The following is a 72,089-nucleotide window of genomic DNA, read 5'->3' as shown; positions in this document are numbered from 1 at the left end:
CTTCTGCATTGCTCCTTTTTCGTAACATCCTCCCCCAAAAGAATCAATGCGTGTTGCAGCAAGCAAAGCATGATCCAGAGAAGAAAACAAACAGTTGTTATACACATAACACTCCCCTGTTGTTTCAGTTCCACCCTTGGAACTCCCCGCCACTGGTTTCCCCAGTGTACCTCTCTGGTTGTCTGGTTTCCAAGGAATGAGTGCATCTGCATTACCTTGGCTAGCAACTCTCTGTTGTGTCTTTGTCTCTGACTTAGACACAGCTCCAACCTGTCCTTGGTTGTTTACAACAGCAACACATGCAACAGCTAAGTTAGCAAACTCTTTTGAGTACCTCTTGGGTGGTTGACCCTTTGTAACTCTCTCAGACCTACGTATGAGGTGCTGATCCTCTCTGCTCACTGGTCCAGTCTCAGGACTCTTTGGAGAACTAGTTCCAATGGTAAACAGTGGTTCATCCTTCAGTTGTGAAGGCCTATCTATTGTGTGAGACTTCCTCTCAATGACTGTGACAACTGAGCTCTCCGAGCTATCAGTGTCATCACTTTCATTACAGCTGAAATCAGTGAAATCATCATCATCTGAATCGTCCTCAGTGGGAAATGTGTGTACTATCACTCTCTCCTGTTCAGGAGCACTCTCTAGAAATTTTGTGAGAATCACCTGACCAGATTCAGACAAAATTACTCTGTAGAGACCCTTTTCATACCCCACAAAAATGCCTCTGGCATTCTTTACTCCACCTGGAGCTTCTGTTCTCACATGAGACCCAAAAACCTTGAAATGGGCAACAGAAGGTTTTCTGTGGAACAGTTTCTCAAAAGGAGAACTTCCCAACTCTTTTGAAACCTTTCTCATTTTCGTATAACAGTACGACATCAGAGACTCGGCCCAGTACTCATGTGGCAGATGTGAACTTAGCAATTGCACTTCCATCCCCTTTTGCAATTCTCTGTTCACCCGTACACAGACACCCCTGTTCCACGCTTCTGCTGAAACAGCAATCTTGTGTCTGATCCCCTTCTTCTGCAGGAACCTTTGGAAATCCTGTAAAAGAAAAATCTGCTTCTCATCTGTGAATAGACAATCAATGTTAGCATCATGCATACTCTTAACTTTGTCACAAAACTCCTGAAACCTCTCCAAGGCTTCCTGTGGCTTTCTCAATACATAAACCCAGACATAGTTAGAGAAATGATCCACACACACAAGATAATATCTTGCATTGCCTCTAGATGGTTCTAGAGGACCAATCACATCAGCATACACCCGCTGTTATGCTCTGTTGACTCCGGTCTTCTTCTTGCTCACACCTGCAAGAGAAACTAGGTTAGACACAGATGAATTACATTCCATGTAATCACTTTGTGCAAAAGTCAACAAATATAGTCCATTCTTCTCCCTGGCTGAAAGAAATAACTCTCCATCTTTGTAGATCTTGCAGCTCTCAGCATCGTAGGACAGTTTCAGTCCTTTCCTTGCAATCTGCGAAACACTCAGCAGATTGAACTTCAATTCAGGAACCAAGTAAACATTGTTTATTGTCAAGTCCAGACTCTTAAGATAGACAGTCCCCACGCCGGCCGCTTCTAGCTCCTGACCATTGGCCTGTGTCACAGTGAAGCTTTGCTTCTTAAACGTTGAAAAGAGTTCTCTGTGTGGGGACATATGAACCGTCGCTGCAGTGTCGATAATAAACGCGTTCCCAACATCTGGCGTGGTTCCTTTCGCCATCAATGCCTTTCCAGGTTCCACCATAGGCTTGGTGTGACCTTTGCCTGACGCCTCAGGCTTTGCTGAGCGGCCCTTCGCTCCTTTTGGCTGACGTGGCTTCTTGCAGCTCCGCTGAAGATGCCCAGCCTGTCCACAACACTGTCCACTGTAACACTGGACAACGCTCAAAGCTACAGCATCCTTTCCAGTAGCCTCATCGGTGGGGGAATTAGAACTCCGTTCCTCCCTCCCCCTGTCCTTTACTTCCAGTGCAGCATGCCGGCTGTGTTCTTCTAGAACCACGGCACTCAGGGGCACTCCCCCTTCCTGGCATCCATGCTGAATCCAAGGGTCAGCTTTACACTCAATCTCAAGCCAGCTTTCACTTTTCAAGCCAGTATGCTCCAAAAGTCTTTGTTTACTGCTTCACTGGCAGGCAAACCTCTGGGCTGTTTTTTCAAAACCCTTGCACAGCTGCGCAGATACACTTTCGATTTCCCAGGCTCTTTTTAGGCCACTCAGTAACTGGCAGACGTTGCCTAGCAACCTGCTCAGGACGGAACTCCTTATCTAACCACAGGAATTCCTGGTATGCAAGCTTGCTCTTTCAGAGCTGTTTTTCTTAAAATGCAGCTCTTTCTTGTGAACCAGAGAATTAAACCTTTCTGCGTTCACTTTACTAAGCCCAAAATGCAGCATACCTTTTTAGGGCTCCGTTGCCTTGAAACACACTCCTCTCGGTGTCCAGCTTGTCTGTTCAGCTTCTGGCTGCAGGCAGACGCTTTTCTTTATCTCCTTAGGTGCAGAGGATGGCAACGATTCATCGACCTCTCACCTCTCATGCAGATTCTCATAGATCAGATATCCATCGGTCTGCTACCAGTTGTCGGAATTCATGCCAAAAGAGCCTCCAGCTTAGCTCTTTGTCCAGAGGAATTTGGCCACCCTCCAGGTGCCCGGCTTGATTCCTTATGACCTCCTGTCTGCGTCTCCCGGCAAGATCAAAGGAGGTCTCTTCGGCGATTCTCCTCAACATGAAGGAGAACACACCACTCCTCCCCCACCTCCATTCCCAGGGGAGGGGGAAAGAGACAGACAGAAATATATCTACATGTCTTTATTCCTGTCTTTCACCAGTACAGAGAAAACATGTCTGCACACTCTGCTTCCCACTGCAGAGAGAGAGTAAACTCCACCCATGTACTTCCAGTACAGGGTCATGTGCTGCTCTGAGGTAACATCCGGCTCTCAGAGCACTTTACAAACTGTCCCTCGTTCCCACGGTACAATCCAATAACATCCACATCCTGTTTACCATTCCAGCCACCTGGTGCTTGCTTCTGCATTGCTCCTTTTTCGTAACACTGGGAGCCAATGATGACCAACCGTTGGTCATCACCCTGCACTCAATTCTCACCTGTAGTTCCTAGAAGCTGTCAGCATGCAACGGCAGCCACACCCTGGGAATGGCTTTGACTGGCTGGCTAAACCAGGTGAGGGTAGCTGATGGGTCTCAAACCCTTAGTAAAGACAAGCTCCAGCGGATTGATCAGATAAGACCAATAGTGGGTCCAATGGTCAAGAAGGCGGTTTCTGCATGTGCTGTAGAGGGAGGTGAGGGGAAGATGGGACTCCTCAACTTGGGAAGGTAGCTCATCTAGAAGAAGGAAAACTCTGATTCTAAACCTTCTCAGCATTCCATGATATCTTCAAGAAGAAAAGCCTGCACAAATCCGCAGTGGAGTCCCTAAGACTGTTGGCTGGTGCCTTGAATGCCTCCTTCTGGCAACTCCTGCAGCCAAGCTGGTGCAAAACATGCTGCTGGTACAGGAGTGAAAAAAGCTGAGAAATTTGGAGAAATTGTTTTGTCACACAACAATGGCTATCACTCATGTGTATGTAGATAGATAGGTGATAGATATCAATCCATTTTGCATGTAGTCATGTTCCGCCTATTCATAAGTCATACAGTGGAACCTCAGGTTACATACGCTTCAGGTTACAGACTCTGCTAACCCAGAAATAGTACCTTGGGTTAAGAACTTTGCTTCAGGATGAGAACAGAAATCGTGCTCCAGCGGTGCGGCGGCAGCAGAAGGCCCCATTAGCTAAAGCGGTGCTTCAGGTTAAGAACAGTTTCAGGTTAAGAATAGACCTCTGGAACAAATTAAGTACTTAACTTGAGGTACCACTGTATACTCATTTTATTATGAGTTGTTGTTGTTTTTGGTTCCTGCGACCTTGTATGTTGCTTTGAGACATACACAATAAACGTAACACTAAACCCATTTAAAGCATCCATTTCCTTCAAAATACCGTTAAAGGCCAGCATCAACCATGCAAAAATAATAAAGCAGTCTAACTCTTAATATTTAGGAGCCAGACCACAGTTTGCAGTTTGCTCAACTCAAGAGAGCAGCTCTGTCCCTCCACTCAACCTTGTCCCAAAGATGGAAAGTGAAATACCGTATTTTTTGCACCATAACACTCACTTTTTTCCTCCTAAAAAGTAAGGGGAAATGTCTGTGCGTGTTATGGAGGGAATGCCTACGGGTGGCATACCTACGGATTTTCCTCCTCTAAAAACTACGTGCGTGTTATGGTCGGGTGCGTGTTATAGAGCGAAAAATACGGTACATCTCAAGAGAACCGACTCATTAAAGGATGGTTTCTAAGGAGGGGGTCTTGGAAGCATGTTCTTCACACAACAGCATGTGTCAGTTAGAGTGGGGCTTTGAAACCTCCCATGCATAACAGAAGTGAAGAATCCCCCTATTGCTTAATGCTTATCTAGCACCAGAGGAGTGCTAAATGCGCCATCGAAAAAGCCCTCCAGCACAAGAGAACTCACTTTTGCTGGTTAAGATGATTTCCTGTTTTCTTCTGTGGCCTGAACATAAAAGATAGGCTCACTCCAGCCCCCCCACCTTTTGGCAAAGCAATGCACACAAAACACATTATCACAGAGAAGCTGATAGTGCTCTGTAGTGCTGTAGGCTACTGACAACACTCACCATTATAATATACTTCAACCGGTCCTGAGGCTCCTGTTTCCTGCTGAGGCTGAACCAGATCTTTTTTCCTCATAAGAATGTCTGGATGTTTTTCCACGATAGCCAGAATCCAGAAGAGAACCATTCTGAACTGGATGCACATTCTAGTACGTGAAGAATTTTCATTTTATTTTTGGACACAAGAAATGCAACAATTTAAGGACCCAAAACTCCTTTTCCTTTTTGTTTGATATCAGAGGTATCAATGTGGTGTGCTTGGATCTTTTTTTGGAACGGCGAAAAATAGTTCAGAGCAACAGCTGATGAAAATAGAACCCAGATCTTCCAAATGATATAGTAATTACTGCCATTTGGTATTTGTGTTTTAACAGTCACTTAATGAGTGTGGAAGTTTGTGGGTTAGCAGGCAAACCTGTGGGGAAAGAAAACCTGTGTTGTTAGAACTGTTTCTGAGCCTGTTTTCATATTTAAAAGATCTACATTTGTGGATTGTGATTTTTTGGCTAAACATGTTAATATTTTGTTCTAGGTAGGAAAGAAACAAGCCTAGGTGCCCAGGGTTTTCCCTACTACCAGTCGGTCAATGTGGCACCACTGTGGTTCACTTCCATGCTGTAACGATCCCATCCACACTCAGTTATAATAAAACTAAGATTGATGCTCTGCATACAGCCATAGAAAGATAGAAATGTTTTTTTTAGGCATCCAGAAAAGAGCATGCTTTGCCGATCGTAATCTTGCCATCTGTGTCTTGCCTGCCTATCTTTTTCTTTCCCCAAATGCCACAATTTCAGGATCATTTGCTATCATGAACATTTCACATCAGTAATTCCCAACTTTCCTTGCTATTGTACTCCAATGTCTGCAAATTACATTATTGTCACAGCATGCATGTCAGGCACCCATCACACTTGACATCTCTGTGACTATGAAACCCTCCCTTTGGATTGGCAAGCACAGCACAGCAGTTATTTCTAAAGCCTATCCTTGTTTCACACAAAGCACATTTTAGATTCCAGCTCTGCTTCTTGCTTGCAAATTCATAGCAACATGTGGGTTTTCCATGGAATGAATGGAATCCAGCAGCAAATAATGAATGAGGCATCAGAACATGACTTTCTGCAGTGAGCGCCATCAATATTATTGTGTTCGCCAAAGTTATATATACACCAGGGGTTCTTATTGCTATCACTTATCAATCACAGCCCTCACTTCACTTATTGGTTGAAAACACTGAATGGTGAGAGCAGCTAGGCTGGCTCATTGCAAAGAAATCTTTTAGAAAGATACCTGCATATTTTGCTTCGTAACGTACTTTGAAAAATTTATTTATTTATCTATTATGTTCTTATAACCTATAATAACATTGTACAGTAATAAAATATACTACCCTAACCCAGATGATGGTGTTTAAGGCAACAGGTCCACAATAACATCCAAATATCATAGTAAGTTCTTATCCCAGACAACCAATCTGTATAGAAAGTGATAAAACAGTTTGTTAACCCAAAGTCCTGTTTTCATATTTAGTTGTATACATAATAAAGCTTTGTCAATCAGTTACAAAAGAGTCTTTGTGCTTCAAACCTTGTGCCAATTCCAATTTATTAGTCTTTTTTTTTTGGGGGGGGGGACATATACTATTTTATAGGACCAATTTGTCAGAGAAGCAAGCACCCTCTAAGTTCTTCTACTATCTCATTACTACGAGCCTCGTTAACAAAAGAGAACTCAATATAGGCTTGAGCTGTAAGTTAGTATTACTTCCCATGAAAAGATTGAGCAGCACCAGTCTGGACATTTAGAGACATTTTGACTCCAACGCATAACTTTCTTTCTAGGAGAGCTAGAGACTTACTTTTTATAAATGAAAACCCAGAGCCTGAAGCATCTGCTGGGGGCACAACTGGAGACCTTTATGACGCGGGTGGCGCTGCGGTCTAAACCACTGAGCCTCTTGGGCTTGCCGACCACAAGGGTGGCAGTTCGAATCCCCATGATAGGGTGAGCTCCCGTTGCTCGGTCCCAGCTCCTGCCAACCTAGCAGTTCGAAAGCACATCAAAAGTGCAAGTAGATAAATAGGTACCGCTCTGGCGGGAAGGTAAACAGTGTTTCCATGCGCTGCTCTGGTGTTGGTGTTCCGTTGCGCCAGAAGCGGCTTAGTCATGCTAGCCACATAAGCTGGAAAAACTGTCTGTGGAGCAGACAAACGTCAGCTCCCTCGGCCTGTAAAGTGAGAGGAGTGCTGCAACCCTCGAGTCGTTTGCGACTGGACTTAACTTTCAGGGGTCCCTTTACCTTTACCCTTTATGGACAACATGGTACCCACAGGCACCAGGGTGGCAACTTCAGAGCCAAACAGTGGAGGCAATGGCCTAGATTAGGAACCCTCTGAATGTTGTTGAACTCCAACTTCCATCAGCCCCAGCTGTTGGACCAACATCTGGGAAGCTGACAAGGTCCCATTCCTGGCCTAGGCTGTCTCTTTGCTGGCCCCTCTCAGCTGGAGGAGTACCCTCCTGCCAAAGCTTTTGTGGACCCCCCAATCCTCTTCTCCCATGATATGAGGCTTCAAAAAAAACACACGCCAAAAAACAAAAAACCACTGCAAGAAGCTAACCCACTTGTCAAATTTGTAAAAGAAAGGGGAGATCTGCATTTTATATAGCACAGCTATGAATTCCTATCTGCTCCAGACTTAGACTTTGGAATAATAATGTGCAGAGACTGTATCAGACCAAGAACAGGAATCAAACCCCTGAAGGGTCTGTCCTCCACCCCTAATATTAAAAATACCATGCAAGTAAAATACTAGCACATTTAGAATAAAAGTTATCTGCTATAGCCTTCTTGCAGGTGGGTTGGTCGTTTTCTATTCACAAGTCAATTTTCACACTGTTCACACAGTCCAAATTGGTCCAGGTGCTGGAGGTCAATAGTATATTGCAATTCTGAATGTGTAGATCAACTGACTTTAGACCTGAGAATGCACTGTGCCTGCCATGAAGGTGCTGCCGCAAACAGTCCCTCCATGGCCACTAATCCACCATCCCACCATAACAGGAGGAATCACACTGTGATAAAGGCACCAGATCTTCAGTATGGCAGCCAAGCCTTAGCCTGAAATTACCACGATGGAGTTCTCTCATCAGGGTGTATTCTAGTTATTCCTCGTTCTTCAAGCCCCTCTGGCACATCTCCTTTCTCCTCTTGTCCTATTGCCCCTTGTCCTATGACCAGTTTTCTTCATTTTGTCCATCCTCCAGATCTGCAAGCGGTGATAAGTTTCAAAGCCTGCATTATCAGGTTTCATTTCCTTTGGACGAGGGCACACTTGAGCCATGTAGCACATACTCACTGCAGTATGTGCTTGGTTAACAAATATCCCAGCAAAGGAAGCAAAAAAGCACACCTTCGTCAAGCTATACCTGAGCACTAGGTCTTTTGCACCGGCCCCCAGATCTCCCATCCCTTCTATTTTTTAAACATACTTCGTTTACAGGACAGCCTTCTCTCTGGAAGTCTGCCTAAATTTACAACTTATGCAGGGTTCCCTCCTCCCCCCAAAAAATATTTGTGTCATGGATCTGTGCCCCGAGTCTTGTAAGAACGTAGCCATACTATTGGACTACACCCCAAGTTCTGCTTCATTGCAGCCATAAACCCTGAGGCTGAATATACAACATACATTAAAAGCACATGTCTTCTAAAGAATCCTCAAAATTAGTTTGTTAGGATGCTGGGAACTGCAGCTTTGTGAGGGGTCGGCTACAGGATTATTGGGGGGGAAGTCATGTGCTCTAAATGCATGGTGTGTGTGTGTGCAGCCTTAGTGCACGCTCTCTCTCTCCCTCCCTCCCTCCTTCTCACAACTCCCTCTTTGCTGTTTCTCTCTAGCTTCCTCCTCTCAGCTGGAAGAGTGTTATCCTTTCAAGGCTCTGAAGGGTCTCTCATTCCAAACACTTGAGAGAGAGATTCCCCACTTATCAAGGGGCAACCTCCTTCTCATTATCTCCCACTGGCGAAACATCAATCAATACCCCCTGGGCTGGTTGCCAGCAAAGGAATGGTAAGGCAGCAGCCATAATACTCTGCGCAAAACAAACCTTCCAAACCTGAACTCTTCACCAAGAAAAACACAGATCCCACAATCCCAATAAATGGTGCACACTTGCAAATATATGCACTATTCTCCTGCTTTCTTCGGAGCCCCCGTGTGAGGTTTTGCACAATTTGGACACAATCTTCCATAACTGCAAGAAACCCAAATTCTTTTTTTTTTTTTGTACAGGGCTGCACATTGAATTTTACATGTATGGAATGAACAAATATGACTAGCCCTGTGTATAACCAGTAGATCAGTATTGGAACTGAAGAGTATGAGTCCAAATCTCTCCGCAGCCATGATGCTCAGTATGTGACCTTGGGCAGTTTAATATAATTCAGTCCTGCCAGATTTAAAGTGTTGAAAGTACAAAATGGGACCATTCCTTCCAGGGATGCCAAATTAGATAAAATATTGGGGGAGCTCGTGTAAGCGCCATCACACATAATCGACCACAAGACATATGGAAACCATTTGAATGGCAATGCCCATCAACTTTAGGAAGCCCTGACCCCCTCAAATATTTTAGGGGGCCCCACAAAAGGATTCCAGCCCCTAGGAGTTGGCCCCTATGATCCCTTCTTAAATAGGGTTGCCATATTTCAAAGTGAAGATCCAGACAGAAAAGTTGAGCTTTTCTCTATTTTTTTGGCCAAAATTGTTGAGCTTTTAAAGCTTTTTTTGGGGGGGGGGACAGCACTGCTGACAGCCTAATACAAAATGTGGCAATTGTCACTCCCTGGAGCAGAAGTCTATTTGCAAATGCAGTTTACTAAAATGCAAAGGCCTTGTACTCTCTTCCTGATAGAGATCAGGAACAGAAACAGCTGTTCAGTGAACTTTGAAAACACTTGACTTTTTGTTTGTTTCAACAATGCTTCAATATGGCAACACCCAATGCTACGTGAGGGCCTCACCTGAGGAAGAGCTGATGAAAGAAATATTGCAACAAGGAGCTGGTACAAACACAGCTCCAGGCTCCGTTAACAAACAAACATCCTCATCCACACACCCAGCTGTGAGCATGTGCGACAGCTCTTTAGACCTTGGCTAATGGCATGTCCCACCAGCTGCATTCATAAAACAGGCGATTTGAGCAGCATTCTCATAACCCACTTACCTAAAAATAAACCCCCTTAAACGCAGTGGGACTTGCTTCTCAGTAGACAAGGACAGGAGCACAATGTGTGTTACTATTGATTCATGAAAGACCTTTTACTTATATCTCAAGGGGATTTACAAACAAGCCATTTGAACAGCTAAAAGTAGTTTTTAAAAAGGTACAACACAACTGAAGATATGTAGGTTTCAAAAAAATAATACAAAGTGAACCCCTTGTCATCTAGCCGAAAAAGCTTGCTGAAATAAGAATACCCGTGTGTCTGGAAAGGGCAAATAATGAAGTGTAACCTTTTCATGCAAACAAGTGCCTAAGTTCTCTCTTCTGAAGGAAGTTCTGAATCTAACCAACCCACAAATTATTCACTCAGTGGGATCTGGGATTATGCTTGCATGAGTAGCCAAGTCAGAAGCCTTTCCTGTACTAGCATTAGGCTCCACACATTACATGAGTGGCATGTGAGGAGACCACACTACAGCAGCATTGATGTCAACTGAGTAACATCAGAAGAGGCCTTTGGCAGAGCATGCAGAACTGGAACAATGAGCACACCAGCGCTATGGCTGCAGAAGGCGAAAAAGCCCAGGTGAAAAAGAAACTAGGCCTCACAACCTTCTTTCAGAGCTGCAGCTCACAAAATGTCAGCTTTATGCCTCCAGATTGAGCATAACCAACCCCACCTAGAGAGGTTCTGGCAATCTCTTACCACCATTTAAAGCACGGGTTGGCAAACTATGGCCCCCGGGCCGAATCAGACCCACCTGGGCCCTAAATCTGGCCTGTACCACGAAGCCAGAACCCGCCACGAAGCCAAGACTCCCGGCAATGGCGAGAAGAGGAAGAGGCCGAGCGACAGCGGCTCTGCCACTCAAACGCCACACCTAGTTTACCTCAGCGGCGTTTGATTGGCAGAGACATCCCCGCGCTGCGCTGAGGTAAACCAGGTGTGGCGTTTGATTGGTAGAGCCGCCGCCGCTCGGCCACTGCCTCCCATCACCGGCAGAGCCGCCGCTACTCAGCCTCTTCCTCCCCTCGTCACTCGGCCTCTTCCTCCTGTCCTCATCCCTGCCCTGGTGCTCCTGTGGGCCAGAGAGCAGAGTGGACAAGCTCACTCTGCCTACCCATGAGAAGCAGCAGCGGCATCCCCTGGGAAGGTAAGCACAGCGGCTGGGGGTGGGGGGATGGCTACTTGCCTTCCCCCCTCCCTGCTTCTCCGGCCCACCGCTAAAAAAATTTGCCGACCCCTGATTTAAAGAGTTGCACTTGCCAGGAAATTACATTTTTTTATTTTTTTGGTCTTGTCTTGCAGTTCAGGTACATAATTGTGAAATAAGGAACAATGTAACTTCCCCCGTGGCCTTTTCACAGCTTCCTTTCCCTATCATGGGGGCCAACCATCTCTAAGACTCCCACATTCTCTCATTCAGCCAAGAGTGGGATGAAATCTTATCTGCTCCCAATTATTCTGAAATCCAAAGAGGATTTTTTTTTGGGGGGGTTGCATGTTGCCATCTTGATAGTGATGCCTCTTTCAAGTTCTGCAAGTCAGATAACCAGTTTTTGGATTACAACATCCAAGCACAGTCCTGTGGGGTTTTATGTTTTGTGCAAACATCCCTGAAATGAACAGACATTTGGCATGGCCACCTGAACAGAGTTTGTAAAGACCCTCAGTTGTCTGCGCCCTTTTAGCAGAGTTCAGCTTCCACAGTGCCTTGTGAGCTCAGGGTGCAGGACTAGATGGGTCACTAGCTTGATTCAGCAGGCTCTCCTTATGTTCTTCCCTTGGTGTTTAGGAATAACAACAGCAGCAGAGGCTGGCTACACACCTCTTTACAGGAAACAACACCAGTAGAAAACGGAAAAACGGCAGAACACCATTCACCTTAAGTTATTCAATTTGCCCATGAAAACAAGTAAGGCAAAATAATACTTAGAGTGGGGTAAGTAGAAACAAAGTGCTAAAAACAGCTATAGAAAAAGAACGCTGGGATTGCTTACAGGTGCCTAAACGCAGCTAAACACAACTTCTTTACTCATGGTTTCTTTAGTGTTGGATTCCTGTGTTGGAGAGACAGCAGGTGCCACAATGGTCAGAACCCCATCAAATGCTATATAACTTTTAGGGCACACCAGCAGTCAGTTTAAACTCGATAGCTCCACTGGCACAGAGTCTCAGTCCTGAAAACCTCTTGTACCTTTCTACTTTCTTCATAAGCCTATTCCTGTAACTCTTGCAAACTTTTGGAGTGATTTACTTATCTTGCTTTTCTTCGTGACTCTCCAGAGTATTTGTTTCCTGAAATCCCAAGGTATCTGGAAGGCACTCCTGCTCCCCCATCTTGGTTCTGAGGCTTCTAGCATCAATATATCAACGTGTTCTCTCTCTCTCTCTCTCTCTCTCTCTCTCTCTGATTTCTTCCTTGTTATCCCCTCCCCACAATGCTACTTCTCTCCCTTGTTGTTTAGTCGTTTAGTCGTGTCCGACTCTTCGTGACCCCATGGACCAAAGCACGCCAGGCACTTCTGTCTTCCACTGCCTCCTGCAGTTTCCCTAGGGCTAAGATAAATGGCAATCTAGCTTCTGTGAACGAGCCGTTGTCGAACATTCCTTATCCGAGTCATTGAAATGTTTGTGAACATCCTTCCGCCATCACCCCAGCTCAGCGAACAGAGGTTACAAACTTCACTGTTATGTGCAGCGCAATACAGATATTTCCCCCACCCCCGGCATTGGACAGTTGTAAAAATAAAGAAGGGAAGGTGTTTCAGCCACGTTTGCATGGACCCAATTGAGTGCACTCATCTAAAGGAATTAAAATGGTTGACCGCACAACCATCTCTCTCAGTAGGCAAGGTGAAGAACATGGAACAGCAGCAACAACACATTTCAAATTAACTCCACCCTTCAATAAGGGTATGGCCATTTTCAGCTCTGTAACAGGAACTTTTCTTCAGAATGAACTGCATTTTCAAAGCCAAATAAAAAAACTAACCACTTTTTTGCCTTCTAGCTTTCTCTGGCGTAAACTTGGGATTCCACTAGTTTGCAGCTTTCCTGTCTCAACATCCCAGCCAGCTCCGGTAGCTGCAGCCAATTAATACTTCCTAAATGCTACCGGTTATGTGGCACACAAATGTGTATTACACAGGGAATTTCATAGTACTTTAGTGAAATCTGTCACATTCCACGCTTCAGATATTTGTGACTCACCTGCCTGCAGGAGGAAATGAAGGCCAAGCAAGCACGGCGCTTGCAGAATGATCAGGATTTTCCGTTCCCTGGCTATGCTGACCGGATCGTTTTGTTAAGCATCTCTCGGGAGTGTTTTCATTTTCAGGAAATCTATGGGGATGTTTCTTCAAAATACAGTTGGGGGCTGCATTTATAATCCTCTGAATGAATAGACGAGCAAGTTGTTCACAGCAAGAAGCTAAACTGAAAATCTATTGTGATTCTGTGGGTCACAGCTCATCCACACAATTTTCAATACCTAACTTTAATGCACACATAGGCGACCTGTAAATATCAACAGATAATCAAAATCACCAAGTTCATCCAAAATGTAGCTGCTCATTTTTGAAGGAATTGTAGGAATAGTTAGAATTGCTCCATTTCGAAGGGCAATAATTTTAGAAAACTGGCTATTTTAGTGCCCTACCCAAAAAATATTTCTGTAGGGTTGGAAAGGCAAAACACTGCACATACACACTGTATGAAGTCGCAGAGAATAACTGGTCTTGTGACCCTCTTCACTATTAGCTTGGGGAGCAATTCCAAAGCCTGCAGTTTCTACAGAAACCAGTCTCCCACTAAGAAGCTAGACTGGGAGTGGAGAACCTGTGGCTCTCTGGATGCGGCTGGACCCCAACTCCCATCAGTCCCAGTCAGCAAGGGGAACTGTGAGGGATGATGGGAATTGTAACATCTGGAGGGCCATAGGTTTCCTATCCCTTTCTAGGCAATCCATGGAACACACAAATAGGGACTCACATTTGCTGCAATGGGAGCAATAACTTTCACCTAGAAGTCACTTTGCCTGCCGTTGCTTCCCAGCTAAAATATATATGTAACTAAGTTAGGTGGGAGTATAAAGCGAGATGAGCGCCACAACCCCAGAGTCAGCCACGACTGGACCTAATGGTCAGGGGTCCCTTTACCTTTTTACCATGTGTGCAACAAAAGTTTGCGAGAACCTGAACATTTCGGTAGTAAAAGTATGATCTCAAGAAAAAAACCGTATTGCTAAGATCTTGCTCATTTAATACAAATTGTTCCCTTTCTTGCCTGTCAACTGTGTAAGGCGTGTTCCAGGATGTGTCTAACATGTGCTTTGGGCTCCCTAGAGGAAAAGCTAGCTCCTTATTCTTGGCACAAATTTTGACAAGCTTCCAACTGAGATTAAAGCGTGTAATGGCTTACATTGCTCCTTTAAGCATTGCCTCTACAGCTCTTTGAAGCAATTTCTATGTATGCTGGTTCTCACCCACTAGAGGATCTTGAGTTAATAGTTTTATGGATATTATCAGCTGAAGCTTTATAACAGATTGTGAACTTTTTGACAAGAATTATAAACTGTCCTTTCCTATAAATGAGGCAAAGACTTAAACTAGTTAACATTGCCTCCTTGCTCCTGACTCAATGTCACACTCGATAACCAGCTCTTGCTACTTTTTAAGAAAAGGCTGTTCATAGAAACTTCACCCAGTTGTAATGATTAAAGTCTGCCTGGGTTATGTAGCCTGGGAGAGCAGTCCTGGTTCTGTGGCTTTCCTCAATTAAAAAAAAAAGCAGGTTCAGGTTGAATTCAGAAAACCATTTTACCCAACAGTAATTTACATGTAACTACTTGATACTGGTTACCTTCGCCCAGGCATAGGCAAACTCGGCCCTCCAGATGCTTTGGGACTACAACTCCCATGATCCCTAGCTAACAGGACCAGTGGTCAGGGATGATGGGAATTGTAGTCTCAAAACATCCAGAGGGCCGAGTTTGCCTACGCCTGCCTTAGCCCATATAGAAAGACCAAACTATGGGTGATTTCTCTTAAATAGGAGTAAGTTCCTCAATGGGTTCGATCCCCACGTTGGGCAAAAGATTGCTGCACTGCAGGGAGTTCGGCTAGATGGCTCTTGTAATCCCTTCCAGCTCTACAATTCTATGATACACTTGAATAGGATTGTGCTGCTGGTCACTTTCATAAACTTGCCACATGGCATGGAGAGTTGTATCGCATGCCAGATGCAGATATGTCGTATAATAGTACTCTATACCCACACTCAAACTCTGGTTGCTGAAAAGATAACATGACTCTACTACTGAATAATGGAGACATAGCAATTCCCTTTCAACAGAAAGGTTGAATTGCCACCTTTGATAGGTACTAATGGGCAGGAAAAAATTGCCTAACCAATATGTGGCTTTGCTCTTCCAGTCACAAGTGTTTAAAGCTAGCTTTTACTGCTGCTGTTTAAACCTGTTTCCACTACTGAAAGAGCCAGAAAAGCACAAAGAATTTAAAAAACAAAAACAAAAAACAAAAACTGATGTACTACATGGCCACAAAGCAGTATTTCAGAGAACGAAACTGTCAGCATATCACTTCAATACGCCACCTTAACACATTTCAAATGATCAGCTATCTAACTGTCTCAAGGTCTTTGGGATTCTGAGTAAGGACTGTCACTCGTAGGATTAAGTACAGGAAACAAAGTCACCTGATTTGGACATCAGGCTAAGCTACACCAAGGCTTAGGACAAACATGTGAGGTCACAGGACAGAGAACACAACCATCTTGCTTCTCTTCTCCTGGGTCAATTTGCTGTTGCATCATACTAAGCCACACTTGGCTTAGCACATAGACTGAACCAGGGCTCATGGTTTAGCTCTTTCCAGACTAAGAATGAGCCCAGAACCAAAAATAATCCTTCATCACAACTTGTGATAAGTCTGGAGAGTGCAAAACCATGAGCCTTGGTTGGCATAGCAGCCATCATCCAGCAAACTAAGCCAAGCTGTGGCTTAATTCAGTACAGTGCAGGAAACCTACATACTAATAGTTCACAAGCTTATGTGTTCACACTAAAACATAGTTTCACTAAGCTTGGCACACGATCCAATCTAACAAGATCAGCTGTCTACACAGATTTGCTTCATTGAAATATCAACAAGTATACACTTTTTCTTGCAAACAAAGTAAATTAAGCAATACCAAAATCAAACATGGTCTAGAAAAATGCTAGCACAGCAAACTGACTAGTCCTTTCCTCAACACCAAAGAATAGAAATTCAGGTTTAATTAAATGTTACTATTTTATTTGTGAAAAAACTACAAGCAGAATTCATAAATAGACATTTCTATTTAAAGCAGGAAAATGATAAAGTGGCTTCTAATAACAGTCGTGCACATGCCGGTAACAGGAATATATTAACATCTTTTATTTGCTAGACAAAGAGCAGTGTCCAATATAAATTTTCCGAAAACATTTAAGACCTGTGAATTTTTCTGACCAGTTCACAAAACCACCATTGACACTTTTAGCATGAAGATTAAACAAACTTAACAGGACTGTCAGCTCTAAAGACTTTACAGAGCAGAAAACTTTCAAAAGCGTTATACAAGCTGTCTTTCTGGGCAAATGGAAAATATAGCTCGTATAATACATTAACGTAAAAATCCACAAGATAAAATTATGTCTTGACGTACTTAAACAAGCATTCTCTATTTGTCTCCAAACAAACAAAGCTAAAGAAATAATGTAACCATCTTTACACAGTAAATTAAGGTTACAAGTCATACACAAGAACAGAACTGCTTGCGCATTAAAAACTGTTCAGCTCCATTGTCATATTCTAAATGTTGGCTCTTAAAACCATTTTTTTCGGTTACATACAAGCAAAGGTTATTATAGTCAGCAAGTAATAAATTTTCAATAATTTACGTTTACGGTTGTTGCCGTTTTTAAAAAAGTAGACTGAAAATGGTACTGATAAGGCAGATGGAAGTGTCTCAATGAGTACAACTACTGCCCAATTTTTTAAACTAACTGATTTTTAACAAGCAAAAGATTTTCAATTAAAACTGCCTATCCAATTGGTTTTCTTCTTATTCTTATTGTTCCCTTTGCATGACTATTTCAAACTGAGCAAGTCAAGCAAGCTGTTGTGCGTATGGTGTGCACGTGTGTGTGTGTGTGTGTGTGTGTGTGTGTGTGTGTTTGTCTGTGTGTATATATAAAGTGTAAAAATTGAAACTTGCAAATGTTAACACTGTGCTTTGTCCTCGCCTGCTTTCTGTGCCACTTGCTACGAAGCATGTCTGGCCCTTCTTCTACACTAGTATTTTAAAAACATGCTCTCAAAACTACTGTATGGCTAACTGAAATGCAGAAAAGTGAAGGAAATTCCATTTTTAAACATGCTTTTCTTTAAAAGAAAAGGGAGGGGTTGTTGTTATCGATTGCAGAGTTCGCAACGCAACAGCTAAAAATGCGGCCCAAAAGAAGTTTGAATGCTTAGCTGACAATTTCAGCCAAATGCAGTTCAGTCACACCACTTGTGCCAAAGACAGATTTGCATACTTTATTCTAACAGGCTAATATGCCAGAGGCACATATATATTTTTTTTTAAAAAAGGGAGAAAACTAAAGAAAACCCAAAGAGGATTTCATTGAATTGGTAAGCCAGTGAGCCGTTTGTTACTGTTAAAGCTTTTGTTACCTAACCTAAAGGGCATATTTCACCAGGCAGAACCCGCCAACCCCTGCTGCTATGCACTATTTGAATGACGGCCCACAAAAAGCCACAATAAAATGACTGGAGCAGCAGCACTTGGTGGGTGGTGCTCACCATATTGAGCAATTTTATTCAACACACACAGTTCTTTTCCTACTCCAAAGGCCTTATTCTAGGAAGCCACTGAAGATGCACTCCTATTGCCCATGTCCGTAGATCAGGTTTTTGCTGGGAAGGGGCCAAATGCATATAGGCCTAATTCTTTCTGCTTCATTCATTTAAAAAAAGCTGTGCAAAATACACACATCTGGGACTTAAGTTCAAAACATCTCTTTAAAAATTATTTTTTCTTTCTCTCCAAAAATAAATTATGGCTGACCAATTTACCTCCCTGAGATCCTTTAAAGGAATAGGAAAACTTGGAAAAGGAATGTCTTTACAATATCATACCAATGCTAAAAAATGTGGATTGATGTGGACTATTAAAAACTACACCTATTGTATTTCAGAGCTTACGAGAATCATCTGGTTTTCCTTTGGTTCTTGTTTCTTTTTTTCTTTTTTAATAAATACTTTTAAGAATAAGAGTTCAAAAAAGAATAATTCGATATATGAACAGTGAGAAACCCACCATGTTCAGAATTGAACTGCAGCTGCCAAGGCACTGCTCTGCTAATCTTACCTCTTTGAGCAGAGCGGCTTTTATTCAGTTAAGCATAGGTTAAATTTAAGATTGATATGAGAGGAGCTTGTGTTTGTTGCTACTTAAAACTAATCTGATAAAAATGCAACTCTATACAACAGAAATAATTTATATATTTCAAGCAAGAAATTAGTACAGTAATTTTTCTAGCACCGAGTTCTGCCAAGTGGCCCGCCGGGTATCCATTTTGATAACTGGGAAAGGGGCTACTGAAATTACAGCAAAGCACTCTGGGTCGCCTAAAAAAGCACACACACAAGGAATTTTCTAAAACAGTGTTCCATCACTTCATTCTAGTGTTTTAAGTAGGGTAACATGTGAGCTAGGAAAAAACTGCAACACAATTTGAAACTGGAAAGCAGCTTACACTCAGAAAAACCTTTCTAGAAAGAATAAGAAGCTATTTGGCCATTCTGCTCCTAGCTTGCCGGTATGCAAGTTCTTCTCAACTTTAGCTCCCATAGCAGTTTATTTTTATCTAGACATGTCTAAACACCAATAAACCCAAAGACATCGTCATTCGATGACGGACTGTTGTTGTTTTTTAAAAAAGAGATCTCTCAGGATACACAATGAATTAATTAGAAATGAAAGAGCAGAGTCAGACATAAAATATTTGCATTGAGAATAAGCTGTGTGGCCTAGTGGCCTAGTGATGATAGCAGGGGCAAGGGTGGCACCCTCAATATTAGGCTGTTGGCTGCCTTAAATCACAAACGCTAGCAGATATCCCCTGCCCCGTAGATACTCAATGTTACCCCCCATAACCGATAACAGAGCTGGAAAATGGCTAGATAAAAAGTTGTGAAACAGTTAAAGTGAGATCAGTTATGCGAGAACTAGGCAACGTTAATGTGCAGCCATCATGTACGTTAATACTAGGTATTCTGAAAACAGTGTAGACTGCAGTTTTTAAAATTTGTACACTACTGTAGGAAAAGGCTGGAATTTTATTGTTTTGTAGATATCCTACTGGGAATGCAAGTTACCTGGAGCACCTTTTGGATTTAAAAAAAGGAACAGAAAATAAGAAAATAGACATCTATCTTTGTCCAGTACTCTTCAGCCAAAGCACAAGAAGAAAGCCAGGTCCTATCTCCATTTGAACCTCCAGGAACACTCTCGTTAATCTAAAACTGGTTCCGGTTTTGTTTAAGCACTTTCCAAAGGGCACTCACCGTCCCAGATCTTAAATTGTTTCACTTCACAGTGTTTCAAGCACCAGCGTTTCCATGTATTGGTTTCAAATAACCCTATATATATATTTTATTTATATATATATATTTATTTATATTTATATTTATATATAATTTATATCAAAACTGATAGTACACAGTATAACTGGAAGAAGAGGGAGAACTGAACTCAACAGGATATGCTGGGGTGGGGGAGAAGAATGAGAGGATGTAGTTTGTGAATACAATAAATAAAAATCCTCCGGCAGCCCTCCCTTCCCACCCGCATCATATCCCCTCACCCAAAACAAAACAAAACAAAAGCTTCCAATATTCATGGGGGCGGGGGGGGGGGGGCGGGACGACTGTGCACAGCAGATTTATAAAAAAGTAGAGTCAGGAGCACATCCAATTATAAATGATTGTTAGGAAAATCATATAAAACAATGGAATACGTAAGTGTCAAAAAGTAATTGTCAGGGTGCGAAATTCGTCAGTGGCCAGATGCCCGTAGCCTTCTCAAACGATCCTGGTGTCATCAGTTCAAGGGGACGATGTCCATAAAGTACGTTGAAGCACAGGAAGAGGAAGAGTGGCACTGGCAGCTTTCCCAGGACTACAGCCTAGTGGACAGATGGAATATTTGAATTTCATACCCTGATTTCATCGAGTTCCCCACAATTCCATGTGCAATTCTCAGAAGGATTCATCGTTGACTACGGACATGTCGCCCTTTGGCGTGGAGGAGCGGGACGAGCCCTTGTCTGTGCTCTCTGAGCCCGAGCTGCTCTGATTCTGCTGTTCTGATCCTGCACTGGAGGTCACTGTCGATGAAGACGTGGAGGAGGAGCGAGTCTTTTCTTTAAAGTCTGTGATAATTACTGTGACGTTTCCCACTGTGACTGCCAGCTGCTGGGCGGTACTTCTGTCCACATTTTTCAGTCTGGGCCTTAACAATAATAAAGAAGAATCATAAAAAAGAATGCCAATTACAGACAACAGATGAGCCTTCTGTTAAAATGTGTGTTTTTTCTCGGCTAACTTACAAGGAACAGGTCAAAAGACAGCAGAGGTATCAGCGCACTGATGAATGGCTATGCATTAAACAAATCAACTGCTGCCCCTCCCCCCACTCAACACCTGACCTTTTGCTCTCTCTAAATGATGAGTCCAGAAAGGCTTTGCCAAAGCATGCTCAATCCCCAGTGAGCACACGTAGCTGGGGAATCAATTTTGGGAGCTTAGCCAGAAAGAACGGAAATATGACAAGAGCAATCTAGGTATCAAGAAAGCCTCAGGGTCCCTTCCAGAATACAAGGATTCTGTGCTTGGAATTCGTTATCTTGTCAAGTGCCCCAAAGCCGTGATTTTGCAATACAAAACCACAAGAAAGCACCTGCGAGTGGTGATGTCATTTGCAAAGGGGATCTCTGCCGCTACAAACACCACAGGCACCAGCACAACTTGGCATTCCTTTCCACCTGCTGGGAATTTATACAGAGAAGCAACCCAAATAAGCCATGTAGAAAATTGCTCAATAGTCCCTTCTGAATATGCCTGGAGAAAACAAGGTTTGAAAAATTCACAGTCATTATGCAAATCGTTAGTTCTGTCCTGTCTAGAAATAGAAAGTTGCAGTTTATAGCTCATGAACCTCTTAGAGAGTTCACGCTATCACGCAATCAACATGCCAACTCATAAGGCATCCACTTATAGTACATGTGGCTGCAGTGCATTCATCCTGTAACAACAACATAGTACAAAGAAGTGGATTCATTTGAAGGCAGTCCTACGTTTGTAACTACTGTAATTAAGATCTTAAGAAACCGTGAGTGGCTGCTTTGCAGCAGCTAAAAAATGTACTCTATGGGGAGATTTGGGAGGAGTTCAAATCTTAAATAGCCGACTCAAGGTAAGAAGGGTTAATACAACTAGAACCAGTAGCAGTTTTAAAAGGAGTTATTTTTATAGGGATGCCAAATTTAGTCCAATGCAGACTCTTCTCCTAGTTTGGCGATTCTGCAACACCCAGACCTTAATTTAAATATATGACCACTTCAGCTAAAGATATGAGGTCAATCTCCTGCTGGGAAGTATGGGTTGTGGACAATAATCCTTAATCAATCCTTAGTACATATATGAACACAGTCAGCACCACCAAACTTTATTCTTCAAATGAGGTTTTGTATACAACTAAGTTCTACTCAGAGTAGACACTTTGAAATTAATTGATCTAAACCATGGTCAGGAATTTCAATGGATCTACTCCAAGTAAGATTAATATTAGGTATAGCCTGCAGTTTTGAGTACCTTATCTAACCATGCCAGCAACAATAAGAATATTGACCCTGAAGCTCCTTTCACCCTTATCAATTCTTAGTATTCCCAGTTCATATCTGTATTGGATTTGAAATTGTTTGTATATATGCAATTGCTCTAAAATTCTTTTTATTGTACTGCTAAATTGCTTTGAGATGCTTCATAGGAAGCGATTCAAAAATGAGTATCTTATTATACAATAAAATTAAGAATACAAAGAAGTCACTGAGATGAAGGGGGAAATATGTCTTCTTCAACTAAGCCTATCTCCTAGTGCCAAGGGAACAAAAAGATTGCTTTTTTGTGCCAAGGTAACTAAGTGGTCGCTTCCCCCTTCCTGAAATTCTCAACTCTACAGGAAACCATCTCCTAGACCCACAGTCTCCAGCAATAAAACAAATGCATAGGGAAATAATTTTGTCTCCTCTCCACTGGCCTGTTCTGGAGGTTCTTCTCACCTGCCCACCCCAAGCCAATGGGGTGCCGGGGGAAAGCCCTGCTGCTCAAGCAGAAGTCCTTGCACAGGGACTCCACTGGTGGGACTCAGCTGGTTGCCAGGCAAACCAAAGCATCAAGCAGAGGGCTTGTAAAGCCCCTTGCACAACATCTGCAAACCACCCAGAAATCAGCTAGTTGTTGGATGCTTGGAAAGTGCTGCATAAGGGGCTTTGCAGATGCTGCCAATTAGGAGTGTCTGCTAAGCCCCTTTTAGCCAAGACCCACTCTTACCTGCCACCTGGAGGTGGGTGTGGCTTGCCCCAAACAGCCTAGCAGGCAAAATGAGAAGGCCTGGCGAGCCAAATTTGGCTCGCAGGTAGGATGTTCCCCACCCTGCCATTTAATTCCAGACAGGCTGGGATGCTTTAATAAAGCAGAGAGCCACATCTCATCTTTCCACAGCCCTTCTTTCCTAATTTCAATGTGCTTACGCTTGATCATGCACCACGTTGAGGAACACCCTCATGGCGCCCTACTTTTACTCATGCAGAGGAAAAGGAATTTCAAGTCAGGGTTTGAATGGCTCAAATCTAGGTTTAACATCTCTCAGTAATTTTGCCTGCTACCTACTTTAAGCACATAGGGTATTTAAAAGTCAAATTTAAAAATATGCCATAAAGTAGTAGCCACAACCCAAAACAAGTAATCAAAATATTGTGAAAAAAATGCAAATACCGTTTCTAGATGAGTAGAGCTTGAAGTACTTGAGGGAGTTACTCAGTTTTAAAAGGATTAAAAACAGAAGGAATATCCAGTGCTGCATAGCACTAACAACATTTTCATCCTATTACTCTACAATTGCCAGCACAGTAGCTTTCCATTAAAGCCAAACTTGCCAGTAGTTGCCCCTCCACCCAAAGAACAAATTAGAGAAAGGAAAACTTGGTTTACCAACTGAAATAAAGCTTTAAATGGTTCAAATCACATCGGCTAAGGTGCTACAACTATCTGGAAGACATTCTGTCTGCATGTTTTATAATGAAAGAAACAGCATTTTGATGGCATTAATGGTCATTTCACACGTTATCTTAACAAGGTAACTCATAAGTACTGCCAGAAAAAAAAGTTGCTATAGAATCTGGATTTGCTTCCTTGTTCTCTCTGGCAATGATTCCCCCACTCCACCCCCACTCTCAACTGCATGCAAGAGCAATTAAAAGAAAACTAGACATTGTGGTAATTTTCTTATTTTTTTTCTGGGAAAAGCATTATGCTAATGAGTAAGTAAGTAGTGGGTTGGGGGGGGGGTTGGTGGAAGGCAAAGGAAGGACTGAAAAAAGGATTGGCAATCCGAGTCACCTGTGGCAGCTCTTCTAAGAAGGAATGGTGATAAGCTTCCTATTTGTTTTACCACATGTACATTTTGTTCTAGGGTATTGACACCCAAGCCTCAAAGGAACTATCCTTTCTTTCCCATTTTGATGAGAGGCCTATTGATGGGCAATGGAATCAGACCTCGCAAAGGAGGCTGCAGCCTCTACTGTGGGGGTGATCTTGTGAAAGGGAAACTGCAATTACCACTATATAGGTTTTAGCCTACAGGTCCCGGCACACACAAGTTATAGACAGACCCAACATTCAGTGTCCACAATCTAGTATACAGTATGTGAATTGGTGAGCTGAAATTATCCCTAATTATAACACCACAACTACCAGAAAATGGCAGTGCAAAGTAATAATAATAATAATTTGAGGCCAAACCCCTTGTCGCACTCCATTCCCTGAACCCAATGATTCAAGGAAGTAAGCTAATGCGTGGGTTGCAAGGAAAAATTACCACCCCACTCCCCGTTCAGTAGCATGGAACCTAAATATTTTCCCACTCCAAATAGAAACGCTAATTCAGCAAGCCTATAATCACGCAGTTCTTTACTTTAAAACAGTTACCTTGAGGTATGATTTGAGTCACTGGTCTTTGTTGTCATATTCCCAGACTGTATGCTGTTTGCTTCGCTTGGGGGATCTTTCACAATATCGGACTTTGGCCTGAAAGAAGGAGGCAAGAAGAAATGCTAAAGGGCTTTATACTGTAAAAATATCAACTCTGAAACTTTGACAACTTGTGCCAGAGTGTGCCTTTACACACCCAGCCACAACGCAATGAACCCTCCCACTAGTCAATAAAGCTACAGGCTACAGTTACAGAAGGTAATAATATACTTTCCTCTCCACCCACCCTGGAAAAGGACAAAACATGTCAAATGAATCAAGAGATTGTGGTGACACGGGCAAGGGAAGGATGACTGAATAAAATCATCTGAGCGTCAGTGGAAATGTGCCTGGAAATTAAAGGTATTCTGGATCTGAGCGATATTTCAAGGCTGAGAGAACAAAAGTGTACATTTCTATAAATTAAGCATAACATATTTGATGAGATCATTTGCATGAGGATACGGAGGGGGGAAAGGAAGGTCCAGAAACATACTTGGTCTTCTTGCTGGTACTCTTCTTTATAACACTTTGACTAATTTCTTTTTCTTTGTCTGGTTTTTTCTCTTCCTGCTTTTCCACCTTCTCTTTCTTCTCCTTTTTAGGAGGCGGTGGTGTAGCATATTGCTGAGCAACTTGTTGTGCAACAAGCTGAGAATTTATCCTAGGTTTCCTAAGAGGTGAGATGGGGAGAAAAAAAGTCAGTGACTTTATTTATAAAACGGGTGTGTGTGACTGTAACCAAACATCAATAGAACAAACATATCAAAACAAGCAGTATTTCTAAGTGGTACATTCACATGTTAAAGGTATGGTTCATGGTACTTAAGAACTGTCTGAATATTCCCTGTGTATAAAATTGAGGATCCTTGTCATCATTGATTTTAGTGAAAATCCCTCTACAGATCTTAACAGAATATAAATGAATGATACCCTGCCCTTTATGTGCCCAAACAGAAGCAGCCCTGGAACTTGAACCTGCCACACTGTATTCCTTCTTTAGGAAATTTCTAGCCATCATGGTTTCTGAAAAACTGCCACTTCAGAAGTTTGGGGATGAAGATGTGCCACACTGATTACCGAAGGCCAAGAAATCACACTCATTCAGCACTTTGAAGTGCTATGCCAACAGACAGCTTTCAGACTGCTTGTACTGTTTCATTAAATGGACACTAGCAAATTGTTAAACATATAAAGCAGAGTTAGTAATGTCTCATTCAACTGTAATTATTCAGAATAAATCCTTCTTCCCTAAAGCTACAAGCCTGACAACTACAACACAGCGATTGTCAATCAGAGCAAATCTAAAACAAATGGTACATTGAGTGTGCCATTAGCAGTCTTGTCTCTGCCAGCCTCCAACTGGCACTGTGTCTTAACACTATTTCCTGCAAACTTCCATGATCATTATAACATATTGACATATAAACCTGCATGGCCAACAAGAAAGCAACAAATATGAAAGGCATTTTTAGCAAATTCTGCACATAAAAGATATACTGAAGTTGATAGGAGCCTGTTGTTGTACTGACTAATAAGTAACTGCTGCATTAACAGCTAGCAATCTTTCAGTCTATAGATCCAACACATTTTCAAGCCAAAGTACTTGGAGGTGATGGTGTGGTTTTTATTTGCAACCACAGGCATCTACAGACTCCAGTAGGTAAAGCAGTGTGAGATATCATTCTGGCAGTGTGTATTCAGAGAATGGAAATTGATCTGGTGAATGGCATAAAACTTTGCCTTCGTGTGTAAAAAAAAGAATGGGTTAAAATCCACCTCAGATGCACTTTTCATTGCAGGATTTACATAGAAATAGATATTCTTCCTCATTGGTAACATAATGTGGTTAAAAAAATATGATCCCATGTGTTTTTTTCAACCAAAACCCAACCAGAAGGTCCTTCTTCTGATATTCTATACAGTACATGGCTTTATTTTGGGACAATTTACTAGACCCGAGACACATTTGAATTATGCTTGGATAGAAAAATATCTCTGAAATTGATCTAGTGTGACACAACACACATGAGCTCTGTTTGATGCATTCTACTACTTCAAGATACACTGGAAGGTATCTTGGGGTAGAAAACTAACCCTAGAACTGTCTTTGTCAGTTTTTTAGTTTTCCTGGATGAAAATGAAGATCGCATGACCTGGCACATGTCCTTTAGGGGATTTATCAGATTTATACATAAGTTAATATATTAAGTAACTAAAACAGGGTACCAAATCTCAAAAATTAGTTTATAGTTGTGTTGAGAGGGCTGCAAAGAAGCTTGCAGCAGCAAAGGAAGCAGTCAAACCCATTCCCAAATTCCTCAGTGCAGCCTCTCTCCAGAGCAACACTGCATCTAGCACTCCTCTTAGGCACCAGGCAGCAAGGGCAAAGCACCCAGAGAAGCTCAGACGCCTGAATGAGGAATGCCTCTGAGAAGACTCACTGAAGAGCAACACTACAAGGGTGGGAGCACTGGTGAAGGCCCCCTTGCTTGCAGCAGTGCCTCACATCTCTTTTCAAAGTGCCAAGCTGAAGAAAAAAAATAATTTTAAAGGGCCCACCCAACTATGAAGGCAGCTGCACTACACTGGATGGGCCCCCTTCAGAATGCTTTTCTTCTTCTTCACTTGGTGCTGAGTTGTTCCAAGCTGCACAGCAAAACAACACTCTGTTTAATCCTTTTCTAATGTGGAGCTACACCATGTGAGGGACACTGAGGGAATTGAAGTAGCATCTTCCTGACCTGTATCAACACTTCTCCTTCTGCTCTTCTTCTGATATGTCTACTAGGGGCATGGTCATTTGGGGAGGGTGTATCCTCAAACCTGGAGTGACCTCTTCCCCCCAAATTAAATAAGTAAATTCCACTTAAACAAACAGTAAAAAAAACCCAGTTGCTCTTCTAAGTAAAAAGAAGAGTTTGGATTTGATATCCCACTTTATCACTACCCTAAGGAGTCTCAAAGCAGCTAACAATCTCCTTTCCCTTCCTCCCCCACAACAAACACTCTGTGAGGTGAGTGAGGCTGAGAGACTTCAGAGAAGTGTGACTAGCCCAAGGTCACCCAGCAGCTGCATGTGGAGGAGCAGGGACGTGAACCCGGTTCACCAGATTATGAGTCTACCGCTCTTAACCACTACACCACACTGGCTCTCAGTTGGAACAAGAGCTAATAATAAGCCACTTCATTTGCTTGATATTCAAAAATGACAGGGCCAATTACAATTAAGAGAAGACTACTGCTACTGATTTCCTGAGTCCTGGATGAGGTTTCACTTGCCACTGCGTTAGAAGCCTTGCTAAACATTTATCACCTGAGGTGCCATGTATATACAAAGCATATAGATTTCCATCGTCAAAGAAATAGCAGTATGCAAATATCTCATTTGCTATCAGCATTTGCAATATCCCTCATATTTTGCAAAATGGAATAACTGGACATTACTAGTTTGATCTTTCACAGCCTTGTTCTTTACAATAAAGTATTGTATAATAAAGCAGAAATCGCCCACAAAACACTATATCCTTGCAGAGCTGACACCACATTTTTTAGATTATCCTACCCAAACTTACAGAGCCTTGGCTATTTTTAGTACTTATTTAAAATGGGAGCTTCCAGTAAAGGATGCAGATATGAACTGTGAAAGTATCAGCAGAAAAGTAAGGTGTCAATCTTCCACTCCCTCGCTGACCAAAACATTTTCATCACTTCATGGGACCTTGATTTCCTTTTGCTGGTGTTACCCAGTTTGCAATGCTTTTGCTATATAATTTGAAACCAGTCTAATCTGCTTAGGTCTACAGAATGCCTAGCACAACATGTGCTTTCTTTTTAAACATCAAAATGTGACAGAGAGAAACAATATGCAACATCAATATGAGGCCAATGCTTACTGGAGAAAACACCGAAAATAGATATTTACTTAGCATGGAAAACCGTTATTGATAAATGTTTTCACGGGCTAATAACATCTATGGATTTATTTGCAAACATGACTTTCTAGCACAAGAAACTACATTAAATACTACCTGAAAACTACTTCAGGACTGAGGAATTATAGAATTGTAGAGTTGGAAGGAACCATGAGGGCCATCTAGTCCAATCCCTTGGAAGGCAGGAATCTTTTGCCCAACGTGAGGCTCAAACCCATGATCCTGAGATGAAGAGTCTCATGGTCTACCAATTGAGAAACTTACAGGATAGAGTCAGGCTATGGTCTCCCCTACTTCTGCTTTGTGCATCATGGTTCTACTAGGGCACTTTACTAGAAAAGTAGATTTTAAAATGAAATGGCAGTACTATGACCCCCTCTAGAAAACTAAGTAAAGGTTTAAAAACGTAACCCAAATTTCTAGCAAAGTTCCAAAGAAAAAAATAATTCCAAGTGAATACACTGCATAAAAATCCTTATTATCCAAAGTAAATTTAAATTCAAGTTTTAGCCACAAAATGTAAAAAATTGTCACGGGCCAAATTTGACAGGAGTGGGTCACAAATGAATTCAGCGTATTTGGTGCTTTGAAGTCCCAAAGTCAGGACTTCAAGGCAGGGAGCAGGCAGCAAGGTGCTACTAATGGGAACTCCCCCCACTTCCTTTCAAAGGAAGAAGCCTTCCCATTGGTAGTGCCTTACTTTCTGTTACATGCTCTTCCAAACTGGCCGGGTTCATGTGCGTGAGAGAGAACTCCCTGCAGAAAGCTTTTTTGTACACTTGCACCTATAGCAGGATCCTTGTCCATTCAGCTGGTGCCCAGGGGGACATGGTATGATCCTGCTGAGTGCTGGGTTTGGGTGTGCCAGAGACCTCCGTGAAGTAAGCTCAGGCACGTGCCCTGAACAAGCTGGCTCCCCCTTCCATTGCATTGGCCAATTGGGGTGCCTGTGTCCTGCTTAGTGCTGGAGGCTCTGTTAATATGCTTTGCAAAAGCCTTCCTTGAAGCAGCTTGTACTTGTCCTTTAAGTGAAGAGGCAGAGGCAGTGGAGGTGTACAGGAGAGTTGTCTCCCCAACCCTGGTGCCACTAGCTTGAGGCTGAAAGGAGAATAGTGAGCTGCTTCAAAGGGCATTCATCCCCACTCCGTCTACCAGGTTTCTATTATGCCCACTGTATCTGTGCAGTCCTCTAAGACCAAAAATCCATCTTGACTCAGAAGCTTCTAGCATTAGCATATAGATAACTTGTACATGTTGTATCTCTCTAAATGTCTTTGGCACACGTTTTACCCTATGGTGCTATGACCTCTCTGAATTACTATTATGTGTCCCTGAACTCTCAATGCCAAATTCTATCCTCCTCATTTGAGCAATAATATACATTTCCCCTGCATCCCCGGGGGATAATTTGTTCCAAACCAGATGCTCCTCATAATGGGGCCGGACACCATCTCATAATAACCCTCTATTATATTCCACCCTATACAATGCAGGCATACTTTCAACCTATACAATTTACCAGGTCTTTTGCCTCTTTCCCCATACGTTTAATTTTAGAATAACCCCTGCCATATTTGGAATGTATGTACACACTTCCCCAAGTTCATTACGCTGCCCTCACATTAAACAGGTAGGCTTTATCAATTTAGTTGCCTTATGTAAAAACGTATGTCTACTACTTGAAATCTGTTTGGAGGTTTGTTTTGGCATTGAACAGTATAAATAATAGTGCTGATTAATGATAATGAATTAATTATAAAGAGCATTTTGTTTGAGGGCTGTTGATGCCTCTTTCCTGGAGTGCCTATTAGATCGCAAAGGGAATCGCTGCTGCTGCTGCCCAACTCATTTCAGACTATATTCCACCCCCATTGTTCTGCCTGGACACTGAGGTCCAGCGCTGAGGGCCTTCTGGCACTTCCCTCGCTGTGAGAAGCCAAGTTACAGGGAACCAGGCAGAGAGCCTTCTCAGTAGTGGCACCCGCCCTGTGGAACGCCCTCCCACCAGATGTCAAAGAGAAGAAAAACTACCAGACTTTTAGAAGATATCTGAAGGCAGCCCTGTTTAGGGAAGGTTTTAAGGTTTAACAGACCATTGTATTTTAATATTTTGTTGGAAACCACCCAGAGTGGCTGGGGAAACCCAGCCATATGGGCGGGGTGTAAATAATAAATTATCATCATCATCATCATCATCATCATCATTCAATCTCCTCTAGGAAAGGTTAACCTGGTACCTTCCAGGTGTTGTTGGGCTGCAACTGCCATAATCCCTATTTGCCATTCTGGCTGCGACTGATATGGGTTGGAGTCCAGCAGCATCTCCTAGGTATGTTATAAAGAACATCACAGAGAACCCTAGGAGCCATTTCTGAGAGTCAGAGGAAAACCCTCTGGCTTCTGCTTAGCTTAATCTAAAAGGGATTTGTTTTAGTATTTTAACTTCTGTATGTTTTAAAGTATGGTTATAAATTTTTCTTTTCACAGATCTGGATAATTCCAGCACTCATCTAAGAGTTAAAAGCCACCAAACAGGGCATAACCAGACAGAATGGCAATGTTACAGATATAACCTTCCTTGGAGATGAAGCAACAAAACATGAAAACACAGAGCTGCCAAAATGCTACTTATGAAGATATTTTAGTAAGAAGGGTCCCTAAACATTTATTAATGCGATTCTCTTCCTGTAACGCAAAGCACAAAGCAAATCACAAGTTTACCTATTGACTTTGGAAAATTGAACTACATTCGCCCAACTTTGTGCTCCACATGAAGAACTCTGTTACAATGCAATCGTGTACTACACAACCAGATAAACTTTTGCCATGTGTTTGAAAAGTAAACTTTATTTATTATTTGTAATTATGAAAGGCCTCATAAAAATTACCAGACAAAGCATGTTCAATAAAATACTTTGTAAAAGCCAAACCAGAATGAAACAAAGCAATTTTGGGAGTTCCATCCCCTCCTTAATATAAAGACACTCATCTACCATAAGAAATACAGTGTTTTGTTTATCTTTCAATTGCTGCAGTCAAAATGAATCAGTTGCTCAGAAAAAAATCAGTGTAATTTTTTTTTAATGCTGCTTGTTTCAAAAACTGTACAGCACATTAGATAATATAAATTAGTATTAATTCCAACACCTATGGATACAATCATGCTTTGATATGAGATTCTAAACTTCACTTCATTCTATCTTTGATGCAAGTAGTGCCACTGAAGAATGCTTAGCAGGTGCTACTTTAAATACTGCTATGGGCATTTCTTGTCAAAATTTTGTCTTCATCTGCCATTTCATGCAAAACCCAGTTTTTAAAACAAAACCCAGAAAAATCATGATATGCAGAAATTTGCATATATCTGACAGAGTGGAATGAGCACCAGCAATAATTTAGCATTATTCAAATGCTCAAAAAAGTTGATAGAATCTGTTATTTCTTAATGCTTTTAGACTAACAGAAAGGCATACCCCACAGGAACTCTACAGTTAAATGTGTACCAGTCTGCAGATTTCAACTTCCTTCCCACGTCAATGAAAATTTGACAGAATTACTAGCTGCATTAAGTAGTGAGAATGATAAACATGATCTGTATTGGATTATTTAAAGCCCAATTAATGATCTGTATTAGATTATTTAGAGCCCAATTAATCATGTCATCTCCTTGAAAAAACTGAGCTAAACTCACAAAATCTAAATTGATACACATTCAACACAGAAAAATACTTGTCAATTCAACAAATAGGATTCGAAACCTTTTAAAAAAGCAAACTGATTCCACTCAAAAGAGTTTAATTACACCAGACCAAATAGTATGCTATTCTCCTATGCGAGTCCTCTGACCCCAGCCAGCCTTTTCCAGTACATCATAAAAGCGCAGAAAAACTTAGTGCTGCTTACACAGGAAAATATCAGTAAAAAATAGTTCATTCTTTATAGGAAATTGCTTTCTTGTGTAAAGGGGCTTTGCTTTCTTCTCAGGTGTGATTTAGATAAAACTGGGCAAATGAGCTGGATGCGAGTAGTGCTGTGGTCTAAACCACTGAGCCTCTTGGGCTTGCCGAACAGGTCAGCGGTTCGAATCCCCGTGACGGGGTGAGCTCCCATTGCTCAGTTCCAGCTCCTGCCAACCTAGCAGTTCAAAAGCATGCCAAAAAGTGAAAGTAGATAAATAGGTACCGCTCCGGTGGGAAGGTAAACAGGGTTTCCGTGCGCTGCTCTGGTTTCGGTGTTCTGTTGCACCAGAAGCGGCTTAGTCCTGCTGGCCGCATGACCCGGAAAAACTGTCTGTGGACAAACGCTGGCTCCCTCGGCCTGTAAAGCGAGATGAGCGCCACAACCCCAGAGTCGTCTGCGACTGGACTTAACTGTCAGGGGTCCTTTACCTTTGAGCAAATGAGTTATTTGGGAAAACTCAGCCAGATGGGCGGGGTATAAATAATAATAATTATTATTATTATTATTATTATTATTATTATTATTATTATTATTAGCAGCTTCTCACTCACTGGTATATAAAATCAAGTGAACCAGGTGAGGGTGAGGAAAGAGTTTCATAGATAGGAAACGGGGAAGAGTGGAGGGATGGAAGCCTCATGCCTCTCAAACTGAATCTTTGACCTAGTTTTTCAACTTTTCCTTCTTTGAAAGAAAATACTACCTCTTCCTACACCTCTGTTATGCACAAAATAAAATCAATTTTGTATACTCCAGGAGCAGATACATATATATTTGAAGCTTTCCATAAAAAAAGAAAATAGATACATGTCACAAACTCAGAGTAGTAGTAGTTTTTATTTTATTTATTAAACTTGTAGACCACCTTTCACCAGAAGTTTACAGAGCCGTTATTATGAAGCATGCACTTGGGTCTTGCTTACTGTGGTCTCAAAACTGTTAGGATATTTTGCACAATAGAGAAAAAGCTAACATTTGTCATATATGCCAATTAAACACATACTATTTTGTATATGTTTTACAAAAGAGACAACACAAAGCCTGCTTAGTAATAGTGGACAGAGCTCCAGCAAACACTGATTTAAGCATGAGTAAAGAACTGTACATTCTACAGCTCTAGCCCAATCTTGAAAACCGAAATTCTACATTCACTTCTCATCTTGGGACACAAAATATATTAGCCGAGTGTTTCTCAATCTTTTTCCAACCATGGCCCCCTTCCAACCTTGTTTCCTTCCTGTGCCCCTCCCCAATGGACATAGCCAAGGGAGGCAGGGGGGCAGCTGCCATCCCCCCAATAAGTAAAAATCAATACAAATCAATACAAATTTGAGGTTCTGCCCCCCCCCCGACAAAAGCCTATTCCCGCTAACAAAAATCCTGGCTACATCCATGCTCCCATCCTACCAGTAAAAAAGTAGCCATAGAACATGTTTTATTTATATTTTTTTTGTAATTTATTCAAAATTACCCTACTGGTCAAAATGGGAGCCTCAGCGATCGCCCTCTCCCACCAGAAACAAACCAGGATTGCTCCAAGAAAATGCACGTGGCAAAAAGTAGCGCTAGGCCCTGGTGAGCCACCCCCTTACCCGCTTGTGATCAGCCAAGCATCTTGTATTACAAATACCCTGTACAAAAAGTACATTTCCCCCACAGCTGTGCTATTCAAAAAAGGAAGATGACCAAAAGTTTCAAAAATGCACGAATCCTGACTTATATGCTGCTAGTATTATACCTACAGTCTAGTCTGCACGACAATTTAGAAAAAAATTAGAAAAAAATTTAGAAAAAATGAGGAAGACGGAATAAGAACTCAAAATGACCTTAACAAAATGAATTTCAATAGGGACAAATGTAAGGTTCTGCACTTAGGCAGGAAGAACCAGGTGCACAAATACAGGATGGGGGACATCTGGCTTACTAGCAGTACATGTGAAAAGGATCTAGGGGTCTTGGTGGACCACATGAGTCAACAGTGTGATGCAGCAGTGGAAATAATCAAATGCCCTTTCCCTTGCTACTCTAAATTACCCACTCTCAAAGTAGTTGTGTTTATCTCACTTTTTTCTTTAAAGTTATTGGGAGTGCTGTTAATTGTGTACCTAGCCCCACTTAGCTGTATACCTCTTTCCCCCAAGCTTCTTCCATCTACTGCCTATTCTGCACATTTTTTAAGCCTCATTTTCTTTGGGCTCTCCGATCCTCAGAAACCCTATTCTCTCTCTCCAGACCCCACCTTATGTGTTTTAATTGAACTTTTCCTTCTTTCCCAGATGTTGAGCTGCTTTATTAACTGATCAAATGAACATTTCAGCTCAGCCAACTCGTCACAGACGTCATTGCTACAAGCAAATACAGATGTGTTCAATAGCACCTCACATTTCTACTATCAGCTAAAAATTAGTGAAAAATAAGTAATTCCATCTGTAGGCTAATTCTAGCTCTACAGCTATAGCTCTCACGCAGAATGAAAGCTACAGGTAGAGCTGACTCAAACAGAGACTGTGTAGATGCCACAATCAATGAAATAATTAGCTCTATCACCACAATTAGGACAATAATTTCTATGATGAGAATTCGGAGCTTGAAAATGCATCAAGTTAAAAAGAAGTAGTTTTAATTGGATTGTCGCATATTTTTCTTTTGAACAGTCATCTTCTGAAGGCATGTAACAGAAATTCTAGCCATTTCTATAAGAAAACTAAGTCCATTTTATTAACTGGATTACTTTGCTTTAGGTTCCTCAAGTGTTCCAAGGGTGCTTCAAGGGGCTTCGATAGATCAGGAAAGAGAGGCTTAGAAACAAGAGGGAGACATTGCAGGGGGTAGGAGTAGCATGTTGCCTTATTTATCCCCTCTGTAAATGGGCTCCCACGGCTGAGGGTTAAGTGGTGAATGGCTGTTTCCAAGCTGTCTGGCTTCTCTCCATGATTTCACAGCTGCTCCAATACAGACTGCTGCTGGAGAATTTCACATGTGCGCCACAGGCTCTGACAGCAGCCTGCCAAGCTTTTCTTCTCTGCTCCCACAGCATTCATCACAGTCATTACAGCACATGCAGCCCTGCCCAAACTGCCACCAATGAACACTGCCAGTTCTCCGCAACCGAGCAGTAAGTGGCTGTCTATGTCTAGCTAGACGCAGCGGCAGCAGGTGTGAGAGGAGGAGAGAAAGGAGTAAACAGTTAATGGCAACTAAACCAGAACATAAAAAGAGGGAACCTTGAGAACAGTTTGCTTTATCCCGCATCTCTTGCCCTCTCATTCCTTTGCTTAGCAGGTTCCAAATCATTCTGGGAAACCCTTTTCATTGCCAAGCAGAGCAAATATACAGGAAGACCCTGCTGAATCAGGCGCCAAAAGCCCTTCTAGTCCAGTACTCTGTTCTCACAATGGCCAACCAGCCACAGGCATAACCCGAGAGCAAGAGGGCTCTCTCCACCTGCAATTCCCAGCAACTGGTATTGAGAAGCATACTACATTTGGAGGTAAGAACAGCAGCCATGCATAGCTTCATGCTTCATGAATGTGTCTAATCCTATGTTAAAGCCGTCCAAGTTGGTGGTCATCAGCACCTCTTGCAGGAACTAATCCCATGACTTAACTGTGCACTGTGTAAAGAAATACTTTTGGCCTGAATCTTCCAACACTCACATTTATTTAGTATTTCAGATTAAGTGTATTTCTGTGCCATTTTCCATTCAAGTGAATCCCAAAGTGGTTTAGAAGTGGTAGCTGGTAACATTTGACTTGGTAGGGTGAGAAGTTTTTAACCTGCTGCTGCCTGAGTGTTGGAAGAAAGACTGCTCCCTTTTTACCTGGCCTAGGGGGCAGGGCCCACACTCACTTTGAACAACTAAAAGAGGCTCCTGGGAGGCCACTTGGATGTTGCTGGAACAACTCTTGGGCTGAGGCAACTGGCTAAAATGTTTTAAATGGTTCTAATTTTGGTTCCTTTGTTTTTGTCAGGTTGGTGTTGGATCAATGTTTAGTTGGGGGTTGGGGGTTATTTTAATTTGGGTATAACTGTAAACTGTTTGTTGTTGTTGGTTTCTATTGGTTTATTTGTTTGTTGCTTGTATAGGATATTTTGTTTTTTAATGTCTGATGTGTTGAAAGCCGCCCAGAATGGCTAGAGAAACCCAGCCAGATGGGCGGGATATAAACAAAAACAAAAACCTTGTTGTTTTCATCACAATATGATTTGCATAGCACATGTCCAAAGTGTCACTGTCTCCTCCTCTCTAAAGAACAAACAACACAATTGTTCTCATCTGTGGGCAGGGAAAAAGCTTCCATTTAGAGAGGGCCTAAGTATGAGTTTCAGACAAAACTGACTCCATACCTCTTATTTAGAAATTAAATCATACCACATGACGTAAGTTTCTGAATTCATGTATTGTTTACACATCCATTGCAAAAAAACTGAAAACTTTAAAAATGTGAGTAAAACTTGCTTCCAGTTACATACAATTTTCCTCCCCCAAAAAATCAATTTAATTATTATCCAGAACAAATTTTCTCTAAATTAAAAGAACTGAGTATTCCAACCAACAGACAAAAAATGTTTTGTTTTGTTTTTCATTTGAGCCAGGGTACACCAGAGCACAGCAGAACATATCTGCAATGCTTGGTTCAGTCCTGAAAATGTGAAATAATAATCTCTGCTCATGTGCAGAGTTCATCACACCAGACTAAACACAGTCAACCTCCTTTATGTCTGAGTTTTGGGAGACTATCTTCCAGGTTTGGTGAAAGAAGTGGAGACATATTCAGCCAAGCACAGAAACCAAACTTCTTTGCGATAGCTATACTACTGCATTAGGATCTGTTGAGTGATCCACAGCTTTTAAGTGTGTAGGACAGGAAAGAGTGTATGGCTTTGAGATTCTGAGGAGAAAATGTTTAGAAATGTTTTGCCTCCACTGCAAACGACGACGACAAAATAACACATAATAATTGCAGGTTAAACAACACAATTCCTAAATCTTCAATAAAACAATACTAACAAAACGCCAGCTAAACAATGTTACATTCACTCTCCCCCGACCCACCAGCTCAATAATTAGTCACTCTCCTCAATTCATAAAAGCAAACAGAGGGTACTGATCCAAAAGAAATGCCAACAAACTGTAGTGTAAAGGGCACCCAGTCGCCTACGCAGCAATTACACAGATGTGTGTTCATGCGCAGTAGCCCTACTCCCAAGCAGGCTGCTGTCTTCCAAAGCCAGGTTTTCATTGAGAGAATCGGGTAAAATTCATTCACTCTTCCTTAGGTATCCACACGCTCACTGAGTACTGCCACCGTTGTTCCCCGCAAGCAGTACCAGCAAATCAAGAAGGGGGTGATAGCCTTTAATCGATTTATGAATTGGGTTGCAAACAACTGGCAGCACTCCATACCCCATCATTCTTACCAACAGTTTTGCTATAACTCAAGGCAATGCCATAAGAATGCCATTCTAATGCAGATGGTTAAACTAGTCATTAACTAGTTTTCTTGAAGGCCCACTTTGTGGAGAGAGTGGTAGACCTGTGCTTCAACCTAAATCTCTTAAAAGTGATCTGCCAGAAAAGTTCTGTTTCGTCACAAGGGTAGCAACAGTTGGTGTGCAGGGGAAAGAACATGTCACCTCTCAGAATCCAGGAGCCTCCAGTTGTTGTATGAGCAACAAAATTAAGTCAAAGTAAAGAGGAAAGTCAGCAAGCCCTAGGCTCTGTGGTTTAACCCACAGTGCCACCCACGTTCGAATCCCCGCAACGGGGTGAGCTCCTGTTGCTTGGTCCATGCTCCTGCCAACCTACCAGTTCGAAAGCATGTCAAAGTGCAAGTAGATAAATAGGTACCACTCCGGCAGGAAGGTAAACAGCGTTTCCGTGCGCTGCTCTGGTTTGCCAGAAGTGGCTTAATCATGCTGGCCACATGACCCGGAAGCTGTACACCGGCTCCCTGGGCCAATAAAGCGAGATGAGCGTCGCAACCCCAGAGTCGTCCGCGACTGGACCTAATGGTCAGGGGTCCCTTTACCTTTTAAAGAGGAAAGTCAGTATCTGCAAAGCATTGGGGGGGGGGAGGCAACACCACCCACCCAGCCTCCTGTCAGCAGAGCTGCTGCCACTTACTGACAGGGCAGGGGCCAGAAGGCCTGTGCCAACCTTCCCACTGGCTCACCTCTCTGTCTCTTGGTAACTGTAGACACTTTGCTGGCAGAAGACAAGGTGTGTAACAGCTGCTCTCCTCACTGGCCACTACTGCTTCACATACGTTCTGGGAATTCCCGCCAAGCTAGGCTACTGAATTACCATTTATCTGCCACTAAAATCTTCTCCTTGAACATTTCACATACCAGTGTTGCTACATACAGCAAATATGTTATGTCACTACAAGCACACCTCCTTTGCTTTACCTGACTAATAAATGAAACCTGCAGATTGAGTCATACTGTAATGCACAGGCGGATCCCACCAGTATTATTGTGATTACAAAACATGAGGACAATGCCTGCAGAGATATGCAGAGACAATGCTTGCCTTTCCTCTGTTTTTCATTGTTGGTGGCTAAATTCATTATTAAGATGAAAGACTGAGGAGTCTACCTTTTCAGAAAAGACAATGTCTAAATCTCTTGGGACGCCACTTGCAAATCATGCTACGAAGACATTTCTTTTCAAGCAATTTAGGTAATGCAATTCACGACCAATTATAATCAGTAGCATGATCCTTAAATATAAAAGCAAAGCTTCAACAATTGCCAAATAGAAGGGAAACAAGTATAAAGGCGGGTCTCCTATGCATATAGTGTAACATTCAATTTCTCCTGCATTCTTTGCATCTCAAGTTTTCTATAGTAGGTTTTTAAAAAATAAGTCTTAAATTTATATATTGCTTCTTAACAAGATTCTCAAATCAATTTGTGAGAATGCTGATATAAGTATCTTCAGCAACAAGACCTGTCAACCCCAATCCACACTTCATATGGATTATTCAAGGGAGAAATCTGGGAACAGACCTTGCACTCATGTTTTTCCTCAGTTAAGAGATTGGGTTGAAAATGAGCAGAAAGGGAATGCAATTGTAGTCCACAGCAGTTCGGGGTATGTCAATGGGGAGAAGTTAGGGGGAGTGATTTTCAAACAGGCTCAAATATAAACAGAACATAAACTACAGAGCACATGCTAGGAAAAGTTAACAGAACAGAAAGCTGCAATATGTTCTCAAAATGTGCAAGTCTGGAAGACTTCTGACTCAATTTTTTTTGCAAATTTAATCGTTCAGGAGGTCCATTCTTAACCCGAAACTGTTCTTAACCTGAGGCGCGCTTTCGCTAATGGGGCCTCCCACTGCTGCCATGCCATTGTTGCACGACTTTCGCTCGCATCCCAGGGAAAAGTTCACTACCAGGAGCACCTACTTCTGGGTTAGTGGAGCTCGTTACCCAAAGCGTTCTTAAGGAGGACGGTATGTAACCCGAGGTTCCACTGTAGTTAGTAATCAGTTCAATAGACTGATCTGAATTTTGGCAGAGTAGGCGACAGCACTCTTGACGATGGCATGGTCATGCCAAATTTGGGGCAGAAAGGGTAAGAAATGGCTTGTTTTGAATGAGCTATTATGTTTGATGAGAGACTTTGGAATCTGACAGGTGGTGCGCCTTCATAAGACTTTGTTAGAGTGGTTTTTCTGGATAGACTTCTCAATTTGTGCTGCATGCTCTGAGAAACAAGTTGTGTTAGGTCAAAAGAAATACCTAGTATGCACTTTTGTCTAATAGTGTAGCATGTTTGGAGTTTTTTTTACTGAAAATTGATTTTTACGATTGATAATCAGTGACAGTTCATGAGGGTGTCCCCTGCACACGCTCGGTATGAACCTGTTTTGAGATAAGGTTAAGTAGGGGAAGGAGGTAAACGAATAGAATTTTCTGGCTAAGCAGTAGCCTATTGGTTCTGACCCTGTGCCATGACCAGCAATTCTGCAAAGGTGGCCAAGAGACAGAGAGGTTGGGGAGGGGGGCTCCCTCCCTCTGAGGGAAAGTCACCAGGGGAGGTGTTGAAGGGAATTATACAGATAAATAAAATGTTGGGGTTTTTTAAGTAAACTGAAGTGAATGTAATAGGAGGGATGATAGAAAATTGCCATTTAGGGGAAGGAGATAAGCATAAAATGATAAGGGTAAGGGAAATGGCAGGAGATGAGTAAAAGTGGTTTGGGAGGCACAGACTAAGAGAAAAATATAAAACAAAATGCCCTCTTTGTTTAGACCACTAATTCTTCCTAAAATGAGGAGCTGAATACCCGCACAACTAAAATGTGTATTTAACAGGAAACCCATAATTCTACAGGTGCAGCTTTCAGAAACATTCAAAATGTAAACAACTAAGGATTTCTGCCTGACATACCCATAAAATACAGAGTTTTCGCTAAAAATGTTGGTCTGATGCATCTGAAGAACATCGTGTCTTTCACCACAGCAACATGTAAGGGTAATCCAGGCAGAAATTCTACAAATTGTTTACGCAATATGGATATGACACAACATCCTGTGTTGTGGTTAGTTCAAGCTTCACCACTACTTTGGGGGTAGATGCCCGTCAGTGTCAAAGAGAGCTAGACTTAAGTCCTAAATTGGTCTGAATAGACTTATGGAGTCCACACAACAGAAACTACAATTCCACACTAAAAGTACCCAACTGGCAAACAATACTATCCACACAGATTGGCAAGAATGGGAAGGGCCTTCAAGGTAACCTAGCACAACCCCCTGCCTAGTGCAGGGCCGCAAGTGAAACATTCCTCTTAACTCCATCTGTACATTTCACACAGGGTATGTGGCAGGGTAAAATCCTGTATGCCACAGGAAGGATTTAAGTTTTAGGTTACTGAATTGCACTGTAACTATATGCAAACTTAGTAAAATGCAAGCCATGTGTAAGGACTGGGGTTAGAACGCTGAACAACTGCACATACTTTATATTAGTAGTAGTATTTCTCTTTCCGTAACTTTTGTTGTAAACCTGAACTCCCATCAAAATGTTGCCCTCATTGGGAGAAGGAAAAAGCCTGAGGAAGGGGCAATAGAGTTCAGAGAGGAACAAATTATATGACAAGGTATGAGAAATGAACAGCAGTCCACCAGAATTGATTCTCTATAATTAATTAGCATATCTGCTCTCTAAAAACAGCAGGGACTTTTGGGGACTGGGAACCTTGCAAGGAGGTACAAAGCTTTAAAATGAAAACTTACTCCACTGAGTGTTCTGGTTACACATTTAGGAGAAAATACACAGCAATTCCATTCAGGCATCAAAGCATCCTTAATTTTTTTTTAAAAAAAGTCAATAAAACAATTTAAAATCATTATAGTTAAAACAATAAGACCAGAAGTTCAGTGCTTTATCAGGGGGTTGAACTATTTGACCTTCAAGGTCCCTTCCATTTCCCCTTATTTTGTGTGGGTGGTTTCATTGCCATTTGGGCACTGGTCATGCAGAATGGTAGTTTCAGTTGCATAGACTCCATATGTCTATTCCAGCAGACAGACCAATTTACCCTTCTGCCAGTGACATCCATCAATCTCTTGAGGTAACGGTGAAGACTGAACTAACTTCAACATAGGATACCATATCTTACACACACTGCCTAAATAATACATCTATAAGGGGCATGGGCTAGGGGACGCGGGTGGCGCTGTGGGTAAAACCTCAGTGCCTAGGACTTGCCGATCATATGGTCGGTAGTTCAAATCCCCGCAGCAGGGTGAGCTCCCGTCTTTCGGTCCCAGCTCCTGCCCACCTAGCAGTTCGAAAGAACCCCTAAGTGCAAGTAGATAAATAGGTACCGCTTTATAGCGGGAAGGTAAACAGCGTTTCTGTGTGCTGCGCTGGTGCTGGCTCACCAGAGCAGCTTCGTCACGCTGGCCACGTGACCCGGAAGTGTCTTCGGACAGCGCTGGCTCCCGGCCTCTTAAGTGAGATGAGCGCACAACCCTAGAGTCGGACACGACTGGCCCATACGGGCAGGGGTACATTTACCTTTAAGGGGCATGGGCACTTAACAGTTGCAAATCTCCCAGCATTTTGGAGCTGAAGAGAACACAAAAAGCCATTAACACAACATGAACTGAATTTCCTTCTTAATTGAATATATCATCTGGAACTTCTCAGTTTCTGTCCTCTAATTATGAATCTGCAGAACAGCTTAGCACATAAGATGCTTTATTTCTGTTACATTAGCACTTTTTGAAAACTTTTTTCAAAAAGGTACTGTACAGTATATGTAAAAACCTAATGGGAAACCATACCAGAGGAACTCTTCTGTTCTAACAATACAAATGTTAGAAACCAAGTTGAGGAGTTCTCGCTAAGAACTTGCAGTTCTGCTGTGAGGCTGTGCCAACTGTAAATTCATGCCAACCATCCTGGCACCATCAGTTATAGACATTTTCTATTTAAAGACTCTCACATCAATGCCAGTGTAGCCTTTCATTATCCAACCCACTTAATACCCACAATCTCTCCGCAGTTCACTTGCTCTGCCTCTCCACTGACCAAGGAATATAACACAGGCTGATGTGTGGATTATTGGGATTCCTATTTTTTCCTCTCCTGCTGGCTAAGTGCTAAGCGCTTGGCAGTGTGCCTGACCCACAACACGTGTGGAATTGTCAGCCTAAATATGTCATCTGGAGAGCCTTGATGGGAAGCGTAACTAAATGCTGCTGTCTTAGCAAGAGCTCCAGGCTTGTAGTTTTTGTAATGGAAGCATTAAAATTAGTTTGTTTGTTTTTTTAAAAAATATGAGTAAACATGGATTTCCCCTCCTGTGTTATGCAACAGATGAAAAGTCAGGAAGAATATGATTTCTTACTATTTGCAAAAGGCAGGTTAAAAAGAATGCAAAAGAACTGAAGTCCCTCTTATACTCCAATATTCCTACTCATAGGACTTTTTTTATATGTTTTGCAGGGGTTCTTAGGTTTTTATTTATATACAAAGAATGGATACAGCATTTAACTAGAGAATACAGAAATGATAAAACTATCAATGGTTACTTTAGTAGACTTTTCTGAAACAGGAAAATCACAAATTATAATCTGGTAAGCATAGGTCATGGTCTACTCTGACTGGCTTTCCCAAATCACAAGCAGCAGATCTTTTCTAACACCTAGCACAGGCATAGGCAAACTCAGCCCTCCAGATGCTTTGGGACTACACTTCCCATCATCCCTGACCACTGGCCTTGCAAGCTAGGGATCATGGGAGTTGTAGTCCCAAAACATCTGGAGGGCAGAGTTTGGGGGTGCCTGACCTAGTACCTGATCATTTGAATAGGAGATCCCAGTAACTGAATTTGGGATCTTCTGCACATGGTCTACCACTGACCCATGCCTCCCCTCTAACTTACAGCCAAATTAGCCATGCTACAGTTCAACAAACCAGGAGGAACGGAAACAATGGCCCACATGGGCAAGCCCATACAGACCAGAGGTGTGGGTTGGACAGCATTTGGGGCTACAATAGTTTTGGTTTTTTTAATAGAAAAAATTTGGACCAATAAAATAAAAGGCAGATCTGGCTGGCTATTAAAATTAAAGACTGGTGCAGCATAATCCTAAGCATGTTCACTCAAAGGTTCACCAATAGTGCAGCAGCATCAGACCTTGCTCCTTGCTCTCCATCCAAGACAGCCTATAAGAAGGGTGCTCTCCTCGGCTTCTGATGTCCTATTAAAATTCTGTTTATTGGACACTTAACTGAGTCTGAAACATTTTTATTGCAATGATGGTATGAGGAAACACAATTTTAAAAGTTACTTGCAAACCATGCTGTGCACCTTTGGGGGGGGTGTCAGAAGGACAAGTCAGAATTTTTAAAAAGTGGCTCTAGCACAAAACACAATGAGAAACAAAATATGTTTCCCAGTCTCCTGCAAAATCATAACTTAAGTAAATAAATGAAAGCTGTTTGATCCCATTTTATTTCAGCAGGCTAAAACATTACGAGTCCTTATAAGCAGTCTAAATTTTAAATTTTTACAAATATATCTAGGTTAACTGTAACTTCACTCTGTGTATTACAAGTTCACAGGAAAACAATTTATATTTAAGAATTAATATTTTCTTCCAAAAAATGATAGTATGTGTGCAAGAAAAACTTCTAATTCTAAAATTATTTTTTGCTTCCCTATTGCCGGAACTTGTTGACCTTTTTTTAGGGGAAGCAACCACAACCAACCAAAATTGTTGAACTCTGTTCCGGGGAGTTCCAGCTGAAGAAAAGCCCTGCCTTTATTCCATGTTCCCTAGCCTCTCCCCAAACCTACACACCTTATTTCTGTTAGTTAAAATGCTAAACAGGCTTCTCCATTCAAGTGGTATTCTACACATCAGCCTGAAAGAAACGCTATGTCCATTTCACACATATACAGAATATAGAATACAGTGGAACCTCTCCTCACATATGGAATCCGTTCCGGAGGTCCGTTCGTAAGTCTATCCGGGTTGCTGGGAAAAGCGCCATTCTGCGCATGCGCATTCAGGGGCAGCACCATTCCGCGCATGCTCAAATTGCGGCAAACCCGGTATTTACTTCCGGGTTTGCTGCGGTCGCGAGTCAGATTGTTCACGAGTAGGGGCGGTGGTAAGTCGAGGTTCTACTGTAATCTATTAAACAACTTGATTCTGCCAAAAGGCATGAACAAAAGAGGAATTTCTAGATCCTAACACCTACTATGGATACAAATGCACATGCTGATTAAGTATAGTTAGATTTGCACAACTGTTAGTTTTGCACAAACAACAAGTTTTTCTGGAGCTCATTATGAAAAATAGCCACTTGCCTGAAGTGAGCTGAGAATTGCCTTTAAGCAGGCAGGCAAGCAAGTTCTACAAAAGAATACGGTATTTTATAGCAGACCACAAATGATGAACTAATAAATATTTTGGGGTGATCATAAATATTATGTGCAGAACAATCCATGTTTACTAAGAAGTTAAGTTCCCCTGAGTTCAATGAAACTCACTCCCAGGTAAGGGTGTAGCCTGTGCAGACTTATTGGCATGACTGCTTTAATACCACATTACTCATTATGTTTTCATTGTTTGTAAAGAAAGGAAGGTAAAGTAGAAGTTTTCATGATAAACAAAATCTAGGCCATACTGTGCTATACAACAAATAAATAAAGATCAACCAGCTGTTTCTTCCATTCAGGCCACGCATAAAATGTCTTCTTGCAGCGATAAGAACCCAAGAGAAACCTTGCCGGATCATGCCAAAGGCCCTTTTAGTCCAGCATCCTGTACTCACAGTGGCCAACCAGATGTCTAAATCTAAGGCTCTCTAAATCTTCACTGTATTCCTACTGTTCAGGTATCAGAAACCAAATAGACTATCATTTATTAAAGTTCGGGGCTTTATAAACTAGCTGTAACCTTTCCTTCAAAGGAGAGTTGCTCAAATCCCTTGATCATTTATGGTTTCCCATTTCTGAATTTCCCCCAGCTCTACAATGCCCTTTTCGCAGGGAGGTGACCAGAACTTTATACGGTATTCCAAACATGGAATCACACTCAATGTGCATAAATGGCATTATGATATTGGCAGTTGTTTTCAATCCAACCCTTAAGGCTCCCTAACATGAAATTCATCTTTTTTACAGCTATCACACACTGGGTCAACATCTTCATTAAGCTATCCACTATGAGCCTAAGGTCTTCTTCCTTGTTCCAGGAGCTCAATGCCATGAACACACACTCACAACTTCTGTCTGACTGGTAGATAACTATACGAGTGACATTCCAGGAAGTACACTGAATAGTGCCCACACCCCTTCTAGCTTGCTCCATGCATCTCTAACAAATTCCAAGGTCCAAAATAAACTAAAGGGAGGGGCAAAGCAGTTTGCCCTGGCATCACACTGAACTCACTCCATTCCTTGTTCCCTTGACTCTTTGTCAGTGGGGCAGAAACACTTCATCAGCTGGGCCTTGCCTCTTGCTTGTTCATGGCACATTACTGGCTATATATCTCACCCGAAGGTAGAATCAAACAAGCTCAGCAGAGAAGAAGCTGCAAGGGCATCCAGTAGTTGTTGTTTAGATTGTACCACAGAGATTGACCTTTGGGGGAGGGGGGAGTATGACAGTAATTTACTTCATGTTCAAAATTACTAGGAGCCAGAAGAGAAAGCTGGTAGGATTTTAGCCTACAGACATAAGCAGGCTAAAAATAGCATGGTTCTCTCTGGAATTAAGCTAAGTGATGGTGCAATAGCTCATAGTTCAAGATTCAAAATGATTTTATTCAGTTCTATAGAATACCAGTACAGTGGTACCTCGGGTTAAGTATTTAATTCGTTCTGGAGGTCCGTACTTAACCTGAAACTGTTCTTAACCTGAAGCACCACTTTAGCTAATGGGGCCTCCTGTTGCTGCCGCGTCACGGGAGAACAATTTCTGTTCTCATCCTGAAGCAAAGTTCTTAACCTGAAGCACTATTTCTGGGTTAGCGAAATCTGTAACCTAAAGTGTATGTAACCTGAAGCGTATGTAATCCGCGGTACCACTGTACTTGTTGGCTTTTCAGCATTTTGAGTAATCAAGCCTTCTAACAGTAACAAATGTTCACATCAAAATCCTAGAGAAACTTGTAAATTACACATCAGAAAAAACTACGCATTATATTAATGCAACTGACTGAAGCCTTAGCTCCAACTGCTTGCATGTTGATTAATATAAACAAAATTGCAAGGTCATTGATTTGAACTTTACAGAATGTAGACTCTGTTGGACACCATGTATAAGGCTTCATTTTTAAAGATAAAGAATTCTGTTGCAGCATTCGAGAAACTTCAGTAATAGTTGCAAGGTAGATATAAGAAATTAGATATATTAAGAAAAAGTTTAATTATGATAAAAGTGTGTACTGGCAATAAGTAATATGAAATCGAAATATGGAATAGACGGGAGGTTGGGTCTTTAGTGTTAAAACCAATATATGTTTTATTGTTTGTTAAGAAAATTATGTGTCTATGGTTATTACTGTGTGTAATTTGGTATTTGTGTTTTTTCTTTTTTCTTGCTGTATCAATAAAAATTTAAAAAATACAGAAATATAATAAAACAAATTCAATTTTGAAAATTATTATAGTTTCATTGATTAAAGTAGATATGAAAACCCTATCAGACACATTAAGCAATGCTTTTTAGATGCAATGCCATCTTTAGTCTTACAAAGCATGATAGCAGTGGTCAATACTGTTTATTATCTTTTTGTAGCCAGCCCAAAAGCTAAAAAGCATGTAATTAACAGAAATTTTAATATATTTTTTTAGAATTGCAAATTATATAGTAATCAAGTATCATGAACTTATATTATCCAGTAAAGGATCTGCATACATACTTGGGAGCTATTTTGCAAAGGATTCTTACGACACCCAACTTACCTGTGTAAATAGCACACGTTTAACTTTCTACCACTATTTGCAAAGAGTGGTCCGCAAAAATTTGGCTTGGCTTACTAGCTAGTAATAGTTTTGTGGTTGCTGTTAAGACCTTCCTTCCCCTAGTCCTTTGTGCATACCTAGTAGTGTGTGTGTCCTGTTGCTCTGAACTTTGAAGCAAGAACATGCCTGCTTCAAAGTCTAGTTCAATATGAAATTCCCCTCCTTGAATGGGTGGGAGGAGAGAAAAGCAGAATGAGCCAGGAAGCCTGCACAAAAAGTGCAGTGTGACATAGGAGACCCTCTTGCACTCTCTATAAAGTAAACAAAAAAGAGGATTTCATGGGTACTGAGGGGGGGGGGCTTGCACCTCATGAGAAAATATTTAGAAATCTCTATTGAAGTATTACAAGGAAGAAATTGGTGTCAAGAGCTTTAGCCGATATTGTACTATAATAGATTAGCTATAGAAGGTGTCATACTGTGACACGATTGTTTCACATCACACTATATGACATGACATGTTTTCCTATCATGTAACGAGAACAGAGGCTTTTGACAAGAACTGACAACCCTACACCTATCCTGACATAATGGTTACAGAATGCATCACAACTGCAATAGTGACTTGGCTGCAACTCTGAGAACCAACCACATGAAGAACAGTAATTCTGTGCATGATTTTCTCCAGCATTTGTTGGGGGAAGGGGACCAATGAATTACGCTACGCCACAATCTGTCACTGTAAGTTTCTCTACCGCTCAACTGTTAGACTTGAGTAGCAATTATAATATAAATCAACACCAGCTGACTGCATCGTTTCTCACAGAACAATTGTCCTAATACTTTTAAGAAGTTTCCACAGACAATGAATGCAGATGTGCTAAAGGTTTGTGCCAAAATAAATAATTAAATAATTGCTTGAAGCAATACGCTTACCACCTTCTTGTATATATTTTTAGCTACCCCACGAATGCCAATTGGCACTGAATATACATTTTATAAAATGAAAAAATAATAAAGCTAATGGAGCAATAAAAAAAAAACAACCCCTGCACTGGGGAGGGCTGTTTGTTTGAGCAGAGGAGTCTCCTTCCACTCAATTCCACCAGCTAAGCAGCCTCCCGCTGGCTGCAGAAATGAAGGAAGCATCACTGCATTGGCATGACACTCCCCCTTCTGCACAGGCCTACTCTGATACACGGGCAGGGCCACTCACCTGTCAACCTTTGGGCATCATAATGTTGTGACACTGATAGCTGTGCAGGGAATCCCACCCACCTGTGAAATTTGAGATGTGGGGAAGGGGGTAATAATGGTAACTGACAAAGCAGCACTGAGCTGGACTGAACTGTTGAGTTCAATTCTGTTACTTTGGCTGCATGTACCAGTTCCCCATAGCGAGGGCACAGCCAACAAAAAAATTAACCCTACCCATCAGCTAATATAACTTATCCATTGTGCTGACAACAGCTGATGGGACAGGCTAGACTACACCTCCTGGCAGGCCAAAATTTACCTGCAGGCTGGAGGCTCACCACCCTTGCTTTATATTACGAACGCAAGAAGAACCTTACAGGGTCAGGCCAAAGGCCCATCTAGTCCAGCATCCTGTTCTCACAGTGGCCAAACAAGTGCCTATGGGAAAGGGATAAGTTATATCTGTCACCTAAGCTCTGGCCACCCCTTGGTTAAATTACTGCTGTGCGCTATATACGTGGGGCTGCCACTCAAGAAACTTCAGCAGGTGAAGAAGAATTCAGCGGCCAGGTTGCTCACCGGTGCAAGATAGTTTGAACATATAATGCCAATTCTGGCACTGGCTGCCAATTACTTCAAGGACCTCCTCTTCCCATACGAACAGTCCCAGACCCTGCAATGATAATTTGAGAGCCTTCTTCATGTGCCTCCTCTGCAAGAGGCCCAGAAGACAGCAACATGAGAATGGGCCTTTTCTGTGGTGGCTCCCCATTGTGGAATGCTCTCCCCAGGGAGGCTCGCCTAGCTCCTTTGTTACATACCTTTAGGCGCCAGGCAAAAACATTCCTCTTCTCCCAGGCCTTTGGCTAATTAAACAACCAATAGCCTTTTAAACTGGGGTGTGTGTGTTTCTGTTTGTTACTATGTTATGTATTTTTGTGTTTTTATATTGGTAACTCACCCTGCAATCCTCAGATGAATGGCAGTATACAAATTTAAATGAAAACAATAAAGATAACAATAATTCCACAAGCAGAACCTGAGTGCAACAGCACTTTCCCCACTTTCCCCAGCAACTTATTTTTGGAGGTATCTTGATAACAACAATGGAGGCAGAACTGGCTATCACAGCTAGAGTAATTAATTATCTTTTCCCAAAAGGAAAAGCTAATTAGCCCTAGTTTGGGACCTTAGTATTTTCAAGAAAAATTAGAAGCATCATATACTAATTATGAAAGTAGCACAAAATAAAGTGAGAGAGACATATTCAAGCCCCACCTCTTCAAAGGACTCACTGCATAGCTCTGAACAAGTCACTGTCTCAAGTCCCACTTCCTACATATAAAAATGGGATTATCAGTCACCCTCAGAGTTCCCAGGGAAGGAAATACTGAAATATTCAAATCAACTGTTTAACAATATTCAAAACTAAGAGCATATGAATACACCTATTTACTGTCAATGAAGTTAACATGGTGGCAGGACACAACACACGTGTCTCAATCTATAGTGTGCTTGCCTGAAATGAAAGTAAGGATAAAGCATGTCACTCATCTGAAGGGAGGTCAGGCCTGGTGCCATAGCAGAGAAGACCCTCTCACAGACACCCCCCCCATTACAGTGGGACAACCACAAAAAGGGTCCCTTCAGCAGATCTTAATGCATGGGCAAGTTGTTCAGGAAGAGGCATTCTTTCAGATATTTGGAGCCCAAGCGCTTTATCTATCACTATTAGCACCTTGAATTGAGGCTGGAAGGTAATAGGTAATCTGTGCAATTCTTTCAGATTAATGGTTATAAGCAGTATATATAAGCACCCTAGCCACTATTTGAACTAATTGCAGCCTCCAGACTGTACTCAAAAGGCAATCTACCCCAAGGAGCCAAAATGGCTCCCCCCGCCCCCGCCGATGGTGAACTAGCCAGAGTTGGGAATAAGCTCTCCCATACACTGAAGACACGGGGTTCAAGTGAGTGACTCCAGAAGTATTCTGAAGCTATGAACCTGATTCTACAAGTGCAACCTCTTCTGGAATAGGATGACTCCCCAAATTCCACCTGCAATAACCACACAACTGCAGCCCTTCCATTTTGTCTGGGTACAGTTTCAAGAGGAGACTCATGTTCCTGCCACAGAGGTACATTAAACCAGGGAGGTTTAAGGCAGTGTTAAAAACTCAGATATACTGTATAAGCTAATCGCCAAATGCCACCTTAAACCTAGGTTACGAGCACTACAATCAAATATTCAAGCGCATTTTTGCAGTGGAATTTATTACTATAGTGGTACTTCAGAAGTTGAACGGAATCTGTTCCAGAAGTCCGTTCGACTTCCAAAACGTTCCGAAACCAAGGTGCGGCTTCCAACTGGCTGTGGGAAGCTCCTGCAGCCAGTCAGAAGCAGCGGAAGCCCCTCTGGACGTTCAGGTTCTCACTTCCAGGTTTGTGACGTTCAGGAGCGAAAACGTTCAACTTGCAAGGTGTTCGGGATCCAAGGTACGACTGTATTATTATTATCAATTTCCTTTCTATACTGTTTTATAGCTTAAAGGAAGAAATCTCAAAGCTGTTTACAACACATTAAAATATCAAATAGAACAATCCAGAATAAAGCAAATTCAAGCTTCAAGGAAAATATTTCAGATCCTTCTCTAAGTGATATTTTGCTTTCCCCCTATTTATTTACCTACTTAATTTATACAGCTGCTTCACAGAAGATGTACTCTAAGAAGCCAGTGTGGTGTAGTGGTTAGTGTGTCGGACTAGGTAGGGCCTGGGAGATCACGGTTCAAACCACCATTCCGTCATGAAACCCACTGGGTGACCTTGGGCCAGTCGCAGCCTCTTAACTTATCTCACAGGGTTGCTTGTAGGGATTAACTGAGGAGGGGAGTGAACTCCATGTACTCTTCGGAAAAAAGGTGGGATAGAAATGAAATAAACTCTTCTCCTTACCTGCTTAAGAAAGCTGGAGGGGCCGGCCAGATGGAGATGTCAGTTGCCAACCTAGCATCCAGAGATCTCCACGTGGTCGCAACTGGACCTGCGCTAGTAGCAAAATGAGCCTGGCTAATTTCTAACGCTGGTTTGGTGGTCATTCCATTTTACCAGGGAACCCTGAAAATAGTTGCTGTGTGTGTCTCCTAACAACTCTCAGCACCCTCCATGCACGCACTGCGGTTCCCAGGATTCTTTGTGGGAAGCCATGACTGTTTAATACTGCTTTAAATGAATAATACAGGTGGGCGGGCCATGCATCAGTGAGGCAAATTTAAAAGTGAGCTCCTTCACTTTTCACTCAGAGAGCAGCAAGCAAAACCATCATAAAGATTACTATTTGTTGTGTGACTTAATAATACATTTTAAAATGCCTCGGTATTTGGGTTGCATTTCAAAAAACAGTTCAGAACCGTAAAAATCATTTTTTATCTGGGATGCGAGACTCCATGGCCCTAGTCCTAGTCAGCATGTTCAGTCATCAGGGATTATGAGTGCTGTAGTCCCAACTGTGACCAGAAGGTCCGATTCACAACAGCTGCTTTAGATTAATGTATTTTTAAATGTTTTGCTTTTTAGAAACCCAGGTTTTAAATAAAAAAAATTAGGAAAAACTTGGCATGTATTATCTGAAACCAACTTTTCCTCAGGATAAATGCCAAATCTGTCATCAGCCTGGTCTGGCAAGTTCATCCACAAGCAAACAGCTACGGGCTAAGCAGCATTTGTTCTCAAGCAACTGTTTTCTCATTAAGTGAATGACTGAATTCCTATCCACCAAACTTCCTTGCTGTTACCACTAACCAAACTGGTTTATTCTGTTGCTGTCTACACACACCTGGAAGGTATACTGAAATTTTGTAGTGGGCAGTTTTAGAAACTCAGGTATATATGCTAGGCACCAAATGGCTCCTTGGTTCTAGGCTGCCACAATGGAATTCAAGGGATTGGACTAAATGACCCTCAGGAGCTCCACTTTCAAAGCTACAATTCTATGATCTTAACTACATTGGTTAACTGTAGCTTGCTCTTACAACAATTCACATGTCCCAATATGCAGGAAGAAGAAACCCACATAGAGGAAATGGAAATGCTATTAACTATGGAGTAAGGCAGACATTTTTCAACTGTGGTCACCAACCTAGCGCCCAGAAACCTCCATGTGCAATTGGACCGCACCAGTAGCAAAACATGTATGGCAATTGGCTAATTTCAAACTCTGGTAGTGGGTACATGGTAGTTAACCCATTTTGGCAGATAACCTGATTTAATACATTCATACAAGGTCAATTTGAATCCTTAATCTATAGCCATTTCAGCAAGTTAGATAATAGAAAAACCTATCATCTTATGCAATGAAGGGGTTATCATATAATTTTTAACGTATTTACTTATGAGGCTGTCAACTGATTCTAAATAATCAGGACATTTACTCTCTTGCTCTTAAATGAATTAGGTAGGGTTTTTTTTATTAAAAAAAAATCATTGTCTTGAAACAGATATTTTGAGTATAAAAAATTAAAAGGCAGTGGTTACTCTTAAAAAACAGCCCAGTTGAGTCTTGCAGCTAGCTAGCACCTTGCCAACTTAATTAATGTATAACAAGTCCTTCCAGGCAAATAGCTTGCCAGTCTCGCCTCTCAAGACAACATTCAATGCACACAAGTGTGCTGGCAACATTTCTCTTCCTTGGCTTACACTTTTATTTTATCCTGCAACATTTGGACAAATAAAATATTGCTCAGAATGCCACTTAAACACGCTGAAACATGCAAATGTTGCCTACCACGCAGCAACATCTCTGATTAATATTAATTTAAGTTTTTCACTTTGTTCCGTTCTGCTTAGGAGTCTGGAAGATAACAGCAACTTATATAAGGTTTGCTGGTGTACAGCTAAATAAAACACTAAAAATAATCATGACACCAGATGAAGTTATGTACTTGCTCTCCTTCCCTGTCCCCAATGGACCTGCAATGGCTCTGTAATAGTAGCACAGGGACAAGAGAGCTAATACACAGCATTAACATTACAGAGGAAAGCCTCCCCTTCTTCAGCTAATGATGTACTCCATACAAGTATGCCCAAGGGACTAGAGACTGTGCCGGCTGATTGACTCCATCACAGGGCCATCGTCCATCAATGTATTGCCTCTTCTATTGAAATCTTAGGAAGAGAAACTCCTCAGCTAGGCAAGCACTTTCAAAATTAATAATGTCACAATGCAGCTGGTCAAACAACATAAGCAGAATAAACGGAATAAGTGAATAAACAGAAAACTTACCTTTGGCAGCCATGCACAGAAATCATATACAGTTGTACCTCAGAAGCTGAACAGAATCCGTTCGACTTCCAAAACATTCAGAAACTAAAGTGTGGCTTCTGATTGACTGCAGGAAGCTCCTGCAGCCAATTGGAAGCCACAGAAGCCCCGCCGGACATTTGGCTTCCAAAAGAACATTCGAAAACAGGAACACTCACTTCCGGGTTAGCGCCATCGGCGAATGGCGGATTCCCTCCGAGCTCCGGAGGGAATCGGCTCCGCAGGATTTGGGTCTTCCCGCTGCGGCGACGCGGGGACCCTTAAAAATCACAGGCGGTGAAGCCTGTGAACCTGGTGACTCGGTGGGCACCATTTGCGCCCCCCGACCTGCGAAGGAGCCTTTTTAAAGGCTTCGGAATGGGGGACGGGGTGAGCGGCGCGGTGCTGAGAGTCGACTGCTTCTCCTGCGGAGTGAAGCCGCATTGCCATGGCCAGAGAGCGCTGACTTCTTCTTGTGAGTAATTGGACTTTAAAGCAACAACCCGTGAGTAGTACGGAAATTGGATTTGCAAAGAAAATTTTTTTTTTAATTAGGCACGATCGGGGAAGGCGCAAACAGGAAGTCCGTCTCCCCGTCTTGTAAATAATCTAAAGCAAGGACCTGCTAACTAAGATCGAGAGAATCTTTTCTTTTTTATTGCGTAAAAGACATTAATTTCACGATTTGGCAGTATAAGAAATCTTACTGGAGGATAAGAGTTAATTTTGGGAGCTGAAGTGCCACCCCCCCGGACCCGGGAGTGATCCGCGAGAGAGCCTGTTGAAGAGGTATTGAAGAGTTTGACAGCTGTCAAATTAGCTGTCAAGACTGAAAAAGAGAGCTTTGTTTCTGTTGTCTCTTCTGGTTATATTTGTTACAATTTGGTTATAATTTGTTGAAAACAAGGAAGAACTGATACAAACTAACTTGACTTTTGGATTAGAACTGGAAGGAATATTAAGTAACCAAAATCCCTCTAGAGGGGGTTTTGGGACATTACAAGAATGGCTGAAGGAGGGAAAATGCAAGCTAAATTGGACAGAGTTTTTGTTCTCTTGGGAAAGTTACAAGGCCAAATTGATGTTTTGGCTACAAATGTTGCAACTCTGGATTTAACAGTAAATAAACTCATTGAATTTGATAAGGACTTGACTCAGGAAGTCCATGCAGCTGGACAAGAAGAGAAACTAGAGAGCTTTGAGAGTGTGGAGAAAGAGATATATGTTGTTCCTGAGGAAAAGGAAGGAGGAGCTGTAATGCTGCAGATGACAAAGGAGAGCCAGAGGCCTGACATGATGGCTACAAAGGAAAATAAGAACTTGATGTCGAAAATCTGGTTTGAATTGGAGATTGAAGAATGGAGAGATCTCCTTATGTGGAGATCTGAAGATCCAAGGATTACAAATCTGATTAAGGTGGAAGTTGGAGCTTTGGGGACATTTGGACTTGAAAGGAGTAAGAAACAAGATTCAGGCTCCACTTTTAAGTATGGAGGTCTGGCTGGAAGAAACATGGATCCCATTGGGCTAGAGCTTCTCCGAGATCTGGTGTTTAATATTAAGGACCATATTAAGAAAAAAACCGGCAGAGAGGAATTGAGAGAGAATTAAGAGCCTCGGACGTGAGATCTCCAGGCTGATAGTAGATTAAGACTGATGGACATTTGTTGGGGATTGAAACCGGGAAGGGGGGGTGGAGTTTGGGAATCCAAAGGGTGCATAATTATAATCTGTTTTTGTTTTTATTCTGTTTTGTTATTTGTTATGAAGATTGGGGAAGTCGTGGAAGGGAATTTGGGTCGACTTTAGAAAAAGGTTTTAAGAATGAGTACTGATGTATAAATATTGATGTTTATAAGGTAAAATTGGCTTTTTTAAAATGAACTAAATAGAAAAAGGTAAAAAATTAGGGATAAGAACTTGCTGAACTAACAATTTGAATTGGAATATAAGAAGGGGAGGTGTGGGGAAGTCAGGGAAATATGTTATAGAAAAATAAGGATTGTGAACTCTATGTGTTTTTAAACTTTTTTGTTTTTCTTTTTTGATTTTTTTAATGTATTAAAGTGGAAAATTTCAATAAATATCTTTAAAAAAAAGATAAGAAAACAGGAACACTCACTTCCAGTTTTCAATCATTTGGGAGCCGGAAAGTTCGACTCCCAAGGCGTTCAGGAGCCAAGGTACAACTGTACATTCAATCTAAGAACAATGTGTCTAAGTTTTTGGACCCCTGAGCTTTACAGAATTACAAGCAGCCCTCAAACGAACAACACAAATGGTGACATCCAATGTTTCATCACATTTACTCACTGAAATCTTGATATGACCACCAATGGCTATCACTCAAACTATTCAATCTATACTGTACTATGTTCCAAGTTAACAGCATAACTTGGAGGAGTTCCTGGAACAGATTCAGAAGACCTGCAAGGGGAAGAGGGGAAGCTCTATTGGGCAAGCAGAATTACATGGTTAGCGCTATGCTGAATACAACTCAAAGTATTTGTGAGGGGGCAATGCAAATATATATTTAAAAGGTAACATCAGTCTGTCCCATTGAATTTCTCAGACTGAATCCATGGCACTAAATGCCACTAAAACCTATTACATGCTTGTCAACAAAAATCTGAGAACTGAGCTGTTCTAGAACACCTGAGGAGAGGAGCAAGATGCGATCCATGCAGTTTGGAGTCAGATGCCAAACGGTCTGTTAACAACAGATTAGGAGACTGTTGGGGTGAACCAAAACCAATAGCCATAGGTTCATTTGGGAGGTGAAGCAAGAATCAAAAAATGAAAGCATAGATATAGAATCTGTCAAAAAGCAGGATGAAACAAGGAATTGGAGGCAGGCATAGATAAGATGGACTGAGATTGGTGCAAAAAGGCAAGAAACAGTGGCAGCCAGAAGCCAAGTTACTGTACTGTTTAGGCAAGGATCTCCAAACTGCTGTTGCTGAAGTTTATATCTAGCAAGAGTGATAGCGAGGACCGGTTGCTTGCTTTGGCAGCAGAGCCATGCGAATTATAAAAGTCACCACATCAGGACCCTCTTGCTAGAGTCAAACCTAACCTGCAATGGAGCTACCAAACACTGCCAAGGTTAAGTGTTCCAGTTTAAGTCCTGGTGTCTCTTACATGAAACCTATGACTGTAGTAAGCAAAATTAAGGCCTATTGACTAGACTTCTCCAGGTCTTATCAAATATTATAAAGGAACTTATGAAACTTAGCCCAGAAACACAGGACACAAATATACCTGGGGGGGGGGGGTTCTAGTCAAATAAGAACTGCAGCAAAGTTCAACAGGAGCTTTTCTTTGATAACTAAACTATACTGTGCTTGCATTCATGTCCTGTCTTTCTTCACCTGACTTCCTTCATGGTATAATTCCAGATCCATGAAGGATGAAGACACCAAATAATCATAAAGAAACAAAATCATGTTTCTTCAACTTCTTTAAACCACTAGAATGGCTGGTAAGTGGTAATTTTTCCAATGCAAAATAAGCTTATCAAGAAACTGAACTAAAGAGCCTGCCTATATGCCAAGATTTTGGTACCCTCCTTCAGATATTAGACATGAGATTTGAAGGAAGAAGCCTTTTTCAGATGTGGTGCTCTGTTTTTGGAAAATCCCTTTCAGTGAGGCCCATTCTGCATCTTTTCAGCACCAAGGAAAACATTTTTTCCAGGCATTCCTAAATTTCGTTAGAAGTTGGTCATCTATTCCTTGATTATTGATATTTTTACTGCTCTGAGGTTTTATTGTTAATTTTTATTGCTGTTTTACCGATCAGGTTTTGTTTAAACGGAATTAACATTTTTATGCTTTCTTGAAAACTGCTTTGAAGATTATAATAAATTTGATTCAATGTTTATTTGTTCAGGAAGTTTGAAAACCTAACAATACAAAAATCATTGACCCCCCCCCTTCTCAGATACATTGGGCATTTGCTTAGGATATTGTATAACAGACACTATATATTTTCTGTTTATTATTGAGCAAAATGTAGACACATAAAGGTTCTCTTGGTTTGTCTAGAACATGTCACCTTTTAAAAATACATCCGATTACATCCAAACTATTTGCCATACAGCAGAGTAACATGTCAGGACCAGACAGTCAAAAATATCTCTATGGGGGGAGGGGGAGAGAACCCTGAAGCTGCACATCTAACCTGTGTAAATTCAACGGCAGGTCAAAAGCTACTTGTTATGGAAGAAACACACACCTTTCCAAATGACCTACATTCTGCAAAGAGACCCACTGACCTACAGAACCATATGAAAGCTCATAAAGTAGGTCACTGGGTTTCACTGTTTTTAAGCATTACACTTTGAAAGAGACACACAGTGACTAAATCTAAAGACAAACGCACATCACAGGGGATCTCCACATGCAGTGATATAGCAATTTTTTAACCAAATTGCATAACAAAAAGCTATTATCTTTTAAGTCACATGACCGGCTTCCATTTTTCTTTTTCCTTTTTTTAAAAAGGATTGAAGTGAAAGACTATTTAGACCTAAGTTCTCCACAGGTGAATTTTATGGCTTTCTGACTAGCCTACTGAACAATGAAACTGTCAGAACAGTGAAAGGAAGATACACACAGGAGTTTGTTTTCATTTAGGGGCCTACCAACAAGGACTACCAGCAAAAAGGATGAACTGCCCATACTTTATGTCCATAAAAGAAAACACTACTCCTACAGCACTCACGACTTTCCAACTTTGAAATCCTTTATTTCATCCACGACAGCTTTCAGCCAAGGCATTTGGGGTTTATTTCCAAAGCTACCTGAAGGGGCAAAATGTCAAGCACACCCCCCTTTATAACTTCCAAGAGAGCTATGTAGTTCTGGATACTCATTCTGCCAACCTCCTGTGCAAGACAGTGCAGCCTCGTTGGACACCAAGGCGTTGTTTGAGGTAGTTCCCCCTCCCCTTTCCAACACTGCCCCATCTAAGGCAGTGTTAGAAAATGGGATATGAAAGCTAGGAGCTAAATTAAACCTAGGTTACAGGTGCAAACGACGGATTAATAACAAGAATAGAATACAAAGCTGAAAATGAATGAACGACAGCTAAAATATTATGTTCATTTTTTACATGGTCTAGTCCTTCCCCTGCCCACCCCCATAATATTCTTCAGAAAGTCTATTCTCCAGTCTTCAGACAGTAGCTGGAAGTGGGGAGGCAGAAGAAGGTCTCCTTTTTCCTTCCACTTTGCAGTTTTAACCTGAAATCTTAAGCGCAATACTGCGCTCAGAGCTCAAAAACTGCTCGTGCTTATTAAATTCTCTGTCGCAAAATGCCCCTAGAACAATGGAAGTTTCTAACACTGATCTAAGGTGTAGGGAAATTCATTAGAAAAAGAAACCCATAAAAGAGGCATAAGGATTCTAGAAACAGGCAAAAGGTTTTCAGCCTATTTTCCCTAAGTCAAGTTATGGCCCAATTCTAAAAAGTTTTTTTTCCACAGAGGAATGCTCTTAAATTTTACTATTGGGGGGGGGGAAGCATGCAAGGTTTGCAGAGATAGGCTGTAAACAAAAAGGACATTCTTGCCTACTGATTATTAAGAATATAGAAGGATTATTCTGGGGCGGAATCCACACGCTTAAAAATCCAATTCTTTGCTTTTTCATGCTTTTCCACCTTCGACTTTTTATTTCCAAGATACCGTATTTTTCGCTCTATAACACGCACCAGACCATAACACGCACGTAGTTTTTGGAGGAGGAAAACAAGAAAAAAAATATTCTAAACGAAATAATGGATATATGATTTTTGTGGTTCATGCTGTGGCCACAGACATGTGATCTGACAGTGAGTTTGGAGTAGCCCAATGCAAAAATCCTGAGGATCCATGTGGATCCATGCTTTGTAACCACGGAGGAGGGAAGGAAGGGAAACCATGGATCCTCTGCTCACGACTGCAGCAGATCCCCCCGCCACCCGCAGGCATTTGCTCCATAACACGCACAGACATTTCCCCTTACTTTCTAGGAGGAAAAAAGTGAGTGTTATGGTGCAAAAAATACGGTAGTTGTTCACATAACTATCTTATGTGCACATAAAATAATCTGGAAGTCTTGATTATAGAGATAAAAAATGCAAGACACACCAAGAACATGGGAATAACTTGAGTTCTGTGCTTTCAACTGTATTGGCAATTATACAGTGGTACCTCGGGTTACATATGCTTCAGGTTACATACGCTTCAGGTCACAGATTCCGCTAAACCAGAAATAGTACCTCAGGTTAAGAACTTTGCTTCAGGATGAGAACAGAAATCGTGCTCCGGCGGTGTGGCGGCAGCAGAAGGCCCCATTAGCTAAAATGGTGCTTTAGGTTAAGAACAGTTTCAGGTTAAGAACGGGACCTCCGGAACGAATTAAGTACTTAACCCGAGGTACCACTGTAGTATTATATAGAAAGGATTGTTAAAGTAGCACTGTACTTTATTTTTACTTACATTGTGCTTACCCAGGAAGCTGGTCACAACCATTTTAAGGACAGGTCCCTCAGCATATTCAATCAGCTTCCAAAAAAATCTTAATTCACTCAATGGAAATTAATGCCTAACCATTCCAGGTCAATGGGAATGGGAAATAGGTCTCATTTGTTACAAACTGGAATGTGCCCTCGAATTTTTATCCTGTCTCTTTGCTTCTCTTTAAGAAAGATGGAAAAATGGAGGGGGGTGTATAGAAACTTGTAGCTTCTGCATGGCTGGAATGTAAAAGGTAAGAATCACATCTGTCACTCTGCCCAGTTTTGCAGGCTAGGCAAAAGCACTTCAGGCGAGTGAAGAATGATGAGGGGCACTGCCTGGGGAGAATCCTAAGGAACAAACAGTTAGACCTAGGAGGCAATTTGCCAGCAGACTAGAGGTCCCTTACTCCTGCTTTAGTTAAATTATCTGCCTCAATCATGGGCAATGCAAGGGGGTGGGAAATCCGACTTCTAGAGCAAAACTATGACACAGATGAGTGGAGGTGACCCCTTCTAAAGTACACTGTTCACCTATTCACAGCCACCTCTCTTCTCCCAAGCACTTTTGTCTGACCTGAATTCACACTTGGAATTGAAGTTCAGTTTTGGTATTGGGGGGGAAAGTGTGGTGAGAAAGAGAAGAGTATGGCAAGGCAAGCTGCAGACAGCAGATGGATAAACACACATGCTGTCTCTCTCTCAAACACACGATTTTTCAAGGTACCGTATTTTTCGCTCTATAACACGCACCCGACCATAACACGCACGTAGTTTTTAGAGGAAGAAAATCCGTAGGCATGCCACCCGTAGGCATTCCCTCCATAACACGCACAGACATTTCCCCTTACTTTCTAGGAGGAAAAAAGTGAGTGTTATGGTGCAAAAAATACGGTATTTCGGCTCTTGCCCCTTGTTTTTTTATATGGCTGGGGCAGACCTGGATTTAAATCAGGGGTAGTGAGCCAGCCCAGGCGAGGTAAACTTTGCCCACCCCTGATTTAAATAAACATGTCCACTGATGTTGCATCTGGTTTGGACTACAGAGTTAAAAACAACTTTAAAGTGCCACTTTCCCCAGTACGTATAGTTATAGCAATACGAAACTAATTATAAACACAAGAATCCTATTCAGTTTTACACTGATGGTGTCAACAGAGAACCACCGAGCTGAATTTACAAACAAGATAGCTCAAAAGATAAGATTGCAAGGAAAAAGACAATATGACAGCAAGAACATGCACACTGCACAAAAAGCAAGCCGACGCTATTAAAACTAATCACAGAAAACAATTTGCAGTTCTCATTAACAATAGGAATGTGGTCAATAAAGGAGTTTAAAGAAAACAAGAACTGAATGCTGAAAAGATAGAAGCAAAAGTTTAGTCACAAATAGAACTCCTGTGTATGCGTTTACTCAGAAATAAGTTCCGCTGAGATCAGTGGAGCTTCTTTCCAAATCTGTGGTACAGAACTGGAGTATAACTTTTCTGAACTGTATGTAGCTGTATAGAAAACGATGTATGAAAAGGCAAAGCAAAATACATGAAAAACAATTAAAAATATTGGGGTAACTCCATAGAGAGCCTACTTTTCCTTGAATGATGTGAACTGTTGTTAAAATTGAGTTGTTGAGTTTACACAAGTCACACCTTTAAGGTTGCTTGTTTTAGTTTTTTAAGAATTTGCTCCTTGACTCAGCTATTCAGAGCCTACCACACCACTGTAACTGGTTCTATTGTTCGAAATGCTCTTACCCAATGTTTCTCCCAATGTTGAACCAAAATCTACCCCCCTGCAACTTGAGCCTGTTAAGATACAGTCCTGCCCTCTGGAACAGTAGAGAAAAAGTTTTTGCCCTGTTCTGTGGGACAGACCATTAGGTATTTGAAAAGTTCTTTGTATCACCCTTCAGTTCCTTTGATTTTGCCTCATTGGACTTACTTTCCATACCACTGACCATCTTGATTTCCTCTTTACTCATTCCTATTTGCCTAGACAGTGTGCAGAACTGGGCAGCACGCCATATGAGATCTGACTTGTGCAAAATAACATTACTTTTTATTTTATGGGGTTTTTGTATATAATTTGTTTTTATTCTTAATTATTGTAAACAGCCCAGATACCTTTATGTTATGGGATAGCATATAAGTGTCATTAATAAACAAAATGGAACTATTTCTTCCCATGACTTGAAATCTGAATCTATTAATGCAGACTAAAATTGCATTAGCTTTTATTGCAGCTGCACCACACTGCTGACTCATGTTCAGGTTGTGCTTGACTATAATCCCAAGATCCTTTTCACATGCCAAGCCATGCTTCTGAAATTTAAAGTGCATCAAGTACATTCAGTAAACTATTTCCAGGTGCAGCTTCAAGTAAATTTTATTCCTCTGCCACATCATTCACTATTTCATGTGAAAATATCTCAGAAACAGCAGAATCATTTCTTGAGTGAGAAAACCAAGTGAGACTTTCACTTTTGGTCATGACCACCTACCTCCTTCCCCAAAACACAATATCTCAAAGATTAATCAGCTCACAATCCACTTTAACCTTTATAACTGAACCCAAAATCTATTAGCTGGTCCACAAAAGACATATTCTGAACCCCAGATCAAAAATAAACCTAGCCACCAAGACTACTGCTACCATCCTATCCTAACAATTTCATATGGTTAGCTTAGAACATAATGCAGAATGAGTGCTTAAATCCTTCAATACTCTTAGAATATTTAGATGCCCTGGACTGAGCAGGTAAGACGAGGGAAGGTGGTGCAAATCATCTTTTTTTCAGGGAGCTTACCTTCCCTATTCAAGTATTTAGATAAATAATAAATGATTTGCGTTGTTGGACATTCCAGCTCATGTCTCTATCCCTAGCAGTATCACTCAAAAACAGGTATCTTGCTGCTGATACTCTGGAGGACTGACTTACTGGTCCTTAAGCAATCCTAGTAGATATTCGCAACTGAGATTTTCTACAATACAAGCATGCACACAGATCGTATCATCAGATACAAATATTCTGAGTAATAGCAAACCATAAACCATAGCATTGTTGTACATTAAGTGTCAATGAAAAAAATGCAGGTTTCCTGAAACACCAACTTGCGTCACATACAGTAACTCCCAAGCCACAACCAAAACTCACTGCAGAGTTTAGATAGTGTTCAGTTACTATCATTTGAGTTATTTACAGATTTATGTCCAATATTGAGTTGGTTTATAAATAATACTTAAATATGTATTTTTATTATATATTTATTATGAAATATCATTGATAAGCGCTTACTTTAAAAGCATATAGTGACATACTGAAAGCGTACTTTAAATATGGGGTGGGGAACTAGTAGCCCTCCATATGTTGTTGAATTTAAACTCCCGTCTCCCTGGCTGGCCTTAATGGTCCAACTCCAACATACTGAAGAGCAACAAGTTTCCCATTTATATCTTAAGTGAATGCAATCATACTGACTTTGGTGAAACCGCACTCATAGAGGCAGAAATATAGCTAGAAACCTAACAAGAGGTCAACATAAGCTTTCTGCTGCAGGGAACACATAATGAGAAAGCAACGAAACATTTTAATGCTCACTTGACAACTACGCCTAAGTTGAAAGTTTTCCTTATTAATTGAATAATTTAATTTAATATGTAATTAAATGGGAGAAGGTTTCCATATTAAGATTATTGTCTCTTCCCCTCCCCAAGAACCCATGTTACAGGACAGGTTGTTTTTTCTTAAGAGACAAAAATATGCTTTTTAACAAATAAGGATACTAATCAAAATTACGCTACACAAAGGGGATGCACAACGTCTGTATCCATTGTGAGGACTGTTCTGCAAACTGTACAATGAAGGTTTGGAGTAAATTTTGCCTCACAAAACTGAGTCCCTCATGAGCATTACAACAGCTCCCCAATAATGTCTACTCTTAACAGTCAGGCCTTCCCAATTACAGATCTTAAGCATTATATACAACAAAAATGTTATATATACACAAATCAGAAAGAGATCAAATATTGAAGTTCAAAGCTTACTTCATGCAACTTAAAAACATTGTTCTAGTCTGTAAGAATGAAACTGGTGGGAAACTTTTTACTACACCTTAAATTAAATTTGACACAGGAAGTACATCTAGCCCACAAACTTCCAGTTGCCCATCCTTATTAAACACAATCTACAATATGCTGATGCTGCAAGTAGGTATAGAACAATACATCCCCAAAAGAAATCAACAGGTTTGTATGCAAGAGCCACAGGTGGATTCACTGACAATACTAAAGCCTAAATGAACATGACTGAAGTCTACACACACACACACACACACACACACACACAAATGTTCTAGACCGTGATATATATCAGACTTAAAATCAGTGTCCTCCAAAACAGTACAAAGTGTAGAAATACTCAAAAGACATGCACGCTATGTACACGAGTGGACATTTGACATCTTGTTAACTCGCTCATGTCACAAGAAGCCTCAATGATCCAGAAAGTTTTTCTCATTGGAAGCATGCATTTTCAGCTTTCACTCTGCCATGCTCAAAATACTTAAGGAATACATTACCAACTGCTCCCAATCAACAACACAACCTGCTGTCTGCCATTCTGCAGAGTCTTCACATTAGAAAGTCTATTCATGGTAAAATTCTGTGATTTTTCGAACATAAAAAGCATGCAACATATAACAAAGCTTATTAACTTTCCAAAAGTACTAAGGAGAGCATACAAAAGAGAACACCCAATTCAGTTAAGACAACTTGTCAACCTAAAACTTTGAAAGAATTACCTAACTCATACTTAACACTTTAAACATTTTGGGGGGGAAATCCATCACTAATACATACAAGTTAATCAAAAAAGCTATCTCAGGATCTCATAAATCTGCATTATTGCTATGTTTCTGTGACATAAATCCATGTGTTAGATGTCATATGGCAGCACTCCTACACATAACTTGAACATCTCTGCAAGTATGCATAACCCATAGTATTCTTCAGGAAACTGGTTTTCCAAAGTTCCTTTATTTTACATAAAATAAGTCATTATTATTAGAACAAAGCAGGACTTTGAAGTTGCGCTTCTGTTGTGCCTCTTTATCAACCTTCAGAAAACAAAAAAGGCACTCCTCAGACTATAGCCAAAAGGCTATGACATAGAAAAATACCCAGCTTCCAATCAAACCTGACTGATCTGAAAGTCCCAGAGGCCTCCTTTTACCTACAAACATGACATACAGCAAATAGCATCAAATAATTATTATACAGTATACAGTACCTGCAAACACTTGTTTTTAATGTGTACATGAACACTTGTAACACAAAACAGGTTTAAACATTCTTTCAAAGGGAGTCATTTCTCGTTCCCACCGCCATGGTAAATCAACAAGTCAGCAGCATTACAGTTAGTTACAGGAGGAAAAGGGACGACTAGCACATTAGAATATGAACAATGTACCTTGTAGAGGTGCCTTTCCTGACATCACATATGCTGCATTTAAAGGCTTCAGCACTGTTCCTAAAGGTGCAGACACTACAATCCCAAAAACCTTCGTCGGCTGCAGGTTTTGCTTGCCTTTTTGGCCTTGAGAAGTATGTGTAGGAAGAAAGGGGAGGGGGGAAGAGAAGGAGGAGGAAAAGAAAGAATAAAACATGTTAGAAACGAGATCATAAAGCAAAGCTGTTTCATACTATGCTCTGCTTTGCTCTGCCTGCCATTTATTTATTTATTTATTTATTTTGCTCCTTGCCTAAAAAGTAATCAAATTTTCGATGGAGCAGTGAGGAAACCGTACAAAGCACCCATCAAGCCAAAAATCCGACTTTGTTCTCTCTTCTCACCACACACGTTTCTCATGCCTTACCCCGCAACCTTCCCCCAACACCATACCATGCCATACCCCCGTAGTAGCAAGAGAGGAAAGGGGAACATTTCCCCCTCCAACCTTCAATCTCAAGGCAATCAATTTTCACACAACAACGACTACCCACTGAATCTGGAAGGGCAGGGAAAAGGCGATGGTGGAAGGTATCCGAGCCTGTTACCCTCCCTCTTGGGGTGTGCTTGTGTGAGTGAGGGGTGTGTGTGTGCTTGATTGTACTTTAAAGGATTGTAGGCGTGTCCCTCCATGCGCCCCCTTCGTCTGTCTGTCTGTCTCCTTTACCTTGTTAAATCTCCCTTTGTCTGGAAGAAGTCAGTGTGAGGAGACGAGGAGCTCTGTGTGTGTGTGTGTGTGAGAGAGAGAGAGAGAGAGAGAGAGAGAGAGAGAGAGAAGGAAGCAGCCGCCATAGCTGCTCTAACACCAGATTAGCCCTGGCACCAACAGAGAGAGAAACACAAACACTTCGCCCTCCTCCTCCTCCTCCTTTTTGCTTCTACACACTCCCTCCATCTTAAGAGCCACCCTGGGCACAAAACAGAGCAAGCCCCTCCAAACACACACACACAAAAAAACACACACACACACAAACCTCCCGTCCCCCCCCTTCCTTTCAGCAGTTAGCCACACAAGGAGCTCTCTCTGGCTCTCCTGCCCCTATAGCTTCGCCTCCCAGCACAATTGGAAAAACAAGGAGTTTTCTGTACCTGGCTGGGAGGAAGGCAAGGCAAACAAGCTCTCTCTCTCCCCTTCTTTACCTACTTCCTCCATCTTAAAAAGCCCCCTCCCTCCACCACGACTCCCACCACTACTACAACCACCACCTCCTCCGCCACCCCGGGGCCTAGCCGTCCCCACCCCCCCTCCCCTGAGCCTAAGAAAGCGGGGTGGGTGGTGGTGGGTGCTTTCGGCTGGCACCCGCGCGGCGCGCTCCTTCCTGTCCCCACCGCCACCCTCGTCTCCATCTTAGGGAAGGGAGCCTCCCCCCCCCCCGCGACCTCCTCTCGGCTCCTCTGCCGACTCCCCCCCCCCCTTCGCTGGCCCCGCTTTCTCCTACCTGGTCGGGCTCTTCTTGTCGCCCATGGTCATGGATCGGTTGGGGCGCCGGCGGGGGTGGCGGCCCCCTCTTCGGCCTCGCGCGCAAGGAGCGGAGGGTTCGCAGGGCTGGTTCCTCCTCAAGACCAGCAGGATCCGGGCTGCTCCTGCTGCCGCCGCCGCCGCCGCCGCTCCTGAGCCGCCGCCGCTCCTGCCGCTGCCAGGCTCCCCCGCTCCAGACTAGGCAGCGCACGGAGCGCAGCCTCGGCTCCTCTTCCCCCCGCCGCCGCTGCTCCTCCTCCTCCCAGCCAAGGCGAGCACGGCTACAGCGGGCGGAGCTGGCGGCCCTCCGCGGCCAATCCGGGCAGCCCGGCCTTGGGCTCCGCTGGGGCGAGGGAAGGGGAACGTGCAGCTTCTCTCCCCCCCCCCACACACCCCACAACCAAAACACGCACACACTCCCTCCAAGCACCCACCACCCACCGAGCCCCTCGGTGCACACAGCGCACGCACACCCCGCTCCGTCCCGGGAGGAGGAACGGCTCCCTCGGCGACGAGGGCAAGGCTGCGGGGACGCCGCTCCCTCCCAAGGCTTGGCGGTGGAAGAAGCCAGCGAGCGAGGGAAGCGTGTCGCCGTCGCTGGGCGGCGCCTGGCCACCCACAAGGCCAGCGTGTGACCCCGCCTCGGTCGTAGCCGCTCGCGTCGAGCGCGGCCCCCCTTTCAGACGTGTGCGTGTACACACGCATATAAGTGGATTAGTCACGCGGGGGTGGGGTGCGGTGGGCGCGCGAGAAGCATGACGCGCCGCCCGAGTTGCCGCTCGCCCACTCGCGTGGAGTGCGAAATGTGTGTCAGGCTGGCCCCGTGGCTGCTTCGCCCTTGTCAACCGCAGTGTTTCACCCCCTGGTTGTTTTTCTGCGGGAACAATGTCGCCCCCTGAACAGCGAGGCGGCGGCGGGGGGGTCCAATAAAGAGAATAACGTCACCCACACTGCAGTAGGAAATGGCCCGTGTACATTTAAGTGCCTCCCTCTCCCAGCTCCCCTTCGGAGAGGGAAAGCGAACACAGGCTACGGGGAGGGTGTGCGATGTTGAACTTGGGTCCGCCTGCAGGCCTCTTGTTTCCTCCACTCAGACAGTCGCCCACAAAGAAGTGGGAGAGAGGTAGCGATGCTCAGGTGTAGGGGAGTCTATTAGCCACCCACAGGGGCAGCCTATGTCCCTTCAGCCACTTATCAAGTGCAAGAAGAACGTGTCAACATTTGCCCTTCCGTGTGTCACTCTCAGGAGGCCGCACACTCAAGGTTACTTGGGCTGCAATCCTGAACACACTTTGGGAGCAAACTCTTATTGAATACCGCGGAACTCGCTTCTAAATAAACCGTCCCAGGATTGTGTGCCAGACATGTGAAATAATTACCACTGAGGCACTCCCGAAGTGGTTAAAGGGTTATAAATCTCCACCCTTCCCAACTTCAGTTTGCTTAACAGGAGTATTCTTTCTGCCTGCAAAACCTGTGGACATCATCCTGAGCAAAACCTGCACTTTTACACACTACTGCAAGCTGCTTCAAATGAAGGTTGTGTGGTGGCGTTCAAAATTACAAGCCCTATTCTGGACAAACAAGTCAAACAACCTTGTTGTCATGACCAGGGAGCTATTTTGGGCCCCCAAAATAGGATTGCCCCAAGCAAGGAGATCACATGTGCCTACTCAGACTATGCCTATAGGTGAAGAATGGATTCTAACCATGACTAGTGATTTTGAAGATGGTACCAGGCTGCAGTAATTATTATAGGTTTGTTAACACAAGATAATGATGCTTTGGACATAGGAAATGTCTCTTTACACCAAGTAGGTGTAAGTGAGAGACTTGCCCCATGCCCAAAATATAATCTTGTAGAACCCCTTCAGTTGTCACCTACTGCGGGAGGAATGTGCCACTTACATGCATTCCTTAATAACCCTCATAAAATCACACATGAAATAAAAAGTGTGTCATCAAGCTAGCATCTCATATGAACAGCATGCTTTCAGTTTCCCAGAGCATTTGGGCCACTTCTCTTAAATATATACATGGGTATTTATTTACCACATTTATATACTGCCTTTCTGCCAGTACATGCAAGTGGAGAATGTGATATACTCACTGGGTATATTTCATACCTAACAGGAAATGAGCATTATCACCAGGTGTCATGTTTTCTTAGTGAGCTACACATCCCCAGAAGAAAATACTATTCCAGACATTCTCCCCGTGCGCATACCCACTCCCCCAGCGCACTTCCTTTTTACATCCTAAAATTGTTTTTCCCTTTAGCAAAAGACAGTGAAAGGTGTAGCACATGATTGCTCTGCTAGCCTGTGTTCCTTTTAGATATGTAGGTTGATTCAATCACCAAAAGCTGAAATAATGAACATCACTGCTTATTTCACATTTTGAAAATAAACTATTCAGAGAAGTTGTGACCACCACCACCCCAAAAATAAACCCATCACAAGCAGAGGGAGAAAGTAGACACTACGGAAAATGGCAGCAGAGTGCATTCATCCTCTGAAAGTCCCAGTGACTGACGAATACGCTTGCCATTCCAATGTTAATATGGTTTTCATTATTCCCCTCTAGAAGAAGAGAAGCACAGGCCCACTGGAGACATATTGAAGCACCCTGGAGACAATCCTCTTCCTGTGGAGAAGAAAATATGTCTTGTCCGTACACAACTTACACAAAGCAATGGTTGATACTCTGCCACAAATCAGTAGGAGGTGGGAGGAACCACATGGCTCCATACCCCTGCTGCACAAAGGCTTGATTAATCCAAAGGGCACCTGTAAGCCCACCAAATGTCAGAGTTTCACCAGCAACATATCCAGAAATTGCCAGATCCCACTGTGTTGCAGGAGCCTCCTGTGCCAGCGCAACATCATTCCAGTATATGTGGCTTCTGTGCATATCTGATTTGGCCTACACCATGGCAACCTTCTGAGGTTGCCAAAGAACCCTTTGGCTTTGGTTTGAGTGGCTAGTTCAGGTTTCAGTCTGCTTCTGCTGCAGGCTGAGACCACAGATCCACAGCCAAATGTTGCTTTAAGTGGGATTCAGTAGCAGACATGTACAGGCAGACATGTCTCCCTCACTGACTCACATCTTTTGGAAAGAAAAAGAAAAATGGCTACTTGGATGACCAAGGGAGAAATAATCATTTTATTATTTTTACAGATCTATCTATACCTTCCACCTACTCCCCTCAAGTAAAACAAAAATGCAATTGAATCTCCCTCCCTCCCAAAAAAACTCAATGCACCCCAATGCTAAACATGATCTCACAGAATTCACTGGGACTTACTACAGAATAGTTGTGTGTAGGACTCCAAACTAAGAAACTTAATTTATGAAAGATGCCTAAACTGGGCTTCTCAACCAGGTCAAAAGAAGAGAAGTGAATTAGGGTTGCCACCTTTGGTCGGGCAAAATACAGGACAGGTCGGAAGGGGTGGAGATTGTAGGGCACACACACTCCCATGACAACAAATCTTCACCCCCCGTTTGTGGAGGGGGGGGTCCCCACATTCAGCCTCCCTCACCACCCCAGCCCTACTCTTCCCCTTGACTCACATAGATGGGCCAGGTTGCCCATGCTGGCGGCAGAAGAGACTCAAGCGTGGAGGAGGAGGGAGGAGAGGTCAGGTCAGGGTGGTGGAGGGGCTCAAGCAGTGCTGTACCCGCACCATGCTAGATCAGCACCAGCGGCGACTGAGGAGGAGCACCAGCGAGAAGAGAGAAGGAAGAAGATGGCGAGGGAAGGAGAGGGAGTTGCTTCTTTCCCTTTCTCTCTATTGTCACTCACACTGGACTGGGCTCCTCGTCGGTCACATCAACAGTGACCCAGCCACCATTTTGGGCCGACTGCCTCCTTCTCACGCCCGATAGTGTCAAGGAATGGAGGGGCTGCTCCTGGGGTTGGGGAGGATAATACAGTAGTGATGTGGACAGTGACAGGGAGCGAGGGGAAGGGAGGTGGGTGACACCTACCAATGAACTCTCACTCTCCACTGGACCCATCCTCTACCTGCAGAATTTTGAAGAGGAGGAGCTCAAATATGGGAAAAAGGCATCCCGTTTGAAGTGCTAACAGGACAGGAGCCACTCTTGTCCCAAAATTGGATGATCCCATTTTTCAAAGGATATTTCAATAACTTCTTTAAGAAGAAGCTTGAATCGTTTCCTCCCCTTCCTCTTGCAATAGTTAATGTAACCAGTCAGGAAGAAAGACAGACCCAAGCTCAGATTTTACAGCTGTACTATCTTGCTTTTCCTAATTTTTAAAATGAACGTATGGAAGAAAAGGTAGTTAGCTTCATTGCATTTATCCCTTTCCATCCTAAGATGCCCAGGATGTCTTGAGCACTCTTGGAAAAGATTTGGAAAATGTGACTCAGAAATGTAATAAGTAAGTATAGGGCAGTTGCTGGCTAATAAGCTCTATACCTGCCTTCGAAAACAAGCTTG

General features: G+C 42.3%; 1 protein-coding gene across 2 annotated transcripts; it reads right to left on the bottom strand.

Moving 5' to 3' along the window:
- Positions 1-16,249: 16,249 nt before the first annotated feature.
- Positions 16,250-68,012, bottom strand: RYBP (RING1 and YY1 binding protein). Of its 2 annotated transcripts, none has more exons than XM_053378186.1 (5): positions 67,600-68,012; positions 66,122-66,247; positions 24,811-24,987; positions 24,273-24,371; positions 16,250-20,517 (listed from the first exon to the last, which is right to left on the bottom strand). In XM_053378186.1, the coding sequence occupies exons 1-5, from the start codon at positions 67,629-67,631 to the stop codon at positions 20,265-20,267; spliced, it is 687 nt and encodes a 228-aa protein (XP_053234161.1). In that variant the 5' UTR covers positions 67,632-68,012; the 3' UTR covers positions 16,250-20,264. The 2 variants fall into 2 exon arrangements, with proteins under 2 accessions (XP_053234161.1, XP_053234160.1); XM_053378185.1 differs by lacking the exon at positions 67,600-68,012 and adding an exon at positions 66,828-66,967.
- Between the last annotated feature and the right edge of the window lie 4,077 nt (positions 68,013-72,089).

This window comes from Podarcis raffonei, chromosome 2, assembly GCF_027172205.1.
Source record: "Podarcis raffonei isolate rPodRaf1 chromosome 2, rPodRaf1.pri, whole genome shotgun sequence".
NCBI lineage: Eukaryota > Metazoa > Chordata > Lepidosauria > Squamata > Lacertidae > Podarcis > Podarcis raffonei.
The sequence above is the reverse complement of the archived record's forward strand: the minus strand, read 5'-3'. Positions and strand labels throughout refer to the sequence as shown.

Coding starts and splice junctions, on each gene's coding strand:
- RYBP (XM_053378185.1), bottom strand. CDS start 66,952: ATGGCGGCTGCTTCCTTCTCTCTCTCTCTCTCTCTCTCTCTCTCTCTC. Junction 66,248..66,827: donor ACAAAGGGAGATTTAACAAG/GTAAAGGAGACA, acceptor ATACTTCTCAAG/GCCAAAAAGGCAAGCAAAAC. Junction 20,518..24,272: donor GACTCAAATCATACCTCAAG/GTAACTGTTTTA, acceptor ATTATTGTTAAG/GCCCAGACTGAAAAATGTGG.